At 34.8% G+C, this 72,089-nt stretch overlaps 3 protein-coding genes and 1 non-coding gene across 5 annotated transcripts; 1 reads left to right on the top strand and 3 right to left on the bottom strand.

The window, feature by feature from the left end:
* Positions 1 to 24,515: 24,515 nt before the first annotated feature.
* On the bottom strand, positions 24,516 to 27,814 carry LOC145073839 (uncharacterized). Of its 2 annotated transcripts, XM_079020323.1 has the most exons (5): positions 27,672 to 27,814; positions 25,843 to 27,581; positions 25,569 to 25,736; positions 25,055 to 25,489; positions 24,516 to 24,841 (listed from the first exon to the last, which is right to left on the bottom strand). In XM_079020323.1, the coding sequence occupies exons 2-5, from the start codon at positions 27,559 to 27,561 to the stop codon at positions 24,650 to 24,652; spliced, it is 2,514 nt and encodes an 837-aa protein (XP_078876449.1). In that variant the 5' UTR covers positions 27,562 to 27,581; positions 27,672 to 27,814; the 3' UTR covers positions 24,516 to 24,649. The 2 variants fall into 2 exon arrangements, with proteins under 2 accessions (XP_078876449.1, XP_078876448.1); XM_079020322.1 differs by having other exon boundaries at positions 25,843 to 27,814.
* A 4,010-nt stretch (positions 27,815 to 31,824) lies between these two features.
* On the bottom strand, positions 31,825 to 33,742 carry LOC145075768 (uncharacterized). The gene is made up of 4 exons (XM_079021890.1): positions 32,645 to 33,742; positions 32,319 to 32,568; positions 31,866 to 32,244; positions 31,825 to 31,834 (listed from the first exon to the last, which is right to left on the bottom strand). Exons 1-4 carry the CDS (start codon positions 33,740 to 33,742, stop codon positions 31,825 to 31,827), a joined length of 1,737 nt encoding a protein of 578 aa, XP_078878016.1.
* A 23,286-nt stretch (positions 33,743 to 57,028) lies between these two features.
* On the bottom strand, positions 57,029 to 62,617 carry LOC145075767 (uncharacterized). Its single transcript, XM_079021889.1, has 5 exons — positions 62,343 to 62,617; positions 59,507 to 61,697; positions 59,049 to 59,323; positions 58,231 to 58,934; positions 57,029 to 57,933 (listed from the first exon to the last, which is right to left on the bottom strand). The coding sequence occupies exons 1-5, from the start codon at positions 62,615 to 62,617 to the stop codon at positions 57,029 to 57,031; spliced, it is 4,350 nt and encodes a 1,449-aa protein (XP_078878015.1).
* On the top strand, positions 61,839 to 61,945 carry LOC145077428 (small nucleolar RNA R71). The gene has a single exon (XR_013693174.1). It is a non-coding gene; the product is annotated as a small nucleolar RNA R71 (small nucleolar RNA).
* Positions 62,618 to 72,089: the final 9,472 nt, after the last annotated feature.

The raw sequence follows: 72,089 nt of genomic DNA, 5'->3' as shown, positions 1-72,089 counted from the left end.
AACCAGCAATCGTAGCTCTCGAAAACTCTGTTGAACTATGAAGCGCCATTTTAAGACAAGTGATCATTTAATCCTCTGTTCTCATGATATCAACCGGACAAACACATGGAACTATGTCTTGCTTATTGTCTGGCAGTTGTTTCTCGATTTCCGATTTTTTTGACAAAGAACTTTACTGAACACATCAGTTTAGTTCTGACCGGGCCCGGTACATGGGTCAACACAAAATCATCGAGGGGCCCAAATATCGCTTCTATTTCTAGAAGGAACAGATAAACTTCGACTCATATGCTTGTTCTACTACTTGTTAAATTGTACACAAAGGCACGTTTTATAACATCAAGTTACTGATGCGTTTACGTGCAATCAATGCACAACCAACTCATAGGTAACAACTCATATCTCTAGGTTTGAAGACTTATATGATATTATCGTCTCACAATCACTCGAGATAAATTCCATGAAGTGATACAAGTGGGCGTGGGTTTATACCAATACTCATAACTTATAAGTACTCATGAACGTTGCAGCAACCATTTCCATGTCTAAACACTTTTAGCCATCTACAAACCCAATTCATGACAATCTTGATTCATACCTACTTCCGATGTATGACCAATTATGGAGGTTTGAATAAATTAATTATTCTGGAAGTCAAAGCATGCAAAACTGAAACAATAGTAAATAATTGACAATGATAGTAACACTTTACTCATAAATAAATCACAAATTTTATTCATCATCAAACGTCGATTACATTTTACAAGTTTCAGGAAAACTATCTAATCTGTAAAACTAATATCGTCCCTCAGCCTAATGCGCCTCGCATGCTGAAAATGCTTAACCCTCATCAGTCCCTTTGTAAGGGGATCTGCAGGATTCTCATCCGACGATATCCTCCTTGTCACGAGGAGTCCTTCTTCAATCTTGTGTCTTATGAAGTGATATTTTCTGTCAATGTGTCGGGATCTGCCATGATCTCTTGGTTCCTTGGCTAAGGCAACCGCACTATTGTTGTCACAGAAAATCTCCATAGGTTCCTTAATAGCTGGTACAACTCCAAGGTCTCCGATGAAGTTCTTTAGCCATATCGCCTCCTTCGCTGCTTCACTCGCTGCTATATACTCTGATTCACAAGTCGAATCAGCCACCGTCTCCTGCTTGGAACTCTTCCAAGAAATTGCCCCTCCACTTAAGGTAAAGACCCAGCCCGACTGAGAGCGGAAGTTATCCCTATCAGTCTGAAAACCAGCATCACTATACCCTAATACTCTCAAGTCATCACTCCCACCAAGGGTAAGGATCAAATCCTTAGTCCTTCGTAGATACTTGAGAATGTTCTTTACCGCGGTCCAATGAGCCTTGCTAGGGTTCCCCTGATACCTGCTGACCATGCTCAAAGCAAATGTCACATCAGGGCGGGTACAAGTCATTGCATACATGATCGAGCCAACAGCGGAAGCATACGGTAATTGGCTCATCTCAGCTATCTCTGCCTCTGTACTCGGACTCTAAGTCTTACTCAGTTTGGCATTGCTTTGGATCGGTAAATCTCCTTTCTTGGAATTTTGCATGTTGAACCTTTTTAACACCTTATCCAAGTAGGTACTCTGACTAAGTCCAATTAGTCTCTTACTCCTTTCTCTTAATATCCTTATCCCTAGGATATAGGTAGCCTCCCCTAGGTCCTTCATAGCAAAGCACTTCCCAAGCCAGGACTTAACCTCCTGCAAGGTTGGGATGTCATTTCCTATAAGTAGTATGTCATCCACATACAGTACCAAGAAGCTAACTATACTCCCACTAGCTCTGACATACACGCAAGACTCATCTTCACTTCTCGAGAAGCCAAACTCTTTGGCCTTCTCATCAAAACAAAGATTCCAGCTACGAGATGCTTGTTTCAATCCATAAATGGATTTCTCAAGCTTGCATACTCTATTAGGGTACTCTGCACTGACAAAACCCTCTGGCTGATTCATGTACACATCCTCAGCCAACTTTCCATTAAGGAAAGCAATTTTGACATCCATTTGCCATATTTCATAATCATGAAATGCTGTAATGGCTAGCATAACCCTAATAGACTTAATCTTTGCTACCGGCGAGAAGGTTTCATCATAATCAATACCCTGAGTCTGAGTAAAACCCTTCGCAACCCTTACGACTTTGCAAAGTATAACTCTTGTTTTCTATAATTAATATTGCTAACTTGCAATACTTGTATTAATAATCATACAAGCACAACTTTTATGCTCCCACTATCATGATGATTATTATCATATAAGCATAACACTTATGCTCCCACTAGCTTTGACATGTATTCAGAAAACAGATAAACTTCCAGAAAACAATACCTATTGAATTTCTTAAGTTCATATTTCTAATACCTAATGCTTGGATAATCTTTTATCTAAGCTTCTTAATCTTATACACCTTTGCCTTAGATAGCTCATATATGTGTCTAAACAATTCAGACTAATTGCCAAATCTTACAATTCGGATAATGGAAAGGAATACCGTAACCATAACCGAATTTGAGAATACAATTTCAAAATCACTATCTTCTTAAAATCTCTCTTAGTGAAAGCATTTCCTCACAGTCATCTTCATGAAGGAGGGAATCTTATGACACTTAGATTTTAATGGTGTATGTGTTCCTATCCATGCGAATTTATCAAAACCAAAGTTTGCGACAAATCCAAACTCATATGGACCGAACCTTCTCAATCTTGATCTCTTGCCTTATGGTAACACGACTGCCCACCATGTCTTCCAAGTAGTCAAGCAGCCCACCCTTTCCTATCAATTTACTTTTCATTGATCAAAGTGCTTTCCTTTTATGAGTTCAAATGAGAACTCATAGAACTCACATGCATAATTAACTAAACTGGAACCGCACAGAAGCAAGATAGTGTCAACACGATAGGTTGTAAACCTCAAGTCGTGTGCTAGTGATGATCGATAAGGTTTATTCTTGATTAGTTCTTGAAACTTTTCAAGACCATTAAGACTCCCATTGGCTCCTTGACGTATAAGATTCTTTTGTCAAAAAACATTTCTCGACAAACAAATATTCAAGAGTTAGTGTAGCTTTTATCAAGACAAAACACTTCACAAAATTGGTCCTAGTTGGTCTTTGTCTTATCCAAGCCATCACAACTTTCCAATTTCAAATGTGCAAGAATAAGAAAATCTTTTCAAATTCTACATTTGATGAATGTTATAAACCTTCTTAAGACTTGTCACTCAATGTTACAATTTTAACTCTAAGACTTGTTTTTGGAACGAAGTATGATTGGCTTCTTGAGTTAACTATTTCTTCAATTCTCGATTCCTCTTCTTAGACATACAATTGCACTAAGACTCACTTAGAGGATCAATTGAGATATGGTTCTTAATCATTAAGACCTATCATAAAACATAATAAAAGGTACTCTCCCTTCTTCTTAGAATAGAGAAACTTTTATCTTTCTGCCTACTTGATTCTTCTTATTCGTTCTGCTATTGATTGAAACTCTCTCAATCAACTCATAATTACACTTAATCTTATAAGTATAATTATATTTACTTAACCTTAGTAAATCATGACAAATATCTTTGTTACTCTTGTGGTGGACTTGATCAACACACTACCTTGTGTACTCGATCTCCTAGTACTTCACTTGACACTTTGTCAACGAATTAGTCTAATTTCCAAATATGAAATTTCTCATTTATCATGCAACCAAGTTGTATGATTCCAAGTTTCTGTCCAATTGAAACTTGGACGATGAGAAACTTTCCCTATTTGGTAAATTCTTGACATTTCCACAAATAACATAATTAAGAATCTAATCCATTATTGTTAATAATAGAAACTTTCAAACATCAATTTTTCATACATGCCATTGCAAGGATAAATAAATAATATAAAATCAAATTTTATTTTATTGCGGAAAAATTTGTCCTTACAATGCAATTCAATTGAAAAACTATGTCAATACATATTTCTTAGCAATCTATTCTAACTCCAAGTAGTAGCTCAAATTCTAATCTTCAAACAATGCAATCGAAAACCATTTCTTCACGATTAGATTCCACTCACTTCTTCCCTTAAGCTTCCTCTCTTTTCTATGATCTTACAAAACACCAAATGTAATCTTATCACATCATGTATTAAGAATCTACAATAGGAACTTAAAAGAGTTAGTTAATGGATTTTACCTAAAGTAGAGCCATACGGTTTGACTCTCCCATCTCTAAGATTTCTTAGGTAAATAGGGTAGCTTCGTCTCCAATGCCCTTTCTCTTGGCAATAAAAACAAATTGACTTTTTTGGAACAGCACATGGAACTACTTCAGACTTTGCCTTTCTCTTATGATCAAACTTTTTGATCATGGCATGCCTTTCGTTGCTAGTGCCTATATCCATAGAGGTCTGGAAGGCGGATTCACCAGTCAACTTTGCTTTTCCAGTGCGCCAAACCATTGTTGATTTAGCAACAATAAGCATATAGGTGAGATCAATGAGGGTCACATCGTGGTTCGTCATATAGTACTCTCTTACGAACTTACTACATGAGTCAGTAAGCGACTGAAGAACCTAGTCAACAGCCAGCTCCTCACAGACAACGGATCCCAACATTCTTAACCTATCAATGTGTGACTTCATCTCTAGGACGTGTGCACACACTGACTTTCCTTCTTCATGTTTACTTGCCAAAAGGGCTTGAGTGAGCTTAAACTTTTCAAGCCTTCGAACTTGTGGGTTAGGGAGAATAATTGGAGGAGGTGGAGGAAGTGAAGCATGATCTCTTGTTCCTCGATCGAATCGTGGAATATCATCTTCATGTGGAAGGCTTGTTCCACGGGATTTGGGAAGACCATAGTTGTCATACTTTGACATCAACAAAACGGGAGAAAAAATTCAAGTTAGTTGATTAGAATCCTCGATGTGACACCCAAATGAAACATCGAGGCTAGGATCCAACACAATACTCTACAACCTAGAAGAGGGATGTCGTAATCTAGTTGCATAATATTTGAAGGTAGGTAAATGACGATTTACAAATTTCCACCATGAAAAATGAAAAATTAATTTAAGTTTTAATTCTATTGAAAATTCCTAGATCTTTTGAGATTCATTGAACTTTTCAATGACATGTTTAAATCTCGATATGCCCCTCGATTCACAAAACAGGGTGTGAATAACCATGCAAACTTACATGGTTACCCCAATGTTACAATCACCTATTCGATGTGTGGTTAACCACACACGCTCCACCGAACTATGACAAACATTGAGTCACCCTTTGCTACCTTTGCTTAGAACCATTTAGTGTGTCGGTTAACCACACACGCTCCACTAACGTCTTCGCAAGGGCACGAAGTGTAATTTCATGGAATTGCATCAATTCACTTTTGCCTAAAGTAACTAAGATTGGGAATTTTGTAAAAGCATTTAGTTACTTTTGTAGTTCATTATACTTATAATGGAAGGTTTCTGTCCTATCCTATCCGTTCGGCTAACGACCCTCCACTAGTCAAAAGTGCGGTGGGTAAGAGTGGATACCCATTCATTCACCATTTTATAGGCAATTTCCTTAAACACCCCTTATAGACCTGCTTCGTGAATGAGGCCTACTAACGGTAAGACTGACTGTTTACTCATACATATATAATACTAGACCTTTAATGTTATATATAGTATAACATGTATTTTACACTTTTAAAATACTAGGTGGTTTAATTTAGTAAATTATACTTTTAATTTAATTAAATGTAAACCAAAATTTATGGGTTTATTAAATCTCTTTTAATTATACACTTTAATTAATAAAACCATAAGGGTGTGATTTGAACTTTTCAAAACAGTACTAGGGTTTTAGAATTTAACATTTCTAAATTAAACTTTTAATCAACTTTTAAATTCTAAAACTTGAGGGCAAGTTTTGAAACATTTCAAAACATTAAGGATCAAATAGCAAATGATTTAAATTAAACAATTAATTTAATGATTATCTAAATTTGACCTAGTCACTATTACTTGCAAGACAATTTACCAATTTAATTCAAATAATCATTTATTATCGTATAAGGAAATTATCATTCAATCAAATGGTAATTATCTTTTGTTTGGTCAAGGATATACTCAAATATATATCAAAATTCGAATATTAATGACTCAAAACAATTAAGGCAAGTATCCTCAAGCAAAACATCAAGAAATCTCGAAATCTGCCCTAACTGATGCTCGAACTCGCCGAGTTCCACTTTGAACTCGCCGAGTTGAAGCTGCTCGCCGAGTCCACTTTGGAACTCGCCGAGTTGAAGCTGCTCGCCGAGTCCACTTTGGAACTCGCCGAGTTGAAGCTACTCGCCGAGTCCACTTTGGAACTCGCCGAGTTCATCAGTCAGGGGCACAAAAAACGATTTTTAAAGCTTGAACAAATAAACAAGGCATCAATACAATAGAAACCAATCAAGGCTCTGATACGACAGATGGGTTTTAGCCATAAGAACATCATATGTGCTCATGTAAACCCTAATGCTTGGATCTAGGTTTCTCTATTGTACATGCAATTCATCCAAGACTTTAAAACCTATTTCTAGCATACAATTAATCATATTAACATGTGAAAGGGTTTTAGATCTTACCTTGATTGTTATGTAGCAATAACAATCTCAAATCCTCCTTGTAATGGCTTTAGAAAGCTTAGAGTCACAAATTTCACTCCTCTAATGGCTCACAAACACCAAGAGCAAGAGGATGAAGAATAAGGAGAGAGGAGGCTGCCCAAAAAGGTACTATATATACATGTAGGCTATTAGGGTTTTCAACTAGGAAACCCTAATTTGACTGCTTAAGCCTTAAGCAGCCCATGGACTCTTTTAGAATATCCCTTGGACGATTTCTAATGGGTTTCCCCATAGGATTCGTCTAACCTATTATTCTAAGGTGATCCATAGCCTAAATGCAATTATCTTATAATTACAGTTCTAGTCCTTTAAGTTTAATTAATCTCTTTTAGCCACAAAATTAATTATCAATGAATTATTGACTAATATTAATTAAACAATATGATTTCTCCTTTAATATATTATTCTCATAATATATTAATAAATCATAATTAATCCTTTCTCTTCATAATTCATCCTATCAAGTTGCTTTGATGAAGGCAACCCAAAAGGACCATGCACCATCGGGTCAAGTACATACCAAAATAGTTATGGACTTAGACACTAATCCAACAGGCTCCTTTATAGCTGGTAGAACTCCAAGGTCTCCAATGAAGTTCTTCACCCATATCGCCTCCTTTTCTGCCTCGCTTCTGCTATATACTCTGGTTCGCAAGTTGAATCAGCCACTGTCTCCTGCTTGGAAATCTTCCAAGTGATTGCTCCTCAGTTTAAGGTAAAGACCCAGCCTGACTGAGAGCAGAAATTATTCCTATCAGTCTGAAAGCTAGCATCACTATACCATACAACTCTCAAGTCATCACTCCCAACGAGGGTAAGGACCCAGTCCTTAGTCCTCTACAGGTACTTGAGAATGTTCTTTACCGCGGTCCAGTGAGCCTTGCCAGGATTCCCCTGATATCTACTAACCATGCTTAAGGCAAAGGCTACATCGGGACGAGTACACATCATAGCATACATGGTAGAGCCTACAACAGAAGCATAAGGTACTCGACTCATTTCTACTATCTCAGCCTTGGTACCCGAGCTCTGAGTCTTACTCAATCTGGCGTTACATTGGATAGGTAACTCTCCCTTTTTGGAATCCTGCATGTTGAACCTCTTCAGCACCTTATCCACGTAGGTACTCTGACTAAGTCCAATTAGTCTTTTACTCTAGTCTCTCAGAATCCTTATCCCTAGGATATAGGCAGCTTCTCCAAGGTCCTTCATAGCGAAACACTTCCCAAGCCAGGACTTCACTTCCTGCAAGGTTGGGATGTCATTTCCTATGAGTAGTATGTCATCCACATACAGTACCAAAAAGCTAACTATACTCCCACTAGCCTTGACATATACACAAGATTCATCTTCAATCCTCGAAAAGCCAAACTCGTTGACTTTCTCATTGAAGCAAAGATTCCATCTATGAGGTGCGTGTTTCAGTCCATAGATGGATTTCTCAAACTTAGACACTTTATTAGGGTACTCTGTACTAACAAAACCCTCTGACTGACTCATGTAAACATCCTCATCCAACTTCCATTAAGGAAAGCGGTTTTGACATCCATTTGCCATATTTCATAGTCATGAAATGCAGCAATGGCTAACAATACCCTAATAGACTTAATCTTGGCTACTAGTGAAAACGTCTCATCATAATCAACTCTCGAAGTTTAAGAAAAGCCCTTCACAACCAGTCGTGCCTTATAAGTGTGTACATTACCATCCATGTCGGTCTTCTTCTTGAAGATCCATTTACACCTAACTGTCTTACGACCCGGTACATTGTCAACCAAGTTCCAAACTTGATTATCGTTGTCCATGACCTCTTTCCATTTAGCAGACTTGGGGCCTGTCATGGCTTCCGCATAGCTGTTAGGTTCATCTAGACTTACCAGTGTCTCATCACTGATAAGTGTCTCACCTTCCGCAGTAATATGGAAACCATAGTAGTGCTCAGGTGCATTCCTAACCCTTGTGGAACGCCTCAGAGGTACAAACTTGTCAATTGGATCAACAGAAGTTTCCTCAGATTGAGTGCTAGGGTTTTAAGTTCCTTCACCATTGACTCTTGAATTTCTTCAAGGTCAATTTGTCTCCCACTGTTTCCTTGGCTTATGAACTCTCTTTCTCTCGAAAGACACCCCTCCTTGCTACAAAGACCACATTTTCACTAGGTCTGTAGAAGAGGTAACCAAATGATTTATGTGGGTAGCCGATGAAAATACACCTCTCGCTTCAAGGTTCGAGCTTATCGTGAGTGTCGCGCCTCACGAAAGCCTCGCAACCCCAAATCTTGATGTGGTCTAGTTTGGGTACTTTTCCAGTCCACATCTCATGAGGAGTTTTGGCAACTTTCTTCGTAGGGACCACATTAAGGATATGGACGGCAGTCTCTAAGGCATACCCCCAAAATGAGATTGGTAGCGAAGCTCGACTCATCATGGAACGAACCATATCCAACAAGGTTCGATTACGCCTCTCAGCTACATCATTCAATTGTGGTGTCTTGGGAGGTGTCAATTGTGAGACAATCCCACATTCCTTAAGATAGTTGAGAAACTCTGTACTAAGATACTCACCACCTCGAGTGGATCGAATCATCTTAATACCTAAAAAAGTCTCTGACTTATGCTTGATTAAATAGACATATACATATCTACTATAATCATCAGTAAAAGTCAAATAATAACGATTAGCATCCCTTGTGGCAGATTTGAAGGGTCCACACAGATCCAACGAACCTTCACCCCTAGCACAAGAACCACTGAAGGTTGACTTTGTCATTTTTCCAAGTAAGCATGATTCACAACTATCATCTGACTTTAGGTCAAATGACTCCAAGAATCCATCCTTTTGGAGTTGGTCTATGTGTTTCTTGCTCACATGTCCAAGACGACAATGCCATAACGATGATTTATCCAAGTTATTATTACTAGAATAATCAATACACAACACATTATTTCCTAGATTATCTACAACATATACAACTTCATACACACCATCACAAGGTAGTGCTTTAAAATAAAGGACGTTATTAAAGAAAGCATATTCCACCAATTTCATTATCAAAAGAAAAGGTAAACCCTTGATTGTACAAAGCATGAATGGAAATAATATTTCTTGCCATTTCCAGCGAATAACAACATTTATTCAAATCTAAAGTAAACCCACTACTTAGCAACAAAGAATAAAGTCCAATCTTGGTGACAGGTGAAGCTATCTTATTCCCCATGATCAAGTTTATCTTTCCATGCTCCACATTCTCACTTCTTCTTAGTCCTTGCAAATCAGAACATATATGAATACCACAACCGGTATCAAGGACCCAAGAGTTTGAATAGGGTGAGTTATTAGATAGAATAGTGTAAATACCTGCATGGTTGGGTTTAACTTTCCCATCCTTCACATCTTGCTGGTACTTTGGGCAGTTCCGCTTCCAATGCGACTTTTCATGGCAATAGAAGCATTCAGCCTCTTTTCGGTCAAAAGAAGGAGTGACGAAACCTTTCTTGGTTCCACTTGAAGAAGAGACATCAAGGGTCCTAGCCTTGGTACCCTTCGAAGAGATCTTGCTCTTCTTCCCTCTACCTTTCCCGATTTCCAGGACAAGGGCGGAGTTTGGAGTAGGAGTAGGAGTGTTAACAACCGACTTACCTTTAAGACCTATTTTCGCGGTCTTTAGGAGTCCTTGAAGTTTGCTGAGTGTGACTTCTTCCTTATTCATGTGGTATGTCATGCGGAATTGATCATAACACGATGGTAAGGAGTGCAAAATGATATCTATTGCTAGATCCTCGGGGAAGTTCACATTAAGCTTCAGCAAACGATCCACATATCTTGCATTTTCTGCATGTGGCTCGTGGCGGATTCACCATCCTTCATCCTGGTTGTTATCATAGAGGAGATTATTTCATACCGCTCTTGACGAGTACTCTGATGGTATCTTTCCATCATATCTTAGTGCATCTCAAAAGGGTAGTAGTCCTCATAGGACTTCTGGAGTTCAGTTGTCATGGTAGCCATCATGATGCATGCCACTTTGGTGGCATCTCTTTCATGAGTCCGGAAGTCAGCGATCTCCTGGGGAGTAGCAGTGGACTCATCGATCTCCTTTAGCTCCTTATCAAGGACATATTCCTTGTCCTCATAACGAGTCACCATCCTGATGTTTCAGATCCAATCCATAAAGTTGGAACCATCGAAGATGACCCTCCCACATAGGTTCATGAGGGAAAAGGAGCCAGTAGGGTTTGAGCCAGAATCAGTGTTGTTGGAAGACATTTGAAAAAGAAGAGAACAATTTTAGTTTAGATATAAAGATTGTCCTTAATAAAACACCCAAATGTAATATTAAGGCTAGGATCCAATCACAATATATCATAACTTATAAGAGGTATGTCGTAATCTAAGCTATAACATATTTGAAAGGTAGGTGAATGACGATTCACCAATTTCCACCAAAAACCGGAATATAAATTATTAGGTTTTAATTGGTTCTTAGAAATTCCTAGATTCTTTTGAGATTCAATGAACTTTTCAAAGGCATGTTTCAATCTCGAGTGTGCCCTCCAAGTTTTGTGATTGGGATACCGATGATCACAAAACGAGGTGTAAAGTAACCGTGCAAATCACTTGGTACCCTTCAAGTTTATCACTCAATCGATGTGTCGGTTAACCACACGCACTCCACCGATACTATGATAAACCTTAAGTCACCCTTTACCTACCCTGTTAAGTCCTTGTTAGTGTGCCGGTTAACCACACACGCTCCACTAACGACTTAAACAAAGTGTAAAGTCTAATTTCATGGATTAGCACCTTATTCACATTTTCCTAAAGTAACTAAGATTGGGAATTTAATAAAACATTTAGTTACTTTATAATATTCATCATACTTTTAATGAGAATTTTATAAGTCCTCGTCCTATCCGTTCGGCTAACGACCCTCCACCGATCAAGGAAGCGATGAGTGAGAGTGGACACCCATTAAGTTGTCATTTTACAGGCATCAACCTTATACCCCGTTTATAGACCGACTTCGTGAATGAGGCCTACTAATGGTAAGACGACTTGCTCTTATACATACATACATATATATATATATATATATATATATATATATATTAACTTATAATATTATAAAGTATAGTGGTTGATTTTTAACTTTTAAAAATCTAGGGGTTGGAACTAAAGTTTATTAAGTGACTTTACATGTTCCAAAACTTGAGGGAAAGTTTTGTAACTTTACAAACCTTTCAAATTCATAACTTATGAGTTATTAAAATGAAGACTCTTCATTTTATAACTTATGTGTTCTTTTAATGGTTTTTAACACAAAGAGACTTTTGGTTATCCATAACTTGAGGACAAGATATGGACTCCATTAAAACACATAAAGATCATGAATTAAACATTTAAACAAGTAATTCTTATGATCTATCAAAAACTCACAAGAACATGAATATTCATATCAAAATTTCAAGAACATATGAACACATATAATCATGTATTTTGATATTAGCCATTGTAAATGGATTAGAACAACCATTACACCATCTAAAACAAGTTTTACAATACCAAAACAGTTTAGGGTAATGTTTCTATTCCATTTCCAGTAGCAAAAATCGAAATTTTGCACCCTGCCTGGCCAACTCGTTGAGTGCACGAACTGACTCGCCGAGTTGGATGCATTTTCACTTAGACTCGTCGAGTCCCCCCATGGACTCATCGAGTCCCCTGTGCAGACAACTCAAAAATTCGATTTTTTTACACTATTTTACGTCATGTATTAACAAACAAGCCTAGGATCTGATACCACTGATGAGTTATGAGCATTCTAACACCCCTAAGTGTACATGCAACCCTAGAAAACCTTGGATCTATGTTTGTCTAAAATACATGTAAAATATGATTTCCATGGTTCATAATCCTATCTAGCATACATGGGGAACTTTTAATATAAAAGATGGCTAGAATTACCTACCTTATAGTTGATTTGATTCCTTGAAAACCTTGAGAGCCTAGCACCCCAAGTGTGATGCCTCAAATGCTTCACACAACACCAAATGCTTTGGAATAGCTCAAGAGAATGTATAACACTTGTAAAAATTGGCCTAGCCCTCTCTTGTTCTTAGTGTAACCGATTTTGGTGAGTATCGTGTTCTTTATATAGTGTGTCACATCTAAGGTTACACCATGTAAACCCTAATGTGACATGACTCTTCATTTCCATGACCCATGGGTTGTTAACTCCCATGGAGCATCCATTGAGCATCTTATGGGTTTAACTCAACTTGATAATCCATGGAGCCTTTTAGCCCACTATACAAGTTATGGATAATTTACATAATCAACCCATATATTTAATTAGTCATCTTTTGATCACTTAATAAATTCCAAATTAATTCTTGATCAATACTAATTAAATAATACTATTAATATATTAGAACTTATAATATATTAATAAACCACAACTGTTATTTCTCTAATTCAAATGCATGATGCCATGCAACCCAAATGGACCATGTCAGGTCGGGTCAAGTACATACCAAATATAGTTATGGACTTAGACACCTTATCCAACAATCACAACAATAACAAATCAAAGGGTCGGCCTTGGAGCCTTAGACCTTTGAGTACAGTGAGGATAACTCACCTCGTAATGCCGATCTGAACAGAAGAATCGAACTCTCGAATCTTTGCCTCACCAAAAATCCCGAACTATCCAAATAATGAATATTAAGTCACTACACAACATAACAATCTTGACTAAGGGTCCACACAATCCACCACGTTCATTCTCTTTATTGGGCCAAGGCCCAATGCCAAGTCCATAACCATAAAAGTCCTTATGCAAAGCCTATTATTGGCCCAATTTACCAAATTGGGCCTCATTCTAAGATCCATTATAAAAACTTGGCCCAAAACATTATATTCATAAAGTCCAGTAAAGGCTTAAATCCAACTAGTTCATAAACAGCCCAAAACCCAAAGCCCAATTGTCAAGGGCCTAATAGAGGACGTATACAGGGCGTACTCGTCCTGATGTTGACCACCATCGGGGTGGTTGACCCAGTACGTTGGGCGTACATTGTGGTTTGCCAAAATCTGAATAATTGCTTAATGGCTTAAGCACTTAAGCCCAAACTTTAGATCCAGTGACCAAATATGCCTAGGACCCATAAAGTCATGAACTTTATCACTTTGAACGTCCATAAAGCTCTTAATACTTGGTCTTAATACATTAAGACCTTCCTACTCCATGCATGGGACATCTTAATCCATTGCAACCTCATTTTTATCACTAAAAACCCCTTCAAGAGTCTAGAAGGGCAGTTCATTTCGTCCCAATCACATCATGCACCATCTTGGGACTTTTTTGGGACAAGAAATGGTTCTTTAAAGCAAAAATGGCAAGATTTATACATATATGCATAAAGTTTGAAGCTTTTTACCTTCTGGAGCTTCTAAGGCACAAACCAACTACAAGCTTGATCTTCTTCTCCAACTCCTTGATGCAACACCTTCTTCTTAAAACGCTCAAGAAACACTCAATAAGCTCAAACACTCAAGGAAATGGCTAGGGTTTGGGGAAAACGACTCTAAGCGGTGGGGGCTGGGGTAAGGGAGGGTTTTATGATCATAATGTTGCTTATATAGCCCCCAACCCCTAAATATTAGGGTTTCCTTCTGTCATGAGCTAAGCAATTATCGCGCCAAACGTATAATAGCGGTCACTGGCCGCTATTATACGTTTGGCGCGATAATTGCTTAGCTCATGACAGAAGGAAACCCTAATGGCCGCTATTTAAAATCGCGGTTGTCGCAGCGGTATAGCGGTGATATAGCGTTTTTATATTATTTAGAATTTATATATATTAAAGTATTGATCAGTAAATCATACTTTAAAGTTCAACCTAGTCCAATTAATTAGTTACTCAGTAAATCATAATTCACATATCATATTTAGTTAATCATACTTCATATATCATAATTAGTTAACCATACTTCACAAACCGGTTACCAATGCCCCAGTTAATCATACTTTAACACAGTCAACAAGAAAACATATGTAATACTTACTATTTTATCATACTTTAACACAATTACAGTTATTAAATGAAATGATTAAGTAATTTGATAGTTAATCATAATATAGTACTTCAAGTTTTCAACACAATTAGTAAGACAACACATACATGGTTTCAATGGAAGTTACGACAGTCACAAAATTACAATTTTGATCAATAGAATGACCCAAAAATTTTGGTTTGGGCTAAGAAAAACAATTTTATTCTATAGAATGGCACAAACAAATGTTTTTTATGTAAAATATCCCAAAAATGGAATTTATTCAAATAGCGGTTATAGCGCCGCTATAGCGGTGACCATAAATGCGGTAAATAGCGGTAAATCGTGGCGCTAATAGCGCCACCACTATTCTAAACCACTATTTTGAAATAGAGTTTCCTTACATCCACTAACCGTTATAGCTCCGTTATAGCACCGCTATTGACTACATAAGTCATGAGTACGCCTAGTGTACACAAGTGTACGCCCAGCGTACTAGGGCGTGCCTAGTATGCTCAACGTACCCTTATGTACGAGCAACGTACTCCTCCTGATCCCAAAATTGCAATTTAGCCCTTGGACTTTTCATGGCTTCATCCTTCCATCCAAAGGGACTATAAATGGCAAATCTTGGGATGTTACAAGTGCAAGTTATCATTAGATGTATGTGTTCAAGAATGCATGAGCCGTCTTCGTGACAATAAAATGTTGGATAAAGAGCTTGTTGTAGCCAGTGGTTCCTTTTAAAATGTCGTCGAATAAATCAAGAGGCATTTGGGATACTCAGGTTGAGCATCAAGTGCAGAGGGATTCCTCAACTCGTTATATAGATTGTTATCCCTGTTCTAGGGTGGTCATTATCGATTGGTAATTAAGATTCAGAGTTTTGTATGTTTAGTCTTACACGGATATTGTGCAGGCAACGTATTACGTTATTGGGTTAGTTATCAATGTAGTCTCAATCATTGGCCTTTTCGTTCATCATCAAAAGTGGGAGGTTCTTCGAAAGTGTTAAGTTATGCCAGTTGAAGTTCAATGGATGATTCGACCTACCGTCAAGTTCTGTGTGTCTTATATTTTCTTTGGTTTCTGGGTATCTTTACCCTCAATTGTGGTATAGACTTTTGGTGCATATCAGGCTTAGGTTTTGGCCACATTTCTAGACCCCTTGGTAGTTTTCATGAGCTAGTTACAAATTGGTGGAATCTGTTCGGTTTCGATCTAGGTGTGGGATCTTGTGTCGATCGTTCATGAGGATGTTTTTGTTAATGGTTGAGGTTTGTCATTTCGTTAAATTTGTTAGTACCTCACCCTTTGGGTAAGGTTGTGAGGACGAGAGGATGCAGTAGATTAATCGTTGGGTATGTATCTCCCCTTAGTCCAAGAGTATGGAGAGGACATAGTTATTTGTCATTAATCCGGGAGCATGAATTAGACATAGTCAGTTGTCCCTAATCCGAGAGTATAAAATGAGCATAGTTATTAATCCGAGAGCATGGATTAGCTATACCCGATCCGGGAGTAAGGATTAGGTAAAAAGGTTAATTTTAGATCTGAGAGTATAGATCATGTCGTCGTGAGGATCGACGGGATGGGGGTAAAATTGCTTATATGAGGTGAAATTGTCTATATTGTGTGTTCTATAATATATATATATATATATATATATATATATATATATATAACATTGTGGGATTGAAATCCCTATGTACCCACTAGGTTTCCCAACCTGGCCCACTCAGTTTATTTGTATCACAGGTTTCGATACGAAGCTACATTACACTGAGAGATTAAAGGAGATGTAAATTACTAGTGTAAATGAATGTAAGGTCTATTTATGCTTATGTTTCTATATTGACAATGACATCCCAAAGTTTTAATATAAACAAAATAGTTTTCTTTGGAAATGCTTTGATAATATATTTATCATGTTTTCTGGGAACAAATTCCACAATATTATTCTTTAAAATGAATACTCTGATTTACAAATAAGCATAAATAAAAAATTTAAAATGACCGAGAATTTGGGGATGTCACATATACCTCTATGAAGCTGAAAAGGATGGATGGACACCCTGAATCTACAAGCTCCCACTTGATCAATGCTCCTTAACCAAGATTCTTATTCTTCTTTAAGGTACACCATACACACACCAAAATACACACAAAGATCAACTCTCTTTAGAAATGGGTTAGGGTTTCGAGATAGTTCTTAAAAGGGGCAATAGATTTTGATAATGAGAGAGCATTGGGACATAAGGTGTTTAAATAGGGTGCAAACCCTAAAATTAGGGTTTCCCTTGACTCACATACGCCCAGTGTACCACGGAGTTAACCTCGTGTCTAACACCCTTCAAAGTACATCCAACGTACCTCATGTACGCCCAGTGTACGAGGCCCGTAAGAAAAATAAATGAAAAATAAATAACTAAGGAATTTAACTGATATATTGGGCGTTGCATGTAGAGCCTTGATTTGCAGGGATTAAGCTCTTAATGAAGAAATAAGTGATCTGCTAGTAACCACGGCGTGGCCAAGGAGGGCCCACGACATGGTGGAGATTTGATTCACAATTGTTTTATCCTTACATGCCCATGATGTGGCCAAAGAGTGTTTATGATGTAGTAATGTAATGCATGTCGACTGTTATGTTTTGACAATCCCACGACGTGTCTAAGAGGTCTCCAAGTCATGGTGGCTGTTGACTTTTGACCAGTTTGATCTTGCATCAAACTTGAAGGATTTAGGTTGTTGATTGAGGATTGATATTTGTTTGGTGCTAGTCAGCCTGCGGGATTGATCAGTGCAAGGAGTAAGAGTTTTGTTGTTTTACTATGGTTTCTACGATTCAGGTGAGTTTTCTCACTATATACTTTGTATGTTAGGGTAGTGGTACTATTAGAGTATGAGTAGCTAGTTGACTAAGATAACTACTTGCTATGTATATGTAGTTTAGGAAGCTTGGTATTATGATATGCTAGACTGGTAGGGTCTTGTTTGTCGATCGTATGACACTGTTAGGAGTTATGTTTGGTTAGGATAACTGGGGAAGGCCAATTACCGGGGTTTGTATGATTGATTAGCGAGGGACTTAATCGAGAAGTGATCAATGACATTGTAACAAGGGATGGCTAATTACAAATGGTATGTAATATGCTAGTATATGTTATGTGTTTATGTTGCATGATTATGTGATAATAATAGTATTGGTTCTATGTAGTTTAAGTTTGATAGCCTGATAAATCTTGTTATAAAGCCTTATTACATGGTTCTTGAACAATTCATTGCTTTATGGTGGACCATCTGTTCGTTTGTCTATCTAATCCCTTATTGTATAGGACTTTTTGAATTGTATGAAAGACCAGGATCTGGCCCCTGGAAATTGTATAAAAAACCAAGATATGGCCCTGTAAATTGTATGAAAGGTTAGGATTTGGCCCCTGACAATTGTATGAAAGACTAGGATCTGGCCCCTAACACTTATATGAAGATTAGGATTTGGCCCCCGACAATGGCAAGGAAAAACCATGATTTGGCCGATGACAAGATGTGAATTTAAGACTATAATTTATCCCATAACATTCAATTGGGATTAGAGTAGACCCATCAACTCATATATGATTGTTATGTATGTTATATTCATGATAAGGGAGTTTCGAGGTCGGCGCTAGAGCCAAAAGATGTGTGGATGCATTGTATATATGATAGAATATGTGGTATACTAGGGAACTCACTAAGCTTTATGCTTACAGTTGTGGATTAAATGTTTTGCAGGTCGTTCATGAGAAGAGCTCGACAGGACTATACCCACACATTGAAGATAATGATTTTTGCTTTCTTGTAATTCAACTCTGATAATACTATGGTTTCAAACAAATGAATGTCACTTATGGTTGAAGGTTTTGATCTGTTAATCTATTTTCAAATAAAAAATCTCTTTGTAATTTTTGGGACGTTATAATTTCAAAGATTTCTGAAAATCTTGTAATTTGTGTCGCAGTAATCTGCCACACTGCGATTTAATTCTACCTAAAAAAGCTATAAATTAAGACAATTTTTGTAAAAACATAAGAGTTGGAGAAAAGAAGAAGAATACACAAAAAGATCTGAAGTGAAAAGGTATGTTAAGAACCCTAGAAGAAGCCAAGAAGAGTTGGAGATATATCTAGTTGAAGTTCTAAAGAACTTTGGTTTCCATTATGTTTAATTTCTTTGTTCTTATTAGCTATTCAATTTTGATAATGGGCTAAGACCCTATACTTTTGATTATATGTAGATGATATATGACTATGATTTAATTAATTGAAATGAGTTTGATAGTATTTAATTTATTATGTTAATGTTTAACTAAAGATCCTAAGAGTATTGCTAAAGATTTTGTTATGTTTATGTAAATAAGTGCATGATTGATGATTAGATTCATATTATGTATCTTAAATCACACTGTTTATTAACTTGTCCAAGCTGGAAAACTGACTCAAAAGCATATGTAATTGTGACAAGTGGAGTGGTACCCTAGGTTAAAACATAAGAGAACTGAGATTAATATTTGTGATTGGTCCAATAACTTGGACAATCTGAGAGGTCGCCACTAAACCTCAGACTAATCATACTTGTTAAACTTTTTGGGCCTTCCAAAAGTTTCTAAAATCCACAAATCGGGTTGCTCTAACCTAACCGATCCCAAAAACCCTGAAAACTCCCCAACTCTCAGCGACCGATGTGTCATGTGAAGTGTCAAGTGCGCCTAAATAAAGCAATTTCGCATACTCACGACATCGGCTAGGCTAAGTGAGCACATAGCCGACTCAACCAGTTCGGGGGCTCGAAACGAATCAAAAATTTGGGGCCTTTTGACTACAAGTCTACAATCTATCCTTGCAGAAACATTCTATAATGAAGAGTATAATCAATCCTTATGGACATATAATTCAAGTGAAATTTGACAAGATCAGTAAACCTAATATTGGGAAGCTAAAGCAGAAACATGGTGGAGATGTTTAAGATAGTGAAAAAACAACACTTATTGGCATATATTACCGTTTATGGAGATTGGAGAAGGAAGAAGCCGGACAACAGATGGATTGATCGAAGCAGCGTTATGCCATGAATCAGAAGAAGAAGAAGTATTTCAACAACGATTCAACTTCACAAAATTTGTATCCAGAATTGAAGAATGGAAAGGAAGAAGATAGAAGTTTAAGCGTCGTATTTTTTTTTTGATGCTGCGATTAACTTAGTGTCTTAGCCGATTAGAGATATACATGGATTCCTTGGTTTGTGGGGCCCTCTAGATGTGGGGCCCTAAGCCCTAACTTTGTTTGTATAAACATAAGGGTAAGCCCTGGGTGAGCATGTAAGTTTGACCCATCTCTTGATCCACTTAAAATCTTTAAAGTCTATCAAAAGAAATACATTATAAACCCACCAAATGTTTATTCCCCATCTATATAAGATAATTGGAAACTAACCAACTTATATTTTCTACTATAATTTCCAACATTATATATGTATATTATGAACATTTGGTTGATTATTGATGTTGATAACCATAAACCCAATTTTGATATTAGACTCCAACTAGCCAACTTATGTGGGTCGAATGAAATAAGTGTTTTTTTGGACAAAAATCATAACTGTTTTTTAAAGTATTAAAGATTTAATTGGTCATATATTTAATAGGAGTATATATTAATTAATAATCTATGTATCATTTAATAACGACAAACTACACCATTTTCTATGATATATAATTCTTACTTTAAATTGATAAATTCTACTTTGTTGTATAACTTTTTATAAGGCATTTTATTAAGACAATCAAACAAGTAACTTAATTGCAAATTATACTTATAAAAACTATATTAAAATAAAAAAATATTTTTGAACAGTTGTGTTATTTTAATTTATCTATAAAAATATACATTATATGTCTAATTAAATTGATTATTTATTTTCTATACAAGATTCTTAAGGATTGTTTCATAGTTGTTGATTAGGTCAATGTCTCTTGAGTGAGATTTAGCTTGTAAGATACAATCCGTAGCTATAAGATAAAGACTGAATCAAACGTTTTTAATTATGAAATCAAACAATTTGAATCTAACTGAATCAGAACCTCTTACCAAACTTAGCAAAATGTATCAAACCCCCTTTGCATTAGTATAAATCTTAACGTCTCCAACATTTATTTACAACGAAGCTGTAAAAAAAATCTATGTTAAATTTGCTCTTATTTTAAAAATTACATGAAAGAGTGAGTTTGTGGGCAAATAGATCTTTCATTACCAAACCAAAAGCAAAGGCACATTGCTGAACATGTACAATGCATTTGTGAACATGTGCAGTGTCACCTTTATGTTTCCACAACACTAATTATTTCTTTGTCTCTCTTTCTTTTTTAATAAATTGTTTTTATATTTCTAATACAAGTCAAAGATACTATTTAATTGTTAAAATAACTATTAAGTTAGTGTGTATGATAACCGACTAATTGTAACGGAAATTAGTTTATTGATAATCGATTTTTTATTTGATAACGGAATTCCTTATTTAATTAATGGCTTGTATTATAAATCCTTGAATATTGAATTTATTACAGTGTTGATAAAATAAATATTGCTTGAAAATACGTTTTTTACATACACTTTTACTCTATAATTAATATAAAAATTATCATTTCTTTTACATATTCTGAAAAATTATTGCAGACACGAAAAACATTTATTTGTTTGTTTATTAACAATGATTACGAAATATTAGAAAGATCCATCACCGATTTGTTGTCTACATCTTACTTATTTCACTCTATTACAAATAATTTTATTTAAATACGTGACATTATGCCGGATCAAAGATTATGCCCTCAAATAATATTGGATATATTTTATTGTAAAAAGACATTTAGGTCCTGCTGTCAAGTTTTTTAGGAAGGAAATGGAGAGGAAGAAAAGTGAAGGAAATAGAACTCTTTACAAAAATGGAAGAAAATAAATCTTAGAAAAAAAATGTTTTTTTTTCTCCTCTCAATCCCTTCATTTTCTTTTCTTTTATTTCTTAAATAAAACTCCTAAACATCTATTTCCTTGATTCCTTCCCTCAATTCCCCTCCTAAACAAAAAATTCAAAAACACACATTTTCTTTCATTTCCTTTCCTTATTTCTTAATTTTTTTTTTGAGAATGAGACGTTAGATGATCATAATAAACATATTCATAGTAATACATTAATACATCTATTTTACATGATTCTGGTTTTCCATATCATTATGATCAAATTTTTGTTAAAAACTTTGGTGCATATTAGTTTTCTAAACATTTTTTTTTGGAAAGGGAACTTCTCTAACGAGGGTTTCCGGGCCAGCTTTCGCGCACCGACTAATCCCCCGCTGCAAACATGAGACTTTACCTCATGCCCTGGAGTCATTGTAGGCGAACCTCCATGACCATAAGGGCTTAATAGTGTCAGGATTTGAACATTGGTCAATAGGTTATCCACCATATCTTACACATGCCTTACCAAGTCACCACAACCCAAGTGGTTAACAATATAAAAGATTCTTTATATTTGTTTTTTAGATTAAACATCATTTTTATTTTTTCTTGAAAAAGACCTAATCTTTTCAATTTTTCAGAAAGACCTTCATTTTTTTTTATTTTTTTTTCAATAAAACACTCAACCTTTTAATTATTTACGAAAAAACCTTTAACTTTTTGAAAAAATTGTTAAATTGGCCAAATCGAGAAAAATGAAAAAAACTTAAGGGTTTTTTTTTTCAATAAACAAATTATGTTTAAACAGAAAAAAATACAATATATATAAGGTTTTTAATGATATTAATCCTATAGTTTATAATAACTTTTCCACAAAATAATTGTTGTCAAAAGGCATTGTGCTCTTCTGTTACCTCCAATAAAGATCGAATTACCCTTCATTGTTTTTTACTCCGATTCATCATCCATGTTTCATTATTTTAGTTATCTAAACTTTTATTAATCAACTTTTTTGTATATTAAATAGTTTAAGTAACATTAAAAAGTAATATAAAATCATAAATCTTTAATGGGAAGTGAAAAAAATCTTTTGGACTTTTTAAATAGGACAACCAATGCCAGCTTCCTATGAAGAATAGTACTGTACTAGCACCATTGTATGGTCCCCAATACCCTTTAACCATTTGGATGTCAATTACTTGTTTTTTAAACTCCAAATAAATAGGTACAAAAAAAGAATCTTAGAATGTGATCATGTACCAACCAAATAGCCAAATGTACAACTCCAACTGTCTTCAGGTTGGCATTTGGCAACTGTAAAATGTTTCCCATGATACTTTGCATGAAATTGTGTAAATTTGAAAGAACTAAAAAAAAAACTGTATAATACTCATGAAACCATATATACTAACTAGAAAGTACCCTACAATTTAATATAACTTAAACTGTGAATCTATCAATAAATTTTTTTAAGGAACCAAAGATTCTACTGTAAATGTTTTGATATTCCTGCACCAACGTTCGGTTACATGATGATTGATGACAACAAAATAACTTAACGGTTTAAAAACGAGTTGTCTGTATAGTTTGTGATAGAGAAATTAAATATCCTCCTACATTTTATTACTACTTATCTTTTTACCAAATCAAATGTTGACATGTGCCACATTTAATGATACATTTAATAAAATTGATAATATTTTAGTTTACTTGTCATCATTTATTGTGGGTTGTGGGTAGGAGGATAGTAAGAATAAAATGTAGGAGGATATTTAATTTCCTAGTTTGTGATTCTGTGATTTACCTTCTTATTTTTAGTTGTGGGACCCACCTGTTTTCCCTTTTTACATGATTGTGGAGTGAGTTGTATATGTATGAAACAAAAAACTATTTTTTTTGACAAAATGAACAGAGAAAAGAACAAAAAAAGCATCTTCAAAAAGTCAAAATGAAATGTGTAACATGCTAAAAGAAATGAACTTACCTACTCTTTCGGTTGGTTTTCCTTTTGGGTCGCAGTCGCACCTCAACTTTTGGGCTATTTTAGCATTTCATTTCTTCCTCTCAGTGGGCTAATTCGTTTTGCATACCGAAGCTAGTTGATCACGACATCTGCTTAAATTCAAGAATGAATTGTTATTCATCTTTTGAGTACAATGTTTCATTTTCATGGGGGGCATGGGGGCGATCTGGGTGACCAAAGTTACAAGGGGCCCCAAAAGTTTCAACAAATCTTAAGGAAGATCGAATATCTTTGAAGTCATTTGAGGCAAATCAAAAAAATAATACCTTCTGAGTTCTACCTATTAGCTCTTAAAACCACGAATCGGACAAGTTATTGTTTTAGTTATAATCAGGTAAATTATTTTCTAAAATACCTTTAATTTCATGAAAAAAGTGTCAATTTTTTCCTAAATTTCAGTTATGTATTTTATCTATTTTCATAATTTTTCCAAAATCCAAATATAAGTAGAGCTAATTGAAGTTTTTGGTGGCTTCTTTGTTCCAATTCATCATTCATGTTATTTATCTCAGTTATCTAAACTCTTGTTAATTATTTATATTAAACAGTTTAACCAACATTAAAAGCAACTTTTAAATAGGACAACTAATGAACTAATGCCACCTTTCTACCAAGAATATTACTGTATAGTCCATACTCGCCATTTTATAATCATCAATATTCAATACCCTTTATCCATTTGGATGTCAATTACTTGTTCTTAAACTCCAATAAATAAGTACAAAAGAATCTGAAATGTGGCCACGTACCCTTCCCATGAAAGAGACTAAAAATTTAGAGAATATTTCTTTAACCAATAAGTCAATAACCATAACCATATGTGCAGACTAGAAACCACCGTACAATCTCAAAACTCAAAATCTATCTAAAAAAAATTATAAAAGACTAAGAAAATATTTTAGTTTATAAAGTAGCTAAAAAAGATTAAAATTAAAGTAACAGCCAAAGCGAAGAAGGTTTTTGGTTTCAACTGCTTTGACAAATGTGGTGTTGGTTTTGTCTCCTGTGTCTCAATTTCCTTGTTCATACTGCTGCAGTTGTTGCCACTTATCTTCTTCCCTTCTTTTTTTCTTAACCTTTTTTCTCTCACCTGCAAAAACTTAGATTGGTTACATGATGCCTTAGAAAACATGTTACAATTCTAAACACACACTTTTCTCATGTTGGCTGTGAGAGTGTTCACCTAATGTGTATATGTATGAACGAAAGAGTTTTCTTTTTTTGACAAAAAGAATCAGAAAAAAAAACATCCTGTATAAAAGTCAAATTTATGTATATAATATGCTAAAAGAAATAAACTTACCTTCTCCAATTGAATTTGCTCTTTTAACTTGCGTTCAGTTTCTTCTTTCCTTAACTTATCCGACTTATTGTCAAACCCCACCAAGGTTTTTTCCTTTTCTTCATCCTCATGCTCTTGTATCTCATTCAAACAAGCATATATTGAATCTCTTATTATTATTTTTACAGGTTCCTTGGTTTTAATTTTATGATTAAATTTCCCAGCTACTTTCCCTACAATTTGATAATCAGTGTGAGTGTGTTTCGTCTTCTTTTTTTTACGTTCAACCGTTGAAAACACTGAAATGGATTTTGGTTTATCCTCAGATTGGAATGGAATTTGTACTTCTTTTTCTTTTTCATTTTCTTCATGTGTTTTCTTTACTTCTAAATCCGCCACTTCGGGTTCAAGTTTTGATACATTATCTTCTAATGAGTTGATTTCTTTTGCTGAACCCTGCATAAGATTCAAAATTCAAGCTATTTATCCCTTTAAAATGTAGTCTAAGAATCATACAAAATGGTGATATATGTACCTTCAGGTGCTCCTCTATCTCCCTTTTCTGGTTTAAGGCATGTTGAGTTTCATCATGGATTCCCATATTTGAAACATAACTCTTTGATTGTTTGATTTCGCAAATGAATTGATTCTCATCTTTTAAGCCAAATGGTTCATGGTGTATCATATCCTCCATTATGTGTATCTGCTTCAAGAAGAAAAACCAACAATAAAATACAACATATAGTATAATACATGATAGAAAATTGGTCAAAATTTTGTATTAGAAAGTAAAAAGAGTGAAATCATACCTTGCTATCAGCGTCTTCAATTTGAAGATTAATAAACTCACTTGAAGCCTCCCCAAAAAATATTGGAACTATGTCATCCATATCTCTGACTACCTTGTCAACACTTATGTTTCCTTGTAAATCATCAAGAACTATTTCAAGAATATTACTGTTGGCATTGCATGTGTGTTCAGTCTCCTGATTTTGATCCTTATTATGAAGACTGAATGAGCCAAACTGAATCGTTATATCTGGGCTCACTAATGAATCAGGAAAGATTAATATAGGGATCGGAGCTTCCTTAACTTCAAATTCTTCTGTTTGTTTTTCATCATTGACATCAGGAAAATTAATATCTACCTGTGAAATTGTAGTATGATATGTGATTGGATAATTGTTGGCTTCTATCTCCTGTTCATGTTCAGCCATAACTAATTGTGTTATATCATCTGAGTTTGGAGTATCTTCAACATTAGATTCCTTATTATCATCAATTTCCGATAGCTGTTGCACCTCACTATCAGCATCTTGGTTGCAAGGATTTTGAACACCATCAATAACCACAATTTGAGATTCAATATTGTCATCAATGATTTCAACATTCTCCTTGTTCGAATTCTCAGATTTAACATCTAATTCAACAAATTTAATATCTTCTATTATGAATTCTGGATTACCTTTCCCTTGCTCCCCTGACTTGGCATCCTCACCAACAATTTTTGGCAGTTGAGCTTCATCTTCAACAACTGTCACTTCAATATCCTCATTCTCAATTGGATCATTAGCAAAACCCAAGTCTTGAACTAGCTCGATTACATCACCCGAGTCTTCAACTGTGTGGACCACATCACCCGAGTCCACAACTGTGTGGACCACAACACATGAGTCTTCAACTGTCTGGACCACATCACATGAGTCTTCAACTGGCTGGACCACATCACCCGAGTCCTCAACTACCTGGACAACATCACTCGAGTCCATAACTGCCTGGACCACATCACATGAGTCTTCTACTGTCGAGTCCACAACTGCCTGGACCACATCACCCGAGTATTCTACTGTCTGGACCACATCATATGAGTCTACTGGCTTAAAAACATCTACTGTTTGGACCACATCACCCGGGTCTACAACTCCCTGGACCACATCACATGGGTCTTCTCCTGTCTGGACCACATCACATGAGTCTAATGGCTTGAAAACATCACATGAGTCTAATGGCTTGAAAACATCTACTGTCTGGACCACATCACCCGAGTCTTCAACTATCTTGACTATATAACCCGAGTCTTCAACTGGCTGGACCTTATCGCTCGAGTCTTCAACTGTCTTGACTACAGAACCCGAGTATTTAACTGTCAAGACTGCATCACCCAAGTCTTCAAAACCATTTAACTTCTCCACTTCACAGGTTGTTGCAGAGACTTGCCCAATCTCGCCATGGCTCACGTCTAGATGAATGTTCACAGAGTCGTTAGACAGGACACCACTCTTCAGCCTTACAAGTTGATTTACAGTCGAACTTTTATTGCTGTTCACTTCTTCGTTAATGCGTTCCACCTCACCATCATTTGCAATTGCAGACCCAAAAACAATGCAATTAGTCCCCAAGGCAGAGCATTCAACCATTCTCCCACCACCACCGATCACCTCATCACTCCCACCAACAATCTCAAATGAGGAATCACCGGAAAAAACTTTACCATTCTCAATTCCAACCTCACAAATACCGGCCGTCATTATAAAACAATCACAATTTTCTGAAAGAAAAAAAAGGATGTAGTAATTATGTAAAGAAGGCGTTGTAAATGCACAATCTAAGATCATGTACAGATTAACTAAATCCATACCTGAAGTGTTAAAAGCAGAAGCTATCCTTAGCAGTTAGCAGCAAGAAGATGAAGTGATTGAATGGGAAGACGAGTTGGTAGAAGAACGAGAAGATATGCGTTTGGGGCGGGAGAGTCTCCGTTCCGTTTATTTTCTTTTTTGGTTTTTGAAAAAGAACCGGATAAGTCTTCCCCTCCCCTCTTAAATCCTAATCTTAAATTCTTAATCATAATCCTATTTTAGTGTTATCCTGTTTGAATTTTATAATATATTTAAGTTTAATTTTTTTTATTAAAAGATAAAACTTTTAAAGATATGATTGAACATCAAAGGATTTTGAATTTAAGCGAATTAATATTTAAGAAAATGAGATAAAATTTATTTCTACCGATCTTGTATATGTGGAGCAAATTACAAATTTTGTATTTCCATTTCGTTCAAAAATAAAAACAAAAACAACACCTTTTTTTTATGGAACCATTGTTTAAGATTGTTTTTCAAAACAATTTGATTTTTAGAAAAGTTAAAATTTATCGGGGTGAGCACTGTGGGTACTATTAGGTGTGTTGGTACCACGGTATTCCGATGAACACCACACTAACCAGTGTGTGAAATTTTATTCTTCTATTCTAACAGCAAAAATTTAATTCTTTTTTTATCAACTATCATAAATACCATACTACCTAATACTTTATTTCACATAACTACTATAATTTTTACTATTTATTTCAGACAAAACACTACACTATCGACTACCAAAATAAATCCAAAGAAACCTACCCCTAATAGTAACCCCAAGAACCGCGTCTGAAACAAGTTGTGTGTGTGCAAGTGGTTCAACAACGCTGATTCAAAATATTTTTGTTGTCAATCAATCGGTTTACCAACCATAACATGATGCCCCTACTTTTTCACCTCCACCTCAACTCCAACAATTTCACTATCAACAAATACCACAATATTACTCTATGATATCCGATAGGCCAACCTATTTTCACACCTTTATCTGTTCTCCCCGAGTACATTTTGGGAAGCCAACGCCCGACCAAGTCGGGAATCAAATTTTTTTGGGAACGCAACCCGAATTGGAATCCAAACCTGAAACCGAACACGAACACATGCCATCCAATCCCAAATGAAAAAAGGGGGGAAGTCTCAGCTAAAAAAGGAAGGACTGACATCCCCTCTATAATGGACATTTAAAGAAGAGAAAGTATTAGCGGAATCATTGTTCGACATTTCCGAGAATCTCGTGTACGAAAATATGCAAGCGCATAAACATTTTCTACGACACATTACCTAATGATTTATAAACAAAATATGTCTTGGTGACTACCGTTCAAAGCACCAATGTATAACCAAGTTTTGTGAAATAAACAATATGGTTGCAAAGTTCAACGAGGCGTACAACAACTTGATGAGCCAAAGACTCTTTCGGAAAAAGAATTGATGAGCCTAAGAAAAGCGGGCAAAGCATTACGGACGTTTTCAAGACAATGTTTGAAATATTTAAAATAGACAATAATCAGAAGCCATTCAAATTTGTCGAGGTTTAAAAGTTTTAATCAGGTTACTAAAAATGGAAACACTTTATTGAAAACGAAAAAAAAAAGAAGGTGGTTCAAAAGAACAAACAATTCTGAAACTAGTTATACAACTTCATCGAATGTTCGTTTTTGAGTTAGACTTGAACCAAGATAACGCCTTTGAGCTCAAAGAGATATCTCGTCCGATTGATAGCGATAAAGCAAAAAAAAAAGAGGGTCTTCATCTAATGCATCGAGATCTGACAAAGGTGATGACATATTCAAGGTGGCAAGTAGCTTCGAAATATTTAGTTTGAATTTCGAAAGTTGTTTGCAATTCAAAAATGGGACATTGACCGAGAAAAGAAAAGGCGCGAGAAGAAAAACAAAAAAGCCGTGATATGAAATTTTTAACGCAAAACATCGACCATCTTCGGGAGACGAATCCGTGATGGTTTTGAGGGCAAGAGATAAAATTTTGAAAAAACATTTCAAGTATACTTATTTTATGTTACTTTTTTAATTTATTTGTGGTTTTTTTTTTTTTTTTTTGGGGGGGGGGGGGGGGGGGGTGGGGCTTGGGGTTTATTATTAAGGTAATGAAATATTTATCTTTTATTATTTTAAATATATATAAAACTATTAAATTATAATTTTATACATTTAATAAAAAAAATGAAAGGTAGTGAGAGATGAGTGTTTCTTGTCACAATGATATGGCCGGCAAAAAATTGTGCTATGACTTTACATTTGGTTTTATGTTTTGCTTCGTGAGATAAAAAAGATAACAAACAAATAAATAAAAGTAAAACTGTGTGGTTTATTTGACTTAGGTTCGACAATAACAAAAAAATGTATTTTTCATTTGATTTGATTCGAAGTTAGAGATTCAACATCCTCCAATTTTATTGTGTATATTTCTATAGAAATCAAAGGAAACATAGATATAATCTCTAACAACATAAATACAAATATAATTATCATATTTCAAAAAGAGAGGGGTTGATTTCTTGAATTATGTCGATTGAAGATCAACCGCCACAGTCGATTCTTGTCCTGTTCTTCCAAGTATAAAAAGCTCTTGCATAGACTTTTTATTTGCATCTTTTTTTTAGGGCCTCAAGAACATATATGTTGGTGTGATTTTAGAGAAGCTTGGAGTAAAGGGAAAGAATATTTAGGTTGTTAAAAAAAATGCTCATGTAATGTCACACCCCCAAACCAAGGATGGCGGAAACGTTCGGGGGTGGAGGATTTCATGTATAGTATCACAACAATGTGTATAATAGTCACGTGAATGGTCCTTAAGGTTTCATTTAATTGCGCGATTGGTCCTTGACCCTAACCCCGTCATTTTTGAGCCGTTAGTGAAGGGATAAATTTGTCTTTTCATCTTGTTGTGCATCAGAGTATATAATTTAAGGTCCGCCTTTGTATCCTTCTACTTCTCGTTCCTTGCCTCTGTTCTTCCCTCCCTACTCACATTCTATTCCAAAATTGAAGAAGATGGTGATATGCCACTGTGGAAGGCCGGCGATTTTGGTGACATCGTGGACTGACTTGAACCCAGGTCGTCGATTTTGGTCATGCTCAAGGTTAGGAGGAACATGCAGCTTTTTTGGATGGTTCGACCCTCCCATGTGCCCTAGGTCAACTGTTGTGATTCCGGGGTTGTTGCGTGGAAGAAACAATCTCGAAGCAAGATTGATGATGGTGAAATGGCTACTTTGTCTGAGTTGGTTGTTTTTCATGGTGTGTTACCTTTTCAAGTAAAAAATCAAGAAGCATTTGGGGGGGGGGGGGGGGGGGGGGAATCTATAACTTGGAATCTGTGTTTTGGTCCCATTTTTTTCATAGCTTTTGAAGGATTTTCCCTATGATTGTATGTAATGTTGGGACAAGAAAATGTAACAGATATAATATGTAATGTAAGGTTGATGTTTTGTTTTAATGTGATGGATATTATATTAGCAAGGAAGGAAATTGTCAATTTGATTGCATGTAAGTGTAATGTTGATTATTAAAGTGCAGTAACATAGCCAAAAAACTAATTACCAAAGTAGCATTACCATTAACCATAATGCATGTAAGTGTAATATCATGTTACAAACATAGAATACCCAAAAGACCTATCAAAAGTAGTTGTTTTGATTGACATACCATAACCAAACTTAGTAAACATGTTCTAACTTTAATTAGACATAATAGCAAAAGATTACTTAGAAATACAAACTAAGCTACAACATGTTTTCCCTTCTTTTGTCCACCCCCCTATCCAGCTTCACTAGGACCTCCCTGCCCCTTGCAAGTCCTAGCATTGTGACCTTTGTTGTGGCATTTGCTACAAGTGACTGTCAAGTGTTTCCTACTTAACTTGGTACTTTGAATTGGCTCATCAACTGCCCTCTTCCTTTTTTTCTTTGGCCTACCAACCTATAAACAAATTCATGTGGTTACATATTAACAAGTTTATTAAATAGTTTCAAGTTAAATTAAACAAAACATGTATGACAACAAACCTGTTTGTGATGTTTGGGTGGGAGAAGGGTTGTTGGACAATCAGATCTAGGCCACATGCTCCTTCCATTTATTGGGTCAATTGTGTGTTGGTACATAGCATTCCATGTACTGAGCCAGTAACATTTGCTCACCCAAGCCTCAAGATCTCCACATTCTGACCCATTCTGCATCTTATCATACATTGCAGCAATAGCATGCTGGCATGGAATACCTGTAATGTCCCATTTCCTGCAAGTGCAACTCCTCTCTTTCAAATTCACAACATACTGCTCCATCCATAGACCAGTCACTTGATATTTATCAGCTCCATTAAATAGAACCCTCATCTTACTTGCCTCTGTCTTATTGTTTTCTAAGATTGTTGTTGCAGTTGTACTTAGAGAACCTTTGCATTTGTCTAGCACCTTATGAACATTTACTATTCTCTTTGTGAGGTATTCTCTAATATATTCCAAACAAGTGATTATAGGCTTGTCCCTTGCCTCATCTAGCTTGGAGTTAAATACCTCACACAAGTTATTTGTTAAACTATCAGTCAATGCCCTTCCTATATATAAAACCAAACAATTAATTACTAAAATCAGTTATGAAATATGTTAGTGAAAAGAGTATGATACTTACCAGAGAAATGGGATCTTGCCCAGTGTTTTGCAGGAATTTTACTTAACCACTCATGTGCTTCTGGGTTAAGCTTTTTCAGTTTCTCCATAGCCCTATTAAATTTTGGTATGTTGTATACTTTTCCACAACACCATACTGCTTCCCTCAATTCATCTCCTTTGTGTTTCAATTTCATGTTGTCATACACATGTCTTAAACAGAACCTTTGCTCAGCTGATGGAAATAACTTCTCTATTGCAGCCAAGATTCCCTGTGAGTACAATTAAAATAAGTTAGTAAATGAAATAATAAAAAAAAGTAAAAGTGAATAAAAAGTTAGAGGGTACCTTTTGCCGATCTGAAATGAAAGTGAAGTTAGATGAAGAATTCAAATCTAAGTCATCACCCAAGTGTTCCAAAAACCATGTCCAAGAGTTAATATTTTCAGTCTCTACAATGGCATATGCAACTGGGTAAATGCCATTGTTCGAATCAAGCCCAACTGCAGTAAGAATTTGTCCTGGAAAGGGACCCTTCAAAAACGTACCATCAAATCCAAGAAAATCCCTCAAACCTTTTTTAAATCCCTCCTTCAATGGACCTAAGCATATATATATCCGTTTGAAGATCCTTGTCTCAGAAGACACATTGGGTTCGGTTTCGACATCTATCTTCACAGTTGTTCCTGGATTCTTTGACTTCAATTCCATGGCATATTCTCTCAAAACACCGTACTGCTTTTCATAATAATCATAAACATATTGTTTTGCCATAGCTTTGGCCCGAAATACTTTCATCTTTGATATTGAAAGTGAATACCTCTGTACTAACTCCTCTTGTAAAGCACGTGTAGGGATCTTGGGGTTACTTTCAACTTGATGCAATATGTTGTTAGCTAGAAACTTAGATGAACAAGCCCTCACTGTCCTTGTTTGCAAACAAGAATGAGAATCTTCGTATGTTTTGACAGTCCAAAGTTGTTTCTCATCTGCCCTAGATATAAAAAGAACCCATGGACAAGTTGTTTTCTTGGAAAGTACTAAATTGCCCCTATCTTTATTACTGTCATCAGTCAATTCAGGAACAATACCCCTACACTTTACCCTAACTCTTGTCTTGTCATTCTTTACATAATGTAGATCCCTCCTTTCTTTTACAGAGTAGTTGGCAATAACTTCTCTTATTTTTTCCTTTTCCTTGAACGTCTGACCAATCTTAAAAGCTTTAGTGTGAACCTCACCAGATGAACAAGCAACTGGTTTTAGAATGGACCTTAACAATTTCTTCCTAGGCTCTTTTTCACTAGCAAATGACTCAACTACATCATTGTCTAAGACTTCTAAAGGTTCATCTTCAATGTCTTCATGTTCCTTAGTATTATTGTTTGTCGGATCAAGCTGGCCCAAGTCCATGTCTTCATCAAGTACACTACAGAAGTTGATCATGTTCACCTCCACATCATCTATCAAAGGTTCCTCATCAAACACTGTTTTTTTTTGCATCATGCTGACTATCAAAATCACTTTCATCTGCACTATCCTCACAATCATATTCATCATCTACAACTGGATCATTATTCATAACTGGCTCATCATATTGGTCATCTATGATTGGCACATCATTCATAACAGGTACATCATTCATAACTGGTTCATCATTCAAATCTGGTTCATCATTCATAACTGGTTCATCATTCAAAATCGGCTCATCAGTCATAACTGGCTCATCATCCATAACTGGCTCACTATCCTGTATCACTTGTGAAGGTCCATCAAATGTTCCATATGGCACAATGGACTGGGAGTAGTCTAATTTTATACTAGAAGACCCAACAACTTTTCCCTTCTTTTGGTTCCTATCTAGTTCAGGGGATACATCAGTAACCAACTCCTCAATAATAACCTTGGTGGGGGACAAAAAATAACTGTTAACCCTTGTATGCCCATGCTCTATGTAGATACTTAAAAGGTTATTTTTTTCCACATAATTTGACAATACATGCACATCCCCATCATTTCCTAGAGGTAACAGACCAAAGTCCAACTCTACTTCTGGAATAAGAAAATGATAATACAAAGTTTGCCCTTCTACGTACCCTATTTCTCGAACCATTGTATCCAACTCATGCACAGAGAAAACGTCAATATCTACGAAGTCAACATAGTCTATTGTTCCATCTACGTACCTTCTCCCAGGGCTTTTCGTGAATATCCCACCATGATGGATTTTCAGAGTGAAATAGTTGCTTATTCCCTCTGAAATAAAGAATAACAAAAAAAAATTCAACAATTTGGGCATAATATCAAATCGAGAAAATCAAAGATCACTTTAGTAAGTCACTTACGGTATATCCTTTCCAAATCATAATTTGATGCTTTAGTGTGTTTGAACGAAGTGACCATAACGTTAACACCATTATCGTTTTCAATCGACAGATGATCCTCTGCCTTGTGTTCTGTTGGAGAAGAAGATGAATGCGAAAGGGTAATGGGTAGCTGAGGAAGATGATCTTTGTACTTAATTACAGAGTTCATGCGTATATGTGCATAATGATCGATTATTAGAGTGACTGCAAGATGAAAAGACAAATTTACCCCTTCACTAATGGCTCAAAAATGACGGGGTTAGGGTCAAGGACCAATCGCGCAATTAAATGAAACCTTAAGGACCATTCGCGTGACTTTTTGCTAGAAAGTCCTCAAAGTGCGATATTGTGTAAACCACAGGGACCAATCGTGAAATTTTGTCTAAATATAATTGAAAAAGTTACACCAATGTATATGTTTATATATTTCAAATCAATTACATTATGATGACAAAATGAACTGTTTGACGATTTATCGTCTCATCTCAAAACGCTGTTGATTTCCTGTTACACTGAATTCCTGAGAATACAAGTAGTTTTGAAAAGTGTCAACACAAAGGTTGGTGAGTTCATAAGCTTTTGACAGTAAGAGTTTGAAAATCGATCTTTGTAAAGAGATGTATGTTACCAAGAAAAATCCAATATTTTCCTTATAAAATTTATGTGGTCCTAAATACCAGGACCAAAAATGAACAAGTATTTGTCATACTTAAAGATATAAATGTGGTTTTAAATTGGCGTAAAACCCTTTCTGATTTGAGAAAAATCCCGTAATGAATGATGTGTAGTCTTAAATACCAAAACTGAAAATATACCATAATATTTGTAATTATTGATATAAAACGTGATTTTAAATCGACATAAAACTCATTTTGATTTATGAAAATCCCCGTAAACTTTATGTTGTTAAATCCCTATGTGATCCGCTATAACCATACTAATGACTGAATGAACCTGCCACGACGTTTCTCAGGCGTCGCGAAACTGAAATGACACTTGTCACCACAGACCTGCCGGTCTAACTGTTGCATGCAGCTCAGGTGTGGGGTGTCAAAACCAATATAGATCTATACACAACTATCACGTTCTCCCTCCAGGATACTCTGATTATAACTACCAGGAATTTAGATCCCGCACTTGGACGTACGGAAAGAGATTGTCTCACAATTTAGGTTAACAAGTTTACATGTGGTGTTCGTGAGTGTAAAACCTTTTTTCTGTGGGGATAAAGCCTTTCGAAATGTGTTTGTTGTGTTAATGGAAACAAAAACCATACCTATTATAGTTTATCCAAAACGTTTGTAATGTATAAGAACTCTTTTATGAAAACGCATTTGTGTTATGAATTCATAAACTATGCTTATTATAGCTTAATATACGTGTTCTAAATGAATGAATATTCTTATCATGAATGACTAGGTTTTAGTTTATGATGATAAACTAACAAGGAAACACATTCAATATTTAGAACTTATTGTTATACACTTTGCTCAACATAATACAAAGTGTTATGAAAGTTATAAGTTGTTAACTAATTATTAACCTTTCTGCGCTGTTTTAGAAAAGTCGTAGAAAAATCATACGAAGTCGAAAACTAAATCCGTAAATTCTGAGAGTTCCCAAAATGTGTCTAGTTTACTCAAAATTTTTATCATGATTTTTAATGACCTCCAACTTGAGTGAAAAAGTCCATAATCACAGACTGGTCCGGATTGGTGTTTTAAATGATAGGTAGTTTTGTAAAAATCACCATAAATTGTAGAAAAATTGTATGGAGATGTGCAAGTAGTCATTTTAAATCTAAGAACTTGAACTATTTGTACCTAATACAGTTTTGAAAACTAAAATGTTTAAATTGTCCAAAACAGTCCGTGAATGGAGTCCAACTTTTTCTGATGAAAGTTGTTAGAAAAGTTTAGTTATGTTCTTGGTGTTTTAACTTGTATCCCCCCCCTTAAAAACTTAAGAAAACATGAAAATGTAGGGGTATGAACTCACCTTGAGTGATTTCAGTAGATGGATGATGGAGAAAAGAAGTGTTCAACTCAAGAACACTTGGGAGATGCTTGAAGATTTGAGGAGCTAACAACAAATATGACGATATTTGTGTAAGCAATCTATGATTTGGATGAAGGATAGTAGAATATCTAAGTGTAGGAGGAAGATACTTACCAAATATGGAGAGAAAATCTAAGATCGGCCATTGAATCTCGAATTTTTAGAGAGAGGAAGTGAGAGAGAAAATATGTTTGATCTTTGGTGGAAGAATGAGAAAATGAGAGAAGTGTGAGGAGAGAGGAGAGTTTTCTAGCCTTTGACCAATTGTGTGGTTGGAAAAAGGTGGGAAAAGTACCATGAAATGACTAGGTATGGGCTGATGGTGAATAGTGACATGTAGTGGGTATGGGAGTGGTTGCTTGTGTCATAGAATAAAGAAAAGTCAACACTCCACCTCTTGTACTTCACCCACTCTTCTTGGATAAGGTTTATCCCAAAAAACGTGGATAATTAATAAATATGGGGCCTTGTATGTTAAAATAAAGTTTTGGGTGAAAATCTCGCGTTAAAACAATTAAAAACGAGCCTAAAACGCAAAACTAGTTGAAAACCGGGTGAAAATCAGCCTCCTGCGAGACCTCTCAGTCCTAGGCCGAGGTTCGGTCCCTTCTGTTGTTGAGCCGAAGGCGAAATGGAGCGAACAGGGAGTAAGAGGCAAAGGCGAAGGTGGCTTCGGTCCCCTGGTGCGAGGTTCGGGCCCGAGAGGACCCTTCGGGTTCGGTCCAAGGGGTTCGGTTCATTTCGCTTCTGATGCCTTCGCTTCTGACAAGTTCGCTTCTGAGAAGTTCGATTCCTAAGAGGGGTTTTGGGTCCTTAAGAGGCTTTGGCTCCTTAAGAGGGGTTTCGGGTCCTTATGTCTATTTTATCCGTTTTTACCCCATTTTAAGCGGTTTTTGACCCGGTTAAGGGTCGGAATGACCCGAATGACTTCAAAAAGTTACGGGAACTTTTGAGAGAGATTTGGGAGAAATTTCACATTCTTGGAGAGATTTCTCATACAAAGAGAGATTTAGGAGAGATTTCACATTCTTGGAGAGATTTCTCATACAAAGAGAGATTTGGGAGAGATTTCACATTCTTGGAGAGGTTTCTCATACAAAGAGAGATTTAGGAGAGATTTCACATACTTTGAGAGATTTGGGAGAGATTTCACATACTTGGAGTGATTTCTCATACAAAGAGAGATTTGGGAGAGATTCTCGAGAAAGAGAGATAGAGTGAAAATGATTGAGAGAGGTTTCGCGTGTGACATTTGTGAGTGTTTGGCTTCGCAAAGCAAGGTCCGTAAACCCCGTTAAGCCTTGTTAAAGGATCTTACACACTCCCGATGAGTATGCAACATTGTTTTATCGGTTTGGTTCGTCACTTACCACAGTTTTAGGTTAAGGAGATCTAGATGTACATACTTTTCGATTTATGATCTCTCATTAGAATAGCGAGTTGGTTAGAAATTACACAACGTAAACTTTAATACCCACGGGCAAATTGAGTCGAACGGTTTGACTTGTTGACTTTAGTTGACTTTGACTTGACCGGAAATTGACGGTTGTAACATGTAATTCGTCTTTTTGACCTACATTGTTTATCTGTAACATTCAAGTTTTGGGTAAGGTCTTCTTTTAGTCCTTAATGCTAATTTGTTATCAATTTGGTCATTTGCTAGTACACGGGACATACTTTATGAGTACCCTTAGCGTACTAGCCTTCTGATGGTCGCGGATTCCACCCATGTACACGGGGCGTACGTACGTGGAGTACGCATGGCGTACGTAAATCTGGGATAAACCCTAATTTTTAGGGTTTGTGCCCTATTTAAACGTCTTAAACCCACCTCATAGACATTTTGGACCAACCTTCATCCCCCTTTACCCAAAAAACGAAACCCTAAGTGTGTTAGTGAGTTTTTGAGCTTGTAGATCTAGGATCACCTTCCCATTTGCAAGCTTTTTGAGGTAAAAAGCTCACACCTTTATGTCCCTTTATGATTGATCTTCTATATGGTGTTTCTTGGGCATTTTTAAGCCTTTTATGTTAAAGGTGGGCTTTTGATCTACTTCAAAAGTAATGGATGCAAGATCTAAGCTCCATTTAGTCCCCATGATAATAAAAATGCAAAATTTATGGAGTATTTTGACCCATGCATGTATTAAGACATTTGTTAAGCTCTTTTTGAGCTCTTGAGCCCCATTAAGCCATGCATGCATGTAAAGTTGCCAACTTTATGTGATAAGTCACCTTTAGGGACCAGATCTGAGAGTTGGGATAAAGGACTTAGTGGTTTAAGTGCTTACCGGGCAAGGCCTGATGTCGGGAGGGGTCTGATGACTGTATTTGTGATTATCGCATGTGTTTGTATGATTATATGTATATATGTATACCGAGCGGGGCCTGATGACTGACATATTTGTATATCGAGCGCGGATCGATGTCAGGTGGGGCTGAATGATGGGCAAGGCCCATTATGTGTTTATTGTGTATGGTATGTGGCACTTTGGGGAATTCATTAATCTTTGTGCTTATGGTATTCAATTTATGTTTCAGGTACATATGGTTCGAAAGTGAAGAGCCCATGATGGTTGCAGAGCACACACCACCTTATTTCCGTATTTGGTGATTTACTCTTATGTTTTATGATGTTATGATACACTTTGTTCCACCTAGGTTTCATGATGATGTTTTAGATACAATTTTATTAATTTAAAAATGAAAAATTTTTGGTCTTATTTTTGGGACGTTACATTATCATTCTTACGAAAATGAATCTAATCCTTAAAGAGTAATGATCAAATTTTTAGAATCATGCTTGTAATTTTTGTTTTTTTTTATTTATTTTCTTTTAATTTTTTCATTCTCAATAGAATTTCAATTTTTGTACAACGTTAGCATGATTCCATAATATTTTTTATTTTGAAGTAATTTTTAGCTCAAAAAAATTTGTTTTTTGTATTTGATTTTCACAAGAACATCTGATATTCTTTTAAGAATATGTTTATATTATAATATAAATGTATCTGAATATATATGATAATTCTGCCAAGAATATATCGATTTGAATTAAAAAAAAAATCTATCAAGAATACACAAAATTTTGATGTTATTTCCTAAAAATCCGAATTTTTGAAAATGTATTATATTATATGAAAAAAAAAATAGCATTCTCTCAAAAATGAACCGTATTCTATTAAAAATGGTTTTATAACCAATTATGCTTGATTTTTCTATAATTTTGAAATCGATTAAGGTTAATTATAAAAACCATGTTATAACCGAATCTCTATACTAATAAAAGAGTAGCTCTTTTGTCATGTGTCACCATATTAGACATTTTAATTAATGTGTTGCCACTTGTCAATCTATTAGTTTTCTATTTTAAATTTATTAGATTTCCTCATTAATGTGATTCTATTTTAAATTTTAAATTATTGTTTTCATTAATTCACAAATAAAAAATATCTAATATATATTAAAAATTAATTTTATACATTTATTTGAATTAATGATTATAATTTCACATAACTAATAAAAACTATCTCTTAAATTAATAATTTATTTAAAATAACTTATTAATAATTTTGAGTTTTTACTATAAAAGTTTGATTAATTTTATAACCGTGGTTCCCACGGGTTATAAACTAGTTGGATTATAAAAATAGTCAAAAATTCATCCTATACATTCTATAAATAAATAAACATGAAATATTTATAATGCACTTTTAAATGATTTTAATGTATTATATGGTATGTGTTAGTTTATTTTAATACCATATACCTTAAGATTATAGTTTTTCATTCTTTTAACAAATGATAAATATTGTGTTATATACTAGGTGTGAGACCCGTTTATTACACGGGTTGATTTAAAAAAAGATTAAACATTATATTAAAGTGTAACAGAAAATATTTTTTAATGTACAACTTTAAAATAAAAAAGGAAGAAACATATTTATTGCAATTTAATATCATATATATATATATATATATATATATATATATATAAGTATATGATTTTAATTTTAAAAATTGAAACAAATCAAAAATTGACAAGTAGATAATATTTATTTCAAAAATACCACAAAATGATAAGTGTCAAAACTCATGAGAGATTGACATGTGGCAAAAAAAACCTTCATTAATTAAGGAGGATTTTAAAACATAAATTTTTATATATGTATTATATCTTTTAAACAAAATGGACCATGTAAAATTATATACTATTTTATTTATGGTTAGGGCCTAGACCGGATACTACGATCGAAAGAAACCGTGAATCAAGAAACAAGCTTTTTCGTGGAAGATCAGACGAAACATGGCCCACGAAATCAACTAATAATAATAATTCAAAAACCAGAGCCCCGTACCCATATCATGGTCCTAGAGGCTTTGCCCCATTGATAGGAGACGATTCAAACATGATCAACACAGACAGATCGAGGCCAGTATTGCGATCAAGTGTCTCAATTGGTGATATATTGAGCCGGAAATTGATCCTACAAGACAACATAGTGGTTCGAGAGGATGTTGAAAGTCAAACTCATAAAGATGATGTATCTTTAAGTGAAATGTTTCGTGAGTAAAGTGGACTTATATTTCGTGACACTGGAAAGTCTGAAAAGGAAAAACGGGTTGATAAGCAGTTCTTTGCTCAAAGGAAGAAGTTTGGGTTTATTCACATATCGTTACCTTTAAATAAACATAACAAGAAGAAATTGAATCTGCAAACTCCGGAACCGTTAAACGTGAGGTTCTCGTAGGTTGATTGGAGTTTTTCGTTATGTTTGCATATGTTTTATTTATTTATTTATTATTATTTTTATTTTAATTTTTTTGTAATTTGTGGGTTTTTTTTTTTTTTTTTGGTTTGGGTTTGGGGGTGTTGATGATTTATGAAATGTTCTAACATTTGTTGGGGTAAAATTAGTCGGTATGCTGAGAATATAGTTCGGACTCCACTTGTGTAGAGTATGATTGCATGGAGTTTGACTTTCCTAAGAGGTCAAACCTAAGTTATGGTGTGTTGTATAGAATAAAGGTTTTTTTTTTTGTATGTGATTGCAACCTATAGATAAGAATGTTATTATTTGCAAAGTTCATTATTCTAATACCGAAATTTATAATAGAAAGGGTAGAGGAATCTTGTCATGCAGTATGAATTGCATATCTGACAACTATTATAACCACATTGTTTGGATGAACAAACAAATTTTACAGAAGCTTCATCAATTATCTAATTGATTGTTGTGAAGTATCGGGCACATATGTAAATAACACGGTGAGCTTTGTAGCGAAAGAATGTAAGGATTTTTACGAGAATAGTAATCAACTAGGTGTTAGACCCGTGTATTATACGGGTTGATTTAAAAAATATTAAATATTAAATTAAAATGTAAATAAAAAATATTTTTTAATGCACAATTTTAAAATAAGAAAGAAAGAAACGTATTTATTGCAATTTAATATCATATATATGATATTTAATACTTTACATATATAAATATGACTTTAATTTTAAAAATTGAAACAAATCAAAAATTGACAAGTGGATAATATTTATTTTAAAAATAACACAAAATGATAAGTGTCAAAATTCATGAGAGATTGACATGTGGCAAAAAAACCTTCATTTATTAAAAAAGATTAATTAATACACTGTCTGACTAAAAGATAAGAGATTCTAACCCATATATATCATATAAACATATATAAGTTTATTTAAAACAACATTATAAGATTTTTATTCTTTGATTTGAAATATATTTTTTTATTAGTATGATTACAATTTTTTTATTTAATGAAAATTAATATAAAATTCTCTTTCTCGCGGAAAAGCTATCAAAATTCATACACATCGTGTTTTACTGGGAAGGATCGAACCATGCGAATGAATCTATATGACTATATCTTCCAACCTTTTCATAATTACATTTCACAGTGTCCTTTACTAAACTTGTCTAATAGAAATTCAAGTGGTTTGAAAGCTTACTTAGTTCACAACATCCTTTACTAAACTAATCTAATAGAAATTCAAGTGGCTTGAAAGCTTACGCGATTGTTGGAGAAATGTTTGGAACACTAGTTTTGGATACTTGATTATCTTATTTATTTATTTATAATACCAAAATAGTAATATATTACAAATATTAAAAAGTGGAAAATAGCAAATATTAAATTTCTTTAAACATAATCGTTTGTTACTTTTAAAGGTTAACATAATTATAAATAATTCTTAACTAAACAAAATATCCATTTTAATTATCTATAATTTTTTTATTACCTCTTAAAAATCATTTATCTTTTATTAGAAACGAGAATTTAGAATATTTATTAACCGATTAACGGATTATTTTCTGAAACTTTTGATTTTAAAATTTTCATCCATTTACGTGAAACAAAAATGTATATATTAAAGGTTGATATCTTTATTTTATTTTTTATTTAACTGTGTTTTTTCCATACTTTGTTTTCGCAACTTTATATTTATTTTGTTTTTATATGTTTTTTATTAGTTTTTATAACTTTAATTATTATTTTTTTCATAATTTGTTTTTACAATTATATTTTTGTTCTTATTTGTTTTTGTGGTTTGTAAAAATAAATTTATGAAAACATGTAAAACAAAGTAAAAATATGTGAAAAAACGAAGTAATAATTATGTTGTAGAAATATGTTAAAACGAAATCGTGAAAAAAGCATTCAAAATAATTTTTTTAAATCGTTTGGCAAATATGTAAAAAAAAAATACTTAATTTGTAATAAGATCAAAAGTTGGGGAAAATAAAAAATAAAAAAATAGGCAACCTAAGAAACTATCTTGTCACAAAGACCTGATACACACAAATTAAAGAGGTTACCTTAAAAGATAAAATAATAAAATTATATCTGTTTTTGAATTGGTTATTTAAAATAACTTACGTTTTTAGTAAATGACAAATGACATAAAAAACAATATTTGTTTATTTCGATTATTGACAATGTATTATTTATTGTTTAAATCGAATATTGTTTTGTTCAATGTTAATAGATTCATTTTTGTTCAATAGCGCAAAAGATACTAGCTTTTTAATTTTTTTGGCAATAACACTATATTTTCTAAAAATATACTATATATATTCTAAAAAACTATGTTTTCTTTTCTTTTTCCGATTTTAACATAGCATTTTGGTACTCAACATGGCAAACCAAGTTACCTTGGGAGGGTCCAGTGAAATGGTTAAAATTAAACAAGATTAAAAAGTACGATGTTCGATTAAAACAAATTAAGGTCGTGTCAAAATTAAAAAAGAAAGAAAACATGATGTTCGATTAAAACAAATTAAGGTCATGTCAAAATTAAAAAAGAATGAAAACATAACGTATCTCGTGTCATTTACCTTTTAGGGGGTGTATGGGATTGCTTAATACAACTTATGTTTATTTCTAAAAGTGTTTTTTAGTTTATTAGATGTTAAAACGAAATTTAAAAAAAAAAAATAGATTAGTTTATACAATACCAAAACGTAATAAGTTGAGAAATTGTTTTTTAGTGTTTGACAAATTCTGTTTAATCGGATAAAATGACCAAAAAATACCTCCTAGATATATGTATATAAAAATGTTGGATTATGATAAGGTTAGTATGACAATTTGGTTTAGATAATACTAAATTAGAAGGTATCGACTTATGAAAAACTTCTTATTTAAGTGAATAAAGACTTTTGTTTTTACTATATCCAAACATTAAAAAATGTTCTTAGGCTGACGCCATTGGCAACTAAGGTGTTGTTTGTTTTTTCGAAACGAAAAATCATAAAGTTTACGGACCACCTATGCAACCCTCTGCAGTAGAAGAGGTGTACCAAACGACTGCAAAATGTAATAAAAAGTTTGTTTATTTTTTAACATCTGCAAACTGGTGCAATAAACTGAAATTTAGATAAACTAGTTTTACAAATTGAAAATATATCTCAACACCAAAATTTTAATAATTTTAGTCTTAAAACATTGAAAGAATACAAAAAAGAACATGTAAAAAACAAAAATATAAATTTTCTAAAGAAAATATAAAAGATGCTATTAATTTTTTTCTAGAAAAAAATAATTTTAAAGAACATAAAAAAGAAAATTATAAAAAAATTAAGAAAATATTGCAAACAATATCTAAAAAATTCATAAAAGAATCACACATGTTAAAAAAGATGCAACCGAAATTAAAAATATTATTAAAGGAAACGGTAAAAAAACTAAAAAAAATCAAAGTTTTTTTTTAAGAAAATAAAGTTATAAAAAATTGTGGAAACTGTAAAAAGAATTTGTATCAAATCCGTAAATCAAAATTAAAAAAAAAAAATCAAAGTTTTTAAAAAAGTCAAGTTATACCAAATTTCTAAAAAAATGACAAAAATTGAAAGTTGAAGAGCTTTAAAGAGACAAATCAAGTGTTGCGTCGTGCATAACACACGCATAAGTTTTGTACTCTGAAGGCTTCCAAAAAACAAACTGTTGCAAGAAAACAAGTGATGTGCAAGTGCTTCCCGCAAAAATTTAGTTGATTGCCACACTTGAATTAAAATAAATAAGAATTCCTTCAAAACCCATGTCAGGTTTGCTCCACCAATAATCGCCTCTTTTCTTTTATTTTTGGTTTATAACTCTTTTTAGAGGAACCTATACCATAGGTCAAAAATATTGTCACTTCATTATTTTATTTTTATTGACCTCTAATTAAATTGTTTTTTCAATGGTTAAACTTTTTTATGAATTTTTTTTAATTTAACTATTTTATCCTTATCTATTTAAAATATTATATAAAACCCCCTCGTTTAACTAGTCGTTTTTTAAACACATTAAATTTTAATATAAACATTCATTTATGTACAAACGATTTACTTATTACAATAATTTATATTTGTATATTGTATAATTTGTTTATCTATAAACTTTAGATAAATAATAAATAAATCAAAGGTAGAAAATGAAATAGTTTTAAAGAAAAAGGTGTTGATTGTTCAAACCTTTAAACTATATTGATCATTCAATATATTGAGTGGTCAATAAAAATAAGCAAATAAATCATGCACTCCAATGGTGTTTAATTATTTTGACCACTTAAGCAAATAGTAATAACCTATAAAAAAAACTTATCATTGGAGATGCTCTTAGATAAACATCATTTTGTAATTAATTTCGTTTTATTTTTATAAAAAATAAACAAAATACACTAAAATACATAAAATCATTTTGTCTACAAATAGATACCAATATTGCTATATTTTAAGAATTTTTTTATATTGTCTATGTAATCTTAAAAATAATAAAAAGTTGAGTTATAAATCGAAAAAAAAAAACATAATATTTAGTTTGTATAATATAATAACTTAATTATAAATAATATAAATGTTTGGTTTGGGTTGGGTTGCTAATGAGTGTAAAAAAAATAGGTTTAGATGGGTTGTGTATGTAGAAGAGAGAAACATTATTTTTTTAACGGATAATTGTGTTGATTTTAGTTGTGAATGAGAGTAGTCTTAATGTTGTCAAACTGTAATAAGCTAATAAACAGCTTCCCAAACACCCCCTTAGTAAAAATGTTTAGTGTGTCAATAATGAGTTTTAAAAAAATGGATCAACTTAGTCAGTAACAAAACATAACAACATGATGTGTTACATTTTTATTGTTTGACATCTATTTTTATACGTGTAATAACGGAGTTAACTTATGAAAAAAAAATCATTATTTTTAGTCAATAAATGAGTAAATTTTAGTCAATAAATGAGTACGAAATAACTTATAAAAATTCTATGTTTAAGTGAATAATTGTTTTTAATATTCTCTTATCCAAATACTTAAAATAACTTATTAAATATTAAATATCAAACCGTAATAAATATGGGTAAACATAATAACCAAAAAAACAAACTAAAATCGAATTAACCGATAAAACCGAACCATTTTTAATGTTTATGACTAGATTTATATTTTCTGCTAATCTATAGGTAGCAGTTCGGATTTGATTTTATAAGGTAACCGACTCATTATATATCGAACCAATAGTTTCATATTTAAATGTATGTAGTGATGGATAAGTAGATAAATTAATAAAGTCAAGCCCAAATTAAATATTGAAAAAAGTCCATTAATCCTAGTCTCCTATATATGAATCAAAGGCTGATCACACACGCATTGGGATGGATTGTTTAGTAATTCTTAAACGAAGTTAGAGCAGCAAAACGCAAGTTGAGTAATATGTTTATGTCTATCAATTAACATGATCCAATCAGCAAGAAACGAAGACCAGGTTCTCTATTTTTTTTATCAATATTTCAAGGCAAGGGATGTGTTTGACGGTTTTTGACTTTCTGATTTAACGTTTTAACTCAATGTGACAATATGAAAGATTGATGTAGTTTTGTTTTTGAGTTTGAAAGTAACCGTAATCACACGGAATTTTATAGTTTCATAATACAAATAAGTTGACTATTTGAGATTTCACTTGCTTAAGATTTCAAATATAAAAAGAGGTTAAACTAGTAATTATGTTTGAGCTCAACAAATATCTAGTCACAAAAAGATATACATATTAAGTTACCGGATGATATGTAAATGTTTGTAGTAAAAGAAATATGAATAATCATTAAAAAGGTCTATAAAGTACATAATACAATAATCATGCATTGCAAGTTATAAAGCAAAACTCAACCGAACTAACTTTATGTACATGTGAACCATTACGTTAACCGGTATTAACCCACAACCAAAAACCAAATTGATCGTTTAAACTACTAACCAAAAACTGGTAATAGCCGATATCAAATGGTTAAGAATATGGTTAAAAACGATTGGTTTGGTTATGATTCAATTTTAAACCCTAACTTTAGTCAAAATCAATTTCTTTTAGATGTTCAAAATACAGTGTTTACTGAAAAAGAAAAAAAAAGATATTAAATGAAAACTAATAATATTACTAAGAAAATATTTAGGATATTAATTATCCTTATTCATTTTGAACTTCTTCAGTTATTTGTAAACCAATGTTTTTTTAATATTTTAATATAATTATAAACCAATAGTAAAAACGAAAGGATATTAAATATTACTAAGAACTCCTTTTTAATATGATTTTACGTTACATCATTATAATTTTTAAATTTTGTTCTAAAACATTTTTGTTTAATTATTATATTATAAAAAATAAGAGAAAACACATTGATTTTAGTAAATCACATTCTTAAACCAAAAGTTTTAAATATAAAATTACTGATATTTTTTTTATTATATTAAGAGGTAAAAATGTATTTTGATTTTTGTTTGTTTGATTTTTTGTTTGAGATTATTAAACTTGCTATTAAAGGTTATAACTCAAATAAGATTAATATAGAAAACTTATTTTATGGTTAATAATATTTTAATTTAAGAACATGAAATTTCAATAAAAAAAATGTGTTATTATACGTTCACATAAACAAAATTGTTATGAATTATTATTTAGTGAACGACTATTGGATTCTTCATATCCCACATTACTTTTCATAATTAGTGAACACTATAGCAAACATTATTATGAGTTTTATGAGTGTAGTTATGTACTACTATAATGTGCATTCATATCATACATGACCTTTCATCTTCTTTATTTAGTATAAATAGTGAATATTATGTATTGTAAAGTTTGATGATTTCATCACAAGTATTGGAATAAAAGTTCTTTCTACTATCATGTCTTTCTTTACTTTATAATTTATCTTGTTATTTGATCATATTTTATAACACGTTATCAGCACGACTCTACCATAGAGCTCTAACTCTTTATCGCTCTTATTATTTTCAGGTATGTATTTTTTATAAGTTTACATGTACAATGCTTACAAATTATTTTATGAAATTTATTAACTAACAATTCTTGAACATACAAGTCTTTATTTTGATTAGTATTTTTCACTATGAAAAACTATGTTATGCTAGAGAAAATTTTCTCTGCTTTCCATGCCACCAACATGCTCCTGCAGCAGCAATATCGTGAGAAAGATTTAAAAAGAATATATTATGAATTAATCTCATTTCTTCTTGTGGCTAAATAAAACTATGAACTATCGATGAAAAATCACCAATCAATCCCGACCGGTTCTGGTGCATTCCCTGAAGTGAATGCAACATCATATAATCATAATTGTAATGGGCTAACCGAGGTCCTGGAGGTTATCATAATTATCATAAAAATAAAAAGATTACAAGTAACCACCAGAAGTTGGAAGATAGAAAAAATCCACACTCTAATGATAAAAGTGGTCAAGACAAAAAGAAAGTTTAAAATGTTTGTCATCGATGTGAATGACCGGTCATTGGTCTTGTACATGACGCTTACCAAAACATTTTGTTGATCTTTATCAAACTTATCTAAAATCTAAAGAAAAATAAAATATCAAAATAAATTTTATTCAAAGTGATATTCATGAAGATCAACTTGAAATGACACATTTGAATATTGTCGATTTTCTTGTTTACCCAGAAGGGACAAGTGGTGCTATGGATGGTGATGGAAGAATAATATGTAGTTTTGTTTCATGTCATTTATTATGTTTTTATGTCATATTCATATCATGAGAAATGATGTCATCACAATCTTCCCAAATTAATAAAATATGAATTTATTTATCTAAGTCGAATGTTTCTTATGTTTTATTTATTTATTGAAAGAAACATGGATATTCGCAAAAGAAATAATGAAGATATATTTCTTGCAGACAATGCAATAACACATAGCATTTTTAATAATGAAAAGTATTTTGCTTACTTATCAATTTGAGAAGCAAATATTAATATAATAACAGGTAATGCAAAAATGATTGAAGGCTCCGAAAAAGCGAATATAATATTACAACAAGGGACACTAATTACAAATTAGTGATGTATTATTTTCGTCTAAATCACCAAGATTGAAGGCTCCGGAAGAGCGAATATAGTATTACCACAAGTGACAATAATTACAATTGGTGATGCATTATTTTCATTAAAATCATCGATAAATTTATTAAGTTTTAAGGATATTCGGTCTAACGGATATCATATTGAAACAACTAATGATGATAATAAAAATTATCTCAACGTTACAAAAATAATATCGGATAAGAAAAGTTTTTTTGGAAAAATTACATGTATTGTTCTCCGGATTGTACTATACAAATATTACAATGATTCATGCTATTGAAAATATTACAATGATTCATGCTATCGAAAATAAAAAAAAGGTACAATATTATATTAAAAGTTCGGCATGACCGGTTGGGCCATCTCGGATCAATTATGGTAGGTAGAATAAATGAAATTTCAAGTGGTCGTTCCTTGAAAAATCAGAAGATTTTTCAAGATAATGAATTGTCTAGTGTTGCATGCTCTCAAGGAAAATTAATTTCTCATCCATCATTGAACAGAGTTGGGTATGAAAGTCGTAGTTTTAGAAAAAAAAAATCAAAGGGATATATATGGACCAATTCAACTACCATGTGGACCATTTAGATATTTTATGGTTTTAATTGATGAGTCAATTAGATGGTCACATATGTGCTTGTTGTCTAGCTATAATTTGGTTTTTGCAATATTACTTGCATAAATAATCAGCCGAAGGGCACATTTTCACGATTACCCAATTAAGATAATCCGACTTGACAATGCTGCAAAATTTTCATTGCAAGCTATTAACGATTATTGCATGTCGATTGGATTGAACATCTTGTTACACATGTTCGTACACAAAATGGTCTAATTGGTAAATTAATCAAACACCTTTAATTAATTGCAAGACCATTACTAATGCATTATAAACTTCCTAATCAACATAAGGGCATGAAATTTTACATGCAACATCACTTATATGCATAATGCCAACTAGTTATCATGAGTTATCCCCTATTCAACTGGTTTGCGGTCATTAACCAAATATTTACCATCCAATGATGTTTGTGTAACACCGTAAAAATTCAACCAATTTTTCACTTTTCAAAAACATAATAATTCATTATAAAAATCATAATGTATCTCAATTCATAACCATCTAACTCAAAAATATAAGTATCCAAAACATTTCCCCAGAATCTCATCAAAATACTCCCACAATGTGTACAATCAAGCTGGCGCCTTCCCGCGATCCTCGCTGGTACCTGAAACACATTTCACACAACACGGTAAGCATAAATGCTTAGTGAGTTCCCCAAAATACCACATACAGCACATACACCACTCAAGGCTACAATATGACCCTCTAGTCGATGTGTCTCAGCGGAACCCTCCAGTTCCGTATCGTTGGGCCCTCAGACCCGGTTTGTCTTGTTGGACCCTCCGGCCCGGTCTATATCATTAGACCCTCCGGTCCGGTCTACATCACATAACATACATATATCACAAACACATAAACACAAATAGCACATAACATACAAGACCCTCCGGTCTGCTCATGGTTACCACACTAAGTAATGTATAGTGAGAAGACTCACCTCGGGAATATCTCAGAAAATCACAACTCGGTATCTCTAAACCTCGAAACAACGACCTAGCCCTGCCTAATCACACAAAGTAATTATTTCAATCATTAACGGCTCTCAAGGCTAGACTACACCCCTTTCTACAATCCCACAGAAGGGTAAAAGACCCTTTTACCCCTTCCTGATCCAAAAGTACAATTGTTGACCAAAACCCTAAAAGTCAACGAAGTCAACGGTAAACCTTGACCAGACTCATCGAGTTGTTTCAACGACTCGGCGAGTCCAGTCGTGAACTCTACTCCTCTGATTCTCTTTTGACTCACCGAGTCACTCACCTAACTCGGTGGGTCACTCTCTAGATTCACAGCTTCTAGACAACTCGACTCAACTCGTCGAGTCTGTTCATGGACTCGGCGAGTCCAATCCATGCTCAACTTCAAATGGCTTCCTAAGGTCAGATCTGATGCTCTACTCCATAGATCTATCCTTTCTAGTCCCAATAATCACGTAAAGTTCGAAGCTTGATGCCCATGCAAAGGCTCCAAGGTTCTATTTGAAGAAATGACCTCTAATATGGCATCCTAAGTTCATATTCACCAACAATCCTCATAAAGCTCAAAGGATAAAGGTCTCTGGACCTCTATGGATCTAGATCCAAGACCATAATACGAAAAGGAATCATATACTTAACAAAACCATCTATCAAAAGGGTCTTGATGTGTGTAAATTCAACTAGTTTTATCCCTACTTTTTATTAATAATTTGAGCACACAAAGGCAGTGAACCTGTCTTTAAGTGGTATAGGTTGATAAGTAAGGTATCGAACTCAGGGAACGGAAATTAAACTAATAGCTAATTTTAACTAAAATAAATAATAAAAGTAAATGGTTTTTCTCTAGTTTTGCAAGACTAGAAACTTAACAAATTAAATTTAACTAATTAACTAAAGCAACAACTATTCACCAAATTTGATAAAGATGTTTCTATTTAGGTTCAACCAATTCACTCCTATGGTTATTTTAGTTAAGGTAGATTAATTGCTATTGGTTACCAATGATAGTAGTTAGGTTCATGTTCATTACTCCTAACCCTTAGACAATTAACTAATTTAAGCGTTGATCAAGTGTTTAAACTAATTAATTCCCTAGATTAATTATTTGGATTAAATAAGATTTGTAATAGTCAATTAAGTTATTAATTCAATTAACCTCTTGTTGATGGTTTCTCAAACAAGCTCACACATTAATCTTCCTATTTCCTTATTAATCTTAGTTTCATAATCATTACTTCTAAGCATATATTTTAGCATTCACATAGACATATGAGGTTAACAATTAAGTGATGTTCATGCAACCTAATTGCCTTCCAATTAACAGAAAATAGTAGTGATTAATACATAAGGTTCTTTAACAAACTTAATTTAATAAATCACCAATAGACAATTAAGCAAAAATCAATAATTAAACCATAGGAGTTCTTTGGTATTCCCCAAACAGAAACAAAAACGAGTTTAGCTCATAGTTGCAGTAGAAACAAACAAAGAAACAAAGTTTAAGAAAGCAAACATGTTTAATTCCTAAGTCTAAGTGGTAGAATTAACCTAATTGCTTGAATTCTTCCAACTCTTGAAGCCTAGGGTTCCTTAGCGCCTTCTGAACCTTTTAGTCGCAGCCAATCCTTCAAAAATCGCCAGGAGTTCTATCCCAAGTGATCAGGATTCGTCTTATAAAGATATCTCAAAACAGAGGCTACTCGGCGAGTAGCAGAATCAACTCGCCGAGTAGGTCAATACTTATCCGTCTTCAGGTTAGCAGTCGTACATATCTTCTAGTATCTCATCGTGTACTCGCCGAGTAGGGTCGAGGTACTCGCCGAGTAGGGTCGAGGTACTCGCCGAGTAGGTCATTCTTGGCACCCTTTAATCTTCTCTTGCTTTCCTTTTCTCCTTTTTACATCCAAGCATATCTTTTGGGCTGAAAACACAATTCAAAGCATTTTAAGTACCTTTTGTCCAAATTATTCTCATAATTAACCAAAAATAACTAAGAATATATGTTAAATAATTAACTAATTATGCACATATCAAAATACCCCACACTTGACTTTTGCTTGCCCCCAAGCAAAACTATGTTTTAAACACATTAAAATCACATTAATAATTCCAATCATTCCCAGCCATTATGCCAAGACCGCAACGCATGCATTTGTGTCTAATTCCTAAAAAACCCCCCATACTCCAAATACTCACAATCCTCATAAACATTCGCCCACTCACCCCGAACTATGCTCATTTTATGCAACCCTCCGAATCCATCCTCAGAAAACCTCTTTACCCTCAAGGTATTTTTAATTGAGCAACCCAAGCATACATAATCTAGATAATTACAATTAATGATACCACATTGGAGCTCTTTGGAATTCTTCACTTCTTTGACATTTGATCTTTGATATCTTCAAATTCACCAACTTTGTTGCTTGATTTTTGGTATCTTCAACTTTTTGAATTTCTTCGAATTTCCGATCTTCATATTTGACATTTGACTTTGATGCTCCAAAAATTCTTCAAACTTTTTCTTGTAATTCTCTCTTTTTTTTTTTACATGTATTCCTCACTTTTTTTCACTCAAATCCCTACATGCTTAAGCAGGGGCGCTCAATCTCAACCTTTATTGGCTAATGATAAAAATCTTCCTGGATACATTTCAGGTTTAGGCTGCAAAACATATTGCATCCCTCAGGCTGAGCAGGGTCGTGTTTTTGTCTCATGATTTCACTGGAATAAGGAAGCCACAAATGCACTAGAACGTGTATAGGCTCAACTAAACATTTGGGTTCTCATGCAATTATTAACACAACTTTAATATGGAATCCTAATTTTTACCAAAATTTTCTAATTTAAGCCCTAAGCATTAAAAATTAGCCTAAATTAAGATTCTAAGTGTTCTAAGATGTGACTAACCCCCTACCCCACACTTATTTTATGCAATGCTCTCATTGCATATTATAACAAAAAAATGCAATTAGAGAGAAAGTTGGAACAAACTCCCCTGGGGTAGCAGTCGCTAGGTTGACACTCTCGTCTTCAACTCCATCTTCTAGTGACTTTAACCATGGGAACAGCTCATTCATGGCATGGGTGTCATATGTCTCGTGTGGTTGATAACTCGAAAACTCCAAGGAAAATTGGTTGTTGCACAAGTCGCAGTAGTAATGCACAAAGAATGTATGAATGGCACATGAACAATAACCAGAACAAAGAAAAATTCCTCCTGCAGCAGGCTACTCGGCGAGTATGCGAGTAAACTCGGCGAGTAGGATGTATCGGACAAGCAGATCGCACAGAAGCAGATGTACTCGCCGAGTAGTATTAGTGCACTCGGCGAGTAGAGCATATAATTCCAGAAATTGTCTAATTGCTGGCTTTCTTTACTCTAGTGTTGTCGTGCAAATATAAATGCACTCTCCAAGCAACTTTCTAAACAACAACACTTTAATAAACTCTTGATTCGTACGGACTCGATCCTAGGAACAAAACTCTATAAGTACTCCTAAAGGCCCTTATTCCTTGCTTGACCATTCCTAAATAGCATGCATCCTAGCTTCAACACCTGAAAAGAAAACTAAAAGTAACACTAAAATTCAAACCACTTAACCAAGGTTACATGTCCACAATTGTCCTTAAAACAAACATCATAATCAAACAAAATAAAATCTTCATTCTTCCTCGTTCATCCTGGCTCCTCCAGCTCCACTACCTCCTTCTCCACCCCTTCTTTGCATCCTTTCGTCCCAATTCATGATGTAAGGATAGCCGGGTCCCGGTCGCGGGGCAATATGCATGTGTTGGAAAAGATAGTCGAAGGATTGATTGGTGTAATTAACCCCTCGCCCTATATCATCCAAGTATCGTCGATACTCCACTTGATTCCATCCCTCGTTATCCTCCACCGGAATCACCGGTGGGTCTTCTCGTACCCGCTCGTTTCTCGGCCTAACCCGCCTTCCCGGCTCCTCGGGGACCGCCGGCTCATCTTCATTTGGAATAGTAAAGGAATCACCAAATTTCTCCACTATCCGAGCCCTCCTATAGAGTGCCGTATTGAACGGAGGAGGGTGGATAACCGTTAGCATTTGGGCTTGCGGTAATTCCAAAATCCCAAATGATCGCGCGAGCCTCGTGATGAACATACCCCCATTGATCTTCGAGTTGATTTTTTCCTTAACTGCTCCCTCCGCAAGAAATTTAGCAATGCAATATGGGAGATCGCAGAAGACATCGGGGGTGATGATACTCCACATATAAAAGATATCAAGGGTGGGAACTTTATCCCCATCCTTTCGCATGTTGATTGTGCTTGCAATGAATCGGTGAATGAGTCGATGGATTGGAGAACGAATATGCCCTTCTTGAGCAGTGGAAGGTATATAGACCCGGTTAGCAATTGTACTCCACCATGTTGATGCCACCACCCCCTCGGGAAGTTCTTTGTAGGTATTTTCCAAGAAGGCTTCAAAGTAGTCCGTCATCGCCATATCTTGATCGTAGATGCCCAACCGCCAAGAGAACTCAACCATGCTGCATTGTCGCATCTCTCCTCCCAAAGAAAACGAGATCGTGTTCGGATTGTAATACTCACTCCCACCTCGGAATGAAATAGTAGCAAAGAATTCCCAGCACAACTCCGCATATACTGGCTCTTGTATTTTAAATAATTGCAGCCAACCATCACAAGTGATGTTAGCATAACCCAAGTTACAATCTTTTACCAAATATGGAGTAAGTTCCTCTTCCAAGCCGACATTACCCATCCATCCCCAATCCACTGCAGTGGGCAAGTAAATTTCTTTCTGTCGCAGCGCTTCCAACCTGTTTAGGGCTCGAGTTTTGGAGGATTTAGAGGTAATTTGTTGAAAGGCTAACCATGGCATATCACCATGGCCTCCTCCTCTTGATGATTGTCCTCTCCTTGCCATGCTCCCTGTAAAAACATAACAAAAACACAACAACAAACAACACCCCATAAATAAAACAGAAAATTTTTCATCTTTGCGAGACCTACTCGCCGAGTACGCAAGCATACTCGCCGAGTAGTATGAACACTCGGACAGATTCGAAATCGAAGCTGTGTAGTCTGCGAATTAGTCCAATTTATCCATAGGGGTTTGTCGTAATTGTGTTTCTAACCACATATGTTGAAGAAATTACACCAAATATCCCCTAATTCCTGAGTAAATCAAGGCCCTAGAAATTGTGAAAAACTCCCCAAATCCGAAAATATACCAAATGTGGGGAAATAGGTGACAAAGACTGGACCTTTCATGAAATTAAAGAGTAAAAATGTTACCTTGGTGCTTGAATTAAGAGAAATTGGAAGAAAATTGACTAGATCTTGAGGGACTTCTTGGGGGGTGGCTGAGAGAAACTGCTCGGCGAGTATGGGGGTGAAGTGTTGAACAAAAGCAGTTTTTTTACAGATTTTATTTTACTGGGTTTAAACCGTATACTCGCCGAGTATAATGGATATACTCGCCGAGTAAGGACGCGTGTTGTGAAGTTTTAGCTGTATACGAGCATCTACTCGCCGAGTGTAACCGATATACTCGCCGAGTATATGTCTCAGATTGAAAAAAATTTACGTTTTTGCCAATTTTACTATGTGATTTCCTTTATTTTAGCCTTTCCACCCCACACTTTTAGTAGAGCTTGTCCTCAAGCACTTAGAGAAGTAGAATGAATGAAGAGAAATGAAAAAAATAATACGAAAAATAAAGAAAGTGAAAGAAAATGCAAACGTGAAACTCGGGTTGCCTCCCGAGAAGCGCTTCTTTTGATGGAGTCATTAGCTGGACTCCGCCCCTTCTATGTTTTTGCAATTCCGCACAGCAGGAGCTCCTCCATTCCTTCATTGCGGGGGACTCCTTCTTCATATTTCTTCACTCGATGGCCATTGACTTTAAATGGCGTGCCATCTCTTGAGATCAATTCAATAGCCCCATGAGGAAACACCGTCTTGACCACAAATGGACCATCCCACCTGGATTTAAGTTTTCCCGAGAAGAGTTTTAGGCGGGAATTGAAGAGTAGTACTTTTTGGCCTTCATGGATGTCCTTGCTTTTGATTCTTAGGTCATGCCATCTCTTGGTCTTTTCTTTATAAAGCCATGAGCTAGAATAGGCTTCATTTCGTAGTTCTTCAAGGGCATTCATTTGCATTAAGCGGTTTGTCTTCATTTCTTCCATGTCAAAGTTACATCTTTTTAGCGCCCAATATGCCTTGTGCTCGATTTCAACCGGTAAATGGCATTGCTTTCCATAAACTAACCTATATGGTGTAGTACCAATAGGTGTTTTGAAAGCGGTACGGAACGCCCATAGCGCGTCATCCAATTTATCCGACCATTCCTTGCGATTACTTCCCACCGACTTCTCCAAGATACGCTTCAAAGCTCGATTGGTAACTTCCGTTTGCCCACTCGTTTGCGGGTGGTATGATGTGGAGAACTTATGGGTCACCCCATATTTCTTGAGCACCTTGTCCAATTGATCATTGGCAAAGTGTGTACCACGGTCACTAATTAAGGCCTTTGGAACACCAAACCGGGAGAATAGTCTTTTCAAGAAGCGTATCACTACCCGTCCGTCGTTTGTAGGTAAAGCCTGCGCCTCCGCCCATTTTGACACATAATCCACCGCCACGAGAATGTACTTGTTTCCTTTGGATGTGGGGAATGGCCCCATGAAGTCTATGCCCCACACGTCGAACACCTCGCACACTTGAATGCTATGTTGTGGCATTTCATTACGGGAGGAAATGTTTCCCACCCTTTGGCAAGCATCACATTCTTTGACATATTGGGCTGCATCTTTGAAGATTGTTGGCCAATAAAACCCAATGTCAAAGATCTTCTTCGCGGTATAGTGTGCGCCATGATGTCCTCCCGTGGGTCCGCTATGGCATTGCTCTAGTATTTTTCGACTCTCCTTTCCGAATACACATCTTCTTATAATCCCGTCCGCGCAACTTCGGAAGAGGTATGGATCATCCCAAAAGTAATATTTGATCTCCGAAAAGAATTTCTTCTTTTGCTGACTACTATAATCCTTCGGGACGTACTTGGTAGCTAAATAGTTAGCTATATCCGCGAACCATGGCTCTTCTCCCACGGACACCATAATGTATTCATCCGGAAAGTCGTCTCCATCCTTATCTTCTTGCAATGCCGGGTTCTCGAGCCTAGATAAATGATCGGCCGCTACGTTCTCCATTCCTTTCTTATCTCGTATCTCTATATCGAATTCTTGAAGAAGCAGCACCCATCGTATTAGTCTTGGCTTGGCATCCTGTTTGGAAAACAAATACTTGATAGCCGAGTGGTCAGTAAAAACAGTGGTTTTAGATAAAACCAAATAAGGGCGAAATTTATCGAAAGCATAAACTACGGCTAACAGTTCTTTTTCAGTAGTGGTATAATTCTCTTGGGCAGGATTCAAGGTCTTGCTTGCATAATAAATGGGTTGAAAATGCTTGTCAACCCTTTGTCCAAGGACGGCTCCTAGTGCATAGTCACTCGCATCACACATGATCTCGAAGGGTAAGTTCCAATTTGGTGCTATAATGATTGGGGCATTAGTTAATTTTTCTTTTAAAAAGTCAAATGCCTCTAAACACTCTTTAGTGAAATTAAAGGGTGCATCTTTTAACAATAATTGTGTTAGAGGTTTCGTAATTTTAGAAAAATCTTTAATAAAACGCCGGTAAAAGCCTGCGTGTCCCAAAAAGCTTCTAATGCCCTTCACATTAGTTGGTGGGGGTAATTTAGCGATGGTGTCTATCTTTGCCCGATCCACCTCAATCCCCTTTTTAGAGACTTTATGTCCCAATACTATACCCTCCTTGACCATGAAATGACACTTTTCCCAATTTAGGACCAAGTCGGTTTTCTCACATCTAGCAAGCATCGAGTCAAGATTTGTAAGGCAGTCATTAAAAGAAGATCCAAATACGGAGAAATCATCCATAAAGACCTCCATGAATTTCTCCACCATATCATGGAATATGGCGGTCATGCACCTTTGAAATGTCGCAGGTGCATTGCATAAGCCAAATGGCATGCGTCTATAGGCGAAGGTCCCACTGGGGCACGTAAAGGTGGTCTTTTCTTGGTCCATTGGGTCTATGGGTATTTGGAAATACCCGGAAAACCCGTCTAAGAAGCAATAATAGCTATGGCCCGAAAGTCTCTCTAACATTTGGTCTATGAAAGGAAGGGGGAAATGGTCTTTGCGAGTGGCATCGTTTAGCTTGCGATAATCGATACACACTCGCCAACCGGTTACCGTTCGCGTTGGAATTAACTCATTCTTCTCGTTGGTAATGATCGTCATTCCTCCTTTCTTGGGCACCACCTGGACCGGACTCACCCATGGGCTATCGGAGATGGAGTAGATGATTCCTGCATCCAAAAGCTTTACCACCTCCTTCTTGACGACTTCTTGCATGTTCGGGTTTAATCTTCTTTGATGTTGCACCACCGGTCTGGCTCCTTCTTCTAAGTTTATTTTGTGAGAGCAGTAGGATGGACTTATTCCCTTTATGTCGGAGATGTTCCACGCGATGGCTTTCTTCCTTTTCTTCAGTATCCGTACAAGCTCTTCCTTTTCTGTCTTGGAGAGATCTGAGGCTATAATTACTGGCTTCTGATTTCCTTCTTCCAGAAAGGCGTATTCCAGATGGTTAGGCAGTGTTTTGAGCTCCAATTTAGTGTTCATAGTGGCGTACTCGCCGAGTGCAGGTATGGTACTCGGCGAGTTCATGGCGGCATTTGCGACTGCTGACTTTTCTTCAGGTGTACTCGGCGAGTAGGTCGGGTCTACTCGGCGAGTAGGGCTTTCAGCTTGGTTTTTGAGTTCTTTATACTCTGCTTCCTCCAACAGTCTTTCAATCTCTAGTAAATCTTTCTCTGGATCAAATACTTCTTCAAAAGCTGCAACCTTGCTGGAATCTTCAAGTATGTCTCCTTCCAATAACTCGTCAAGCATGTCGATTGAGAACGCCGTGTCGTCACTACTCCTTGAGTACTTCATGGCTTGGTCTACCCCGAATGTTACTGAGTCATCCCCAACTCGCAATGTGAGCTTTGAGTCTCTCATGTCTACGATGGCGCTAGCGGTGTTGAGGAAGGGTCTTCCAAGGATGATTGGTACTTGCGGGTCCGCCTCCATGTCAAGAATGATGAAGTCAGCCGGGAAGACAAACTTGTCTACTTTCACTAATAGATCTTCACATATGCCTCTTGGGAAAGTAACCGTCTTGTTTGCTAAATGAATTGCCATCCGAATTGGCTTTGGCTCTGGAAGGTCCAGCTTTTTGAAGAACGAGTATGGCATAAGGTTTACACTCGCTCCCGAATCAGCTAAAGCATGAATTGCTGCCAAGTTGCCAAATTGGCAAGGTAAAGTTAAGCTCCCCGGATCACCCTTCTTCTTTGGTAGTTTGTTTAGCATGGCTGCGGAGCAATTCTCATTCAATACTACTTTCTGCACCTCTTCCATCTTTCTTCTATTAGTGAGGAGTTCCTTAAGGAACTTTGCGTACTTGGGCATTTGCATGACGGCTTCGATGAAAGGAATGTTTATTTGAAGAGTTTTAATATGATCAAGGAATTTCTGATACTCCTCTTCCTGCTTCTCCTTTTTGGCTCGGGCTGGGTACGGCATTGGAGGCTGGTAAGGTTTGACGGGTGGCTGATCATGCGGTTTTTCAGATGTACTCGCCGAGTACATCGGTCCTACTCGGCGAGTAGATCTCTCAGATTGTGAATGTTGGTTCTCAGCTTGTGCTTCCGTTTCTTCCTTCTGTGAGTCCTTATTCTCTTCAGTGCGAATGGGGGCCAGGGGAGTAATAACCTTCCCACTTCTTGTGGTAATAATGTTCACTTGCGCGCCTCGTGGGTTGTTCTCGGTTTTGCTAGGAAGCTCTCCCGGTGACCTTTGGTTTAGTTGTTGAGCGAGTTGCCCAAGCTGAGTTTCTATATTATGGATGGATGCTTGCTGGTTCCTGAGCATTGTTCTTGTTTCTTGGATAGCAGCATCGTGGTCACTGTGTCTTTTCTCGGAAGCAGCCACAAATTTAGTTAGCATATCTTCCAAACTTGGCTTCTTTTCTTGCACCGGCTCCTCCTTTTGGTAAAAGCCTCTTCCTTTTTGTCTATACTTCTCCTCCTTGGCCTTCTTGTACTCTTCGTAAGGCAGCCACTCCTTTTTTTGTTTTCGCCAGTCTTCATCATACCGGTCACCGCTCGAATAACATACTTGTGCCTTTTTGTTGCCGTGCTCATCTAAATCACAATCCCTAGTGAGGTGAGGTCCATTGCAGTTTTCACAACCCACCCGTATGGCATGGATAGTTTGATCCATTTTGTCCATTCTCCTATCCATGGTTTTTAACATGGCCATGACCGCGGATAAATCTTCAGTAGCAGCGTACGCGGCTCCCCTCGTGACATCATTCCTAGGGTTGTGGTATTCTCTAGAGTGTTTAGAGAATTCTTCAATTAATTCTTTAATCACCGGGGGTGGCTTCTTTGTAAGTGGGCCTTGTGAGTCTAGCAACTGCCGGGTTGTGACATTAACTCCATCATAAAAGATGGAAACTTCTTGCTGGCTGTTTAGATCATGGTGTGGGCAATTTCGTAGTAAACTTTTGTACCTCTCCCATGCTTCATATAAAGATTCTCCAGCTTGTTGTTCAAAGTTTGCAATGGCCTTCTTGAGTTTGGCTATTTTGGATGGTGGGCAAAAGTGATCTATAAATTCTTCCTTCATTTTGGCCCAAGTAGTGACTGACCCGGGAGGAAGTGATTTGAGCCAGTCTTTAGCAACACCCTTGAAGGTTACCGGAAGCATCCGAAGTAGTTGAGTTTCGCGGGTTACATTTGGAATGTTGAAATAGTCAGCAACATCATTTACTTCATCCAAATGTTTGTAGGCATCTTCATGATCTTTCCCATAGAAAGGTATTTCCTTAAGCGCAGCTAGGATATGACCTTTTAGTTCGAAGGTAGCAGTTGCGGGAATTGCGGGTTGCACAAGTCCCGGGCCATGGTCGTCGCGCATCCTCTTCTTCCATTCCCCCATGGGAATTTCATCAATGTTAGCCATAGTGAATGCTAACTCTTCCTCCGATCCGGTTTCTTGTTCGTACGTTGCCTCCTCTTCTTCCTCGGTCTCGTATCCAATATCTTTTTGGATTGGCTCCTCAATTGTCAAGGAAGCGCTAGAAGCTCCTGATTTACTGCTCTTCTTTTTCCCAAAAACAGTCTTCAAGTTGGACAATGGTGATTTCTTTGGTGTGCTTGAACTCTCCACGTCCTTCCCTTTGTTTCTTTTCAATTCGGATTCGGGATCTTCAAACGGGGGTACCAGTGGTGTGTTTGCTCCTCTGGTCATGAGAGTCCTGAAATTAATCAAATAAAAAAAAACGTAAAAAGAACAAAAAGATTGTAAAAGAAAAGAAGAAAAAATTGCTGGTTAAACTGCTACTCGCCGAGTAGGTGCGAGTGCACTCGGCGAGTATCAGTGATATTTCAAAAAAAAAATTAAGTTTTAACTTTAACTAAAACAGATACTAAAACCTAATTACTGGATACTAAATTGCAATAAATGAACTTTATGCAAGTAAACTCACACAAAGGATCGAAAAAATTAGGAATTAGTTTAATTATGTAGAACCGTTCCCCGGCAACGGCGCCAAAAACTTTATGTGTGTAAATTCAACTAGTTTTATCCCTACTTTTTATTAATAATTTGAGCACACAAAGGCAGTGAACCTGTCTTTAAGTGGTATAGGTTGATAAGTAAGGTATCGAACTCAGGGAACGGAAATTAAACTAATAGCTAATTTTAACTAAAATAAATAATAAAAGTAAATGGTTTTTCTCTAGTTTTGCAAGACTAGAAACTTAACAAATTAAATTTAACTAATTAACTAAAGCAACAACTATTCACCAAATTTGATAAAGATGTTTCTATTTAGGTTCAACCAATTCACTCCTATGGTTATTTTAGTTAAGGTAGATTAATTGCTATTGGTTACCAATGATAGTAGTTAGGTTCATGTTCATTACTCCTAACCCTTAGACAATTAACTAATTTAAGCGTTGATCAAGTGTTTAAACTAATTAATTCCCTAGATTAATTATTTGGATTAAATAAGATTTGTAATAGTCAATTAAGTTATTAATTCAATTAACCTCTTGTTGATGGTTTCTCAAACAAGCTCACACATTAATCTTCCTATTTCCTTATTAATCTTAGTTTCATAATCATTACTTCTAAGCATATATTTTAGCATTCACATAGACATATGAGGTTAACAATTAAGTGATGTTCATGCAACCTAATTGCCTTCCAATTAACAGAAAATAGTAGTGATTAATACATAAGGTTCTTTAACAAACTTAATTTAATAAATCACCAATAGACAATTAAGCAAAAATCAATAATTAAACCATAGGAGTTCTTTGGTATTCCCCAAACAGAAACAAAAACGAGTTTAGCTCATAGTTGCAGTAGAAACAAACAAAGAAACAAAGTTTAAGAAAGCAAACATGTTTAATTCCTAAGTCTAAGTGGTAGAATTAACCTAATTGCTTGAATTCTTCCAACTCTTGAAGCCTAGGGTTCCTTAGCGCCTTCTGAACCTTTTAGTCGCAGCCAATCCTTCAAAAATCGCCAGGAGTTCTATCCCAAGTGATCAGGATTCGTCTTATAAAGATATCTCAAAACAGAGGCTACTCGGCGAGTAGCAGAATCAACTCGCCGAGTAGGTCAATACTTATCCGTCTTCAGGTTAGCAGTCGTACATATCTTCTAGTATCTCATCGTGTACTCGCCGAGTAGGGTCGAGGTACTCGCCGAGTAGGGTCGAGGTACTCGCCGAGTAGGTCATTCTTGGCACCCTTTAATCTTCTCTTGCTTTCCTTTTCTCCTTTTTACATCCAAGCATATCTTTTGGGCTGAAAACACAATTCAAAGCATTTTAAGTACCTTTTGTCCAAATTATTCTCATAATTAACCAAAAATAACTAAGAATATATGTTAAATAATTAACTAATTATGCACATATCAGGTCTAGAAAACCCTAACTCTATAAACAATCACTAAAACAGAAGATGGATCGAGATTATACCTCAAATAAGTACTCCTGAACTCATAATTCCTCCAAATAGCACCTCCTTCAGCCTCCTCTTAATCTTGATCACCTTCTTCTTGCTAAACCAATGATAGAAAGATCAAATATGGCCTCTCCTTCCTCACAAACGATTTAGCTCACTTAGGGTTGTTCTCAAGGGACTGGTAGCCGCAATGGGAGGTTATGAGTGCCCTTAAATAGGCTCCAAAACCCGGGAATTAGGGTTTCAATTGCCAACGCAGACTCGGCGAGTCATATGCTCGATTCGTTGAGTCTGGTCGCGAAGATTCGCAGAAACTTCCTCGCCTACTCGACGAGTCGTGGCACCAACTCGTCGAGTCCCTCCTCTTTCCTGAATAAATAATTAAAATTAAATCATACCCGAAACTCTGGATGTTACAGTTTGGATGTACAATTTATGTACCCATTACTCCACCTCACTCACAAAAATGGGTCCTCAAGAAGAATGAGAATGTATGTTAGATATGAATCTCCATCTATAGTAAAATATTTAAGATCATCAACTAGAGATTTATTCACATCTATATTTGATGATTATTATTTTGATGAATCATATTTTCCAACATTAAGGGGAGAAATAAAGAAGCTGGAAAATAAAATCTCTTGAAAGGAATTGTCACTTTCAGTTTTAGATCCTCGTTCAAGTCAATGTGAATTTGAAATAAAAAAAAAAGATAATTCATTTACAAAATGTAACAAATCAATTGCCAGAAGCATTTACTGACCCTAAGTGAGTAACAAAGTCTCATGTACCAGCTATACATACTCCAGTTAGAATTGATATCCCAGAAGAAAAAACAAATACAACTGCAAATGAATCTTAGGCACGCCTGAAGCGTGGAAGATCAGCCGGTTCCAAAGATAAAAATCATTGAAAATGAAATGAAGCAAATACAATTGATGGTCCAAAAGAGAAAACATAATCTCTTTAAAAGATGAATGAAGCTCTAGAAGAGTCCAATGACATAACAAATGAATATAAGGTACCTGAAAAAATGAAAATGATGAGATCTTAATAAATTATGTCATGATAGGAATAAGATGGGACCAAAATACGACAGAAGTCGACGATAATTTTTCATATCATGTTCCGCGCGCGATTATAAAGAAAATGAGGATCTTGAACCTAAATCTATTGAGAAATGTATGAATAGAAAATATTGGCCAAAATGGAAAGATGAAATAAATAAAGTGCTTAATTCTATTACTCAACGAAAAGTTTTTGGACCTGTAGTCCGTACACCAAACAGAGTAAGAACAGTGGGACACGAATGGGTATTTGTGCGCAAAAGAAACGAGAAAAATGAAGTTGTGAGATATAAAGCAATGTTTGTTGCACAAGGTTTTACCCAAAGACCCGAAATTGATTATGAAGAAAAGTATTCTCCGGTAGTTGATGCAATTACATTCAGTTGTTTTATAAGTGTAACAACATATGCAAAACTAGATATGTGTCTAATGGATGTATTTACCGCCTATTTATATGGTTCACTTGAAGATGATATTTATATGAAAATCATAGAAGGGTTTAAGGTGCCAGAAGCACAAACTTCTAATTCTCGTGAAGTATATTTGGTAAAATTAAATAAATCTTTGTATAGATTGAAACAATCTGGCCGTATGTGCTTCAATTGTTTTAGTACATTTATGTTGAAAGATTGCTATAAAAATGATCCATTAAGCCCGTGTGTATTCATAAAAAGATCCAGATAAGAATTTATCATAATTGATGTTATTGTAGATGATTTGAACATAATTGGAATTCCTAGAGAATTGGAAAAAGGTCACTTCTTGTTTGAAATAAAATTTTGAAATGAATGATCTTGGTAAGATGAAATTCTATTTGGGTCTTCAAATTAAGCACGTAAAAATGGAGTTTTTGTACATTAATATCTAGAAAAGGTGCTAAAAAGGTTTTATATAAATAACTCACATCCATGAGTAACCCGAAGGTGGTAAGGTACTTAGATGCCAAAAAGGACCAATTTCAGCATCATAAAAAAACATGAAAATATTCTTGTTCCCGAAGAACCATATCTTAGTGCTATTGGTGCACTAATATATCTTACCATTAATACAAGACCTGATAAATATTTTGTCGTAAACTTATTAGCAATATATAGTTCTTGTCCAACAAGTAGGTACTTGAATAGAGTCAAACACATTTTTTGATATCTTCGAGGTACAATAGATATGAATTTATACTAATCAAATTCATAAAATGCGAAGTTAATTAGTTATGCAGATGCGGGATATTTATCTGATCCACACAAAGCTCGATCCTGAACATGTTATTTATTCACTTTTGGAGGTAACGTAAATTCTTGTCATTTTGTTAAACAAACTTTAGTTGCTGCTTATTGATGGGTTTTAGCCATAAGAACTTTCCTATGTGCGCATGCAAAACCCTAATGCTTGGATCTAGGCTTTCTAATTAAACATGCTTTGAATCCAAGACTTCTAATGACTAATTAGGTATAAGAACAACACAAACACAGATCTAGAAGTTTACCTTTCAATCTCTTGTTTGATCTTGTTGTCTTGGAGCTCTAGAGTCACAATTGTCACTCCTCTAATGGCTTACAAACACCAACAAGCAAGGAGGATGATTTGAGAGAGAGGAGAGGGGAGGGAATTCGGCCAGGGTTCTCTACTTGAGATGAGATGCCGAATTCCCTTGGCTAGAGGGTCTATTTATACTTGTAGACTCCTTAAGGGTTTCACCTTAAACCCTAGTTGGATAATCTTTCCTTAAAGCAATCCAAATCCATTCCTTAGATTACCTTGGACGATTTTAAGCTATCCCTAGCTTCTAGAATTCGTCCATCCTTTATCCACAAAGGATTTACAGTCTAAAGTGTAACTATCAAACAATTGACAGTTTATACCCTCTTATTTAATTAATATCTTTAAGTCACCAAATTAATACTAATTAATTTATGACTTATATTAATCAAATAACAATATTATTATTCCTTATATTATTCTTATAATATATTAATAATATTTATTCTCTCATAATAAATCATCCTGTCAAGTTGCTATGGTGAAGGCAACCCAAAAGGACCATGCACAACCGGGTCAAATACTTGCCTAATATAGTTGCAGCCTTAGACACTATTCCAACACTTATTCTAACCATGCAGAGATTATAGCAATTTATAAGGCAAGTCATGAATGTATTTGGTTAAGAATTTTAACTCAACATATTTGCAAGAATTGTGGTCTAACGTCTAACAGGGATGTTCCAACCATACTATATGAGGATAATACAACTTGTATAGCTCCATTCAAGGAAGGATTTATCATAGGAGACAGAACCAAGCATATATCACCAAAGTTTTTTTTTCACTCATGATCTTCAAAAAGAATGTGACATCAACATCTAGAAAATTCAATCCAGTAACTACTTTCCTGATTGGTTTACTAAAGCACTTCCTACATCGGAATTTGAAAAGATGGTACGAAACATTGTTATGCGGTGCTTCAAGAAAATCAAGTGATGTGCTAATCAGGGGGAGTTGGAAACATATTGTACTCTTTTCCTTAGCTATGTTTTTCCCACTAGGTTTTCTTAGCAAGGTTTTTAACGAAGCAATTGTTTCGAATATCTATTATTAATCGTGTACTCTTTTTCCTTAATAAAGGGTTTTACCGATTAAGGTTTTAATGAGGCATGATACAATCATCATTCGAGGGGGAATGTTATGAATGATTATTGAGTAAATGACTATCGGATTCTCCATATCCCCCATTACTCTCCATAATTAGTGAACATTATAGCAAACATTATTATGAGTTTTATGAGTGTAGTTATGCACCACTATAATGTGCATTTATATCATACATGACATTTCATCTTCTTTATTTAGTATAAATAGTGAATATTATGTATTGTAAAGTTTTGATGATTTCATCACAAGTATTGGAATAAATGTTCTCTCTATTCTCATGTCTTTCTTTACTTTATAATTTATTTTGTTATTTGATCATATTTTATAACAAAAATTAAGTTATAATATAATTATTATTTTATTTTAGGGAATCTCCATTAAAGTCCTAAAATTATAGTTCAGTTTACGTTTTAGTTCTAAATTAATTTTTTATTGCGAAAAAGTCTTAAAACAGCCAAAAGTTTGTATTTTGACCACTTTTGACCGGTTGAAACTCGTAACAAATTTATTTGAGACTATTTTGTAAACTGACCCAAAATATTAAGACTTTTTAGCAAAATATATATTATGACTTTTTTGCTAACAAAAACCTTATTATTAATATTATTATTATTATTAAAAATATAAATAAGTATACTATTTTTTAAATTCATTATTATTAATATTATTAGTAATACATATAAATATGTTTAAATGAAGAAAAAAAAAAAGAATATTAAAGACATTTTTAAGGATGAAAGTGGAGATGATGGTAATGCTTTAAGCATTGAAATCATAAATGGTTGTTTGTATATTCTCATTTTGTATATGATCATTTCACATTTGTTATTATTGTTTTCAATTCAGAATATTAATATTTAACAATTTAAAAGAGGTTACATATTTTTAAAATTATTTATAAATAGTGATTTTGCGTCATGGACTATCGATGTTATCATTAAATTCTCAGTTTTTTGCTTATCATTCTCAACCTGTAAGCGAACATTTCTTATATATATTTTCTTGAATCGAGTTTGGGTCTGTAACTGGATCGGATCAAGATTATGATGGGGTCTGCTACCACATGTATTAGTGAGTGAGCGTATGTTATAAGCGTATCTTTTGTGTGTAAGTATTTAAATTATCAACATGTGTGTTGTCTTTTTTCATTACTTTACTCATGTGGTTTTTTGGAAACATAGCAGATGTAGCATGATAAAGCAAAACATATCATATTACTTTTTATTAAACAAGATATTATAATTAATACTTTTGAATTTTTCTTTAGGCTACCTATGTAGATGTTTGTAGTGGATATGTTGGATTTGAAAATAAATCCTTCTACCTTAAACAATTTTATATACAAAGTGAAAAATCATTCTACCTTAAATTATTTATAAACAATTTATAAATATGCAACTTTTTTTAAATTGCTAAGAATTAATATTCTGAAGTGAAAACAATAATAATAAATATAAAATGACCATATAAAAAGTAAGACTATACAAGAAGAGATTCATGATTTCAATGCTAAAAACATCATCATCCCCTCCATTTTCACCCTTAAAAAATGCTTTTAATATTTTTTTCATTTAAACGCATTTATATGTATTATTTACAATATTACTAATAACAAATTTAAAAAACAGTATACTTATTTATATAATAATAATAATAATAATAATAATAATAATAATAATAATAAGGTTTTTGTTTGTAGAAAAGTCCTAATATTTTTGTTTGCAGAAAAGTCTTAATATTTTGGATCAGTTTACAAAATAGTCTCAATTTATTTTGTTACCGATTCCAACCGATCAAAAAGGGTCAAAATGCAAACTTTTGCTGGTTTTTAGGACTTTTTAGTAAAAAAAATATTTTAGGACTAAAACGTAAACTGAGCCAAAATTTTGAGACTTTATTGGATATTTCCATTTATTTTATTACAAGATATAACATAGAACATTAGTTGTTTATAGAGGTGGCAATTGTGTCGTGTCGTGTCGGATTCGTGTCGTGTCGAAAAACTAAACGGACCGAAAATGCTTGACCCTAACCCGACCCATTTAATTAACGTGTCGTGTCGTGTCAACCCGTTTATTTTTGTGTCGGGTTTCAAGTTAGGGGTATACGTTGAAATATGTCGTGTCATGTGAGGTTAAAAGATTGAGCATGTTGAAAGAGTAAGATTTGGGTAGGCGGAAAGGAAAAACTAATAGTTTGGAGATGGAATAGATGAACTCATAGCAAGTTCAGACGACAAAATTGAAAGAGTAAGAGTTAGGGAAGCAGAAGTGTAACATCCTGAAATAAGGTGCACATATTATTCTTGAACCTTTCCCTAAAATGTCAAATTAGTCCCTAAAAGATAAAAGTTGGCAAGATAGTATGTGGGGCATACGCATGAGTATGCGCAACGTACTCATGCGCCATGCAGAATCGTGGAGGCCACCTAGTACGCTGGGTGTACTAGGCTCAGATGCAAAACCCAAATATTTCATTTGACCCTATATATAGAACAATATGGCCTCATTTCTAGCCACCCTTGTCAGCCTCCAACCCTCTCATAAACCCTAATCTCGTATGTGTGGTTTGTCTGGGTGTTTTTGCAAAAGTTTTGGGTGTTCTTGGCCCTTGTAGTGAAGAAGGAGGTTACAGAATAAGAAGAAGGTGCTAGCAAGCTTAGAGATCCAGAAACTTCCCACCTTTGTGCATCATTTTCAGGTATAAAGCTTATGCCTTGGATAGTGTTCTTCTAGATCTCTTTAGTTTAAGATTTTTGAGCTAAAGTCTTTGTAACGCCCGTAGATCAGGGCTAGTCAATTTAGAGACGTTAAGCGTCAAAAATGACTTTTTGATGGAAGATTATTTTGAAGGAATAATCTTGACTAAGTTGTATTATATGTTACAAGGATTTCGTACATATAAAGAACGCCGAAATCCGAGTTATAACGAAGAAGTTATGACCTGTCGAAGTTTCGCGACAGAACCGGCACGACACAGCGCGACGTAAAAAGTGAATTTACGTTAGAGCAATATTTAGCCTTAGCAATCTAAATGAAAGTCATAGAATACGTTAAACCATGAGCGTGCATAAAAAGAACGCCCAAATCTGACTTCGTATGAGGAAGTTATGATTTTTCGAAGTTTCGACTTAGCGGTATACAGCCCGAATACTAGATTTGAGACCGAGCGGTTTTTAGCCAGAACAATCTAAATGAGAATTGAAGATCTCATTAATTGTAGTAAAACGATAAAAAGATAGGCGAAAACGGACGTCGGATGAAGAAGTTATGATTTTATAACGGAATTTTCCTGTCCCGACCTACTAAAAATAAATAATAAAAATAAAGTCAAAATTAGCCGACGGAGTCTAAACGAAAGTTGTAGATCGTAGTCTCACCTACGCGTGGATATAAAGAACGTCGAAAACGGAGTTCGTATGAAGAAGATATGAATTTTTGAAGTTTATTAAATATTTTCGAAATTAAATTTAAATATATATTGGCCGATATTATCAATGGGGGGAGTCAGCGACCTTATCCAGGTTACGCCCCGCGTAACCTAAGATTACGCCCCGCGTAAATCGCAGATCCAGACCCTATAAAAGGGAGTCGAGTGCAGCCGATTTAATTGCTCATTTCTCTTCTTTCTCTCGCGTTTTTGCATCGTTTTTCGTGCAAGAATTATCCCGAAGCCCCGGTATCATTCCAGAGCCCCGAAGCAAGTCCCGAGGCCCCGAAGATCCCGAGAAGTGATATTCCCGAGCCGAAGCTCTGCCCGCGAGAAGTTCGATTTTTGTGGAGATCTTCCAGATCTGCCGAAGAATACTACTTCTGCAAGTCGTAGTGCTGTCCGATCATCTTCTGATCAAGTGAGTGTATACTACCTTTCATAAACACGATAATAATACAAGTATGGTTCGATTGTATTAAGTATATTGTTGTTTATATGTGTGAGTGTGTGGTTACTTTCTTCTAACGCATAATTATGAAGTATTTTATACGAAATACGTGTTATGTGTATAATTTTTGTTGTTATGTGTGTGAATGTATAT

This window comes from Lactuca serriola, chromosome 9, assembly GCF_051521515.1.
Source record: "Lactuca serriola cultivar US96UC23 chromosome 9, Lser_US96UC23_V15, whole genome shotgun sequence".
In the NCBI taxonomy this organism is placed as follows: domain Eukaryota; kingdom Viridiplantae; phylum Streptophyta; class Magnoliopsida; order Asterales; family Asteraceae; genus Lactuca; species Lactuca serriola.
The sequence above is the reverse complement of the archived record's forward strand: the minus strand, read 5'-3'. Positions and strand labels throughout refer to the sequence as shown.

Bases quoted from the DNA above. Each gene is read 5' to 3' on its own strand.
- LOC145073839 (XM_079020322.1), bottom strand. From the start codon at position 27,669: ATGGATTTAGTTAATCTGTACATGATCTTAGATTGTGCATTTACAACG. The intron at 25,490-25,568 runs GTACATATATCA...AATCTTATGCAG, and splicing joins AGATAGAGGAGCACCTGAAG to GGTTCAGCAAAAGAAATCAA. The intron at 24,842-25,054 runs GTAAGTTTATTT...AAGTTTTTGCAG, and splicing joins AGCAAATTCAATTGGAGAAG to GTGAGAGAAAAAAGGTTAAG.
- LOC145075768 (XM_079021890.1), bottom strand. From the start codon at position 33,742: ATGATCAACTTCTGTAGTGTACTTGATGAAGACATGGACTTGGGCCAG. The intron at 32,569-32,644 runs GTACCCTCTAAC...TTGTACTCACAG, and splicing joins TCATTTCAGATCGGCAAAAG to GGAATCTTGGCTGCAATAGA. The intron at 32,245-32,318 runs GTAAGTATCATA...TTTTATATATAG, and splicing joins GGCAAGATCCCATTTCTCTG to GAAGGGCATTGACTGATAGT.
- LOC145075767 (XM_079021889.1), bottom strand. From the start codon at position 62,617: ATGACCAGAGGAGCAAACACACCACTGGTACCCCCGTTTGAAGATCCC. The intron at 59,324-59,506 runs GTAACCGGTTGG...GACCAAGAAAAG, and splicing joins AGTTAATTCCAACGCGAACG to ACCACCTTTACGTGCCCCAG. The intron at 57,934-58,230 runs TCAAATATTACT...AAGTGTGCGAGG, and splicing joins GAAGAAATTCTTTTCGGAGA to TGTTCGACGTGTGGGGCATA.